Source organism: Rhinatrema bivittatum, unplaced genomic scaffold (genome assembly GCF_901001135.1).
Source record: "Rhinatrema bivittatum unplaced genomic scaffold, aRhiBiv1.1, whole genome shotgun sequence".
NCBI classification, from domain to species: domain Eukaryota; kingdom Metazoa; phylum Chordata; class Amphibia; order Gymnophiona; family Rhinatrematidae; genus Rhinatrema; species Rhinatrema bivittatum.
The window spans coordinates 1,351-73,439 of NW_021821272.1; the positions used below are offsets into that span (position 1 = coordinate 1,351).

The window sequence follows — 72,089 nt, forward strand, 5'->3', positions numbered from 1 at the left end:
ATCCTATGCATAACTGAAAACCTGGGCACACAAGGAGGGCACAACTCAACTTCATCAAATCTCTCCTCAAAGCTGTACTTTTGCCCACACCCTTTGCAGGAACAAGAGAGGTAGCCTCAGTCTTCAGGAGCTCATGGGGGCTGGCAAGCTCTCCCACTTAAGAATCTGAAGGAATTGAAATCCTCTTCTTTTGGCTGACATGCGGCGTGTGTGTGTGTGTGTGTGTGTGTGTGTGTATAGGTGTTTATACACACTGCCTGCCATCTAGCACTAACCAAGCCTTGCATGTACTCCTACTGCTAATATCAGAGATCCTTCTAGAATACCCAAGGATGAGGTGTAGATGAGCCACACCTGGACCTTCCTTCAACATATTTCTGATCTCACTTGAGACCCTGGGTCTAATCCAACTAGTAAATGAGGCAGTACTTGTTTACAGAACCTCAGTCCATGAACGATATAGCCCCAGCCTTGTACACTGTGGGGCAGATTTTAAAAGCCCTACGCGTACCGAGCCTATTTTGCATAGGACCGGCGACACGCGCAAGCCCCGGGACGCGCATATGTCCCGGGGCTTGAAAAAAGGGGCGGGGCGTGGCCAGAGGCCTTTGTAGGGCCGCTAGGCCGGGGGATCGCGCGCCAGCACTCGGCCGGCATGCGCAACTTACGCCTGCCCAGAGGCAGGCGCAACTTTTAAAATAAAGGTCGGGGGGGAGGCTTTAGGTAGGGCTTGGGGGTCAGGTTAGGTAGGGGAAGGTGGGGGGGGGGGCGGGAGGGAGGGAACAGGGAAAGCCATTGGGGCTCCCCTAGGGCTCAGCGCACGCAAGGTGCACAAGTGTGCACCCCTTTGCATGCGCCGACCCTGGATTTTATAATATGCGCTCGGCTGCGCACGCATGTTATAAAATCGGGTGTAGATTTGTGCGTGCCTGGTTGCATGCACAAATCTACGCCCGCGCGTAGGTATTAAAATCTGCCCCTATATGTTGGCGGGTTCAATATAAACTAATGACTCTAATACACAATCTACTCATGAATGTTAACTTTCCCTGGATTTCTTCAACGTTACGATTATATACACCAACACATGTCTTACAATCTCTTGGACATGCCCTCGCCATGATTAACTTGTCTTAATATTACCAGAGAACAGGCCTTTTCTATAATCTGCCCAATAACCTGGAATTCTCTTCCCCTTCCATTACATAGTATAAAGGATTCAAAAGAGTTCAGAAGGGCTTTAAAAATGACATTATTCAAAGCTGTTTTTCCTGAAGAATATTTAGGCCAATACAGTAAAGTGCAGCCGCGGTTACCCTGCTTCTAACCCGCTTTCTACTCACAATTTGGCCGCGTTAGTCCAACCCGCGATTCACTATCCCTTTTAACCCGTCCTTACCGCCTCTTTAAATCAACGGTAACCCTTTCCGTCCGCGGCATGCATATGAGATGTAAACGATCGGATTAGCTATTCCCTCCCATACAGTATCGTGCGCCCCGATTATCGCTTTTTTTAACCTGCAGTTTTGCCGCATGTTTAACCTGCTAATTTACTGCCTACCCCTACCCCTGCATTAGTGTGGAGCGTCAGGCAAGCCGAGATGAAATTTCACGGGCCACGGAGCAGCCCCAGCCAGCCCTGCTTCACTGCCTTGACCCCCTCACTCCCCGGGACAAGACCAAAGTGAATCGGGCAAACTTTCCGCCAGCCCCCGCTCACCTGGGGGTCAGTCAGCCCTTCTCCTGTATCCACTTCCTGGTACCTGTCATTTGAAATGACATTTGACATGACAGGTACCAGTGCACCCAGGATACTGTATAGGCACTGTATAGCGCTCTATACAGTAAAATGGATTGCGCTTCATGGAAGCTTCTTGGACGCGCTTTGGACGCGGCTGGCATTTGCATGCCATTTAAATACTGAATCGAGCAGTATGTCTTCCGAACTGTGCGTGCGGCAAGCGTGGGAGCGCCCGGCACTGCCGCACTCTTTCTACCGCGTCCGTACTGTATCGGCCTGATTGTAAAAGAGCGATTATGCTAGCCTTTGGTGAGGAAACTGCAGTATTTATTAGGTCAAAAGCATATGATTATTAGTGTTTGTTTAGCTGTCTCTCTTATTTTTAACTACGTATGTTTTTATGCTCCCCATACCTTGGAGGGATCCGCAAATAAGCGATTTTCAATAAATAAATAAATTAAGCTGAGCACATGCTTTACCTGATTATAGCCTTGACTGAACTGCTACAAGAATTTGCAGTTGAAAATATCTAAACTACCCAATTCTTCTGGACTATTGACTATTGTATTATGTTTCCTGAACTGATCACCACCTGGTCCTCTGATATGCACCCACTTATGCTGCAAAACACCAAACCAGAAAATTTGTCACTAGCTTGACTATAACATCATACCTAAACCTTCAACCCTTTCTACACATCCTCCAATGCACAATGGAACAGCGCCCACCACCACGACTACCAACACAGGTAGCCAGGTCTGCAGCTGGAACTCAAATCAGCAAAGGTAAGATCTCCCTAATGGAAAATTGCTCGCATTAGGAACTCCAAATCAATCCCCTAGTTCTCATCAGATTTAAAAGAAACCAGCAAGAAACTGGAATGAAAGTGGCAGAAAACAAAAGCCCATACAGACCTAACCAAATACAGATGATATCAAACAGCTTACTGCAAAGCCATTATAAAAGAAAAAGACTACTACCCGAAAACAATCAGCCAAGCAAAAACGCCACCCAGAAAATGATTCTAAACAATAAATAAATTCCTGAGAATTGTACCACTACTGCCTGCCTCCCTCACAACAGGGACCCAGTGCATCTAACAGCGTTCCTCTCGGAGAAGATCTTGTTAATCCAATCTGAATTAGATAAGACACTGACAAAAGGCTCATGTTACAAACACAGCAAACCACTTCACCTCGCACACTGACAAACTTTAGCACATTACTAGAAGTTGATATCAACTCCCTGCTCCCCACAGTCAGAGCAGCTAACTGCCTGGAAGAGCCATACACATCCTGGCTAGTCAAGCAAGCCAAATCCAGATTGCTACTGCACATCTAGAGCATCACCAATGCATCAATTACAGAAGCCCATGTACCAAACTTCCTAAAATAAGCAGTGGTATGGCCTACAATTAAAAAAAACAAAACAAAAAAAAAAACCAGCCTCGATGCAGATGACCCAGACTTTTTTTTTAAATAAATGACCTTCTCCTAGGATTCACAGTTCCATATAATTTTTTGTTGTTAGATTGATTACCTCTATTTTGTTGTATTAAGGTGGGGAGGGGGATGTTATATCTGGTGGGAGACCATGGCAGGCTGGTGGCCTTGCTGTTCTCTGTATGTATTAGTTCTGCATATTGTAATGTATCTGTATAATTCTTGGAGTTGTCTAGCTCAACCACTGTTGTCTGATGTTCTTTTGCTTGATGATGATAAAAAGATTGTTCATAAATGACCTTTACCACCATCCCCTTTTATAAGATCATCACCAGTGTCCTAGACCTCCAACACTTTGGCTTCCAGCCACACCACAGCACAGAAACAGAAACAACACTTATACCTGGTAGATGAACATGGACTCGTCCATGGATAGTCAGCTTTACTAATATTCCTAGATCTTTCGGCAGCTTTTGACACAGTAGACAAGTTTCCTCCTCACCTGACAAAGCAACCTAGGAGTAACTGGCCCTTCACTTGCCTAATCCACCTCCTTCCTCCCATAGTCTCGCTAGGCTGTAGCACTGGAAGTGGCTTTTTCAGAACCTCACCTGCTCTCCTGCAGCGTTCCAAAGGGTCCATCCGCTCATATAACCTATTCAACATTGATATAATCCCTCTAAGTAAACTTATCAGAGACTGTCACATCGCACACTGTTCCAGAACTTACCACACCTGTCCTGGGGACCTCACAGCCAGTCGGGTTTTCAGGAGAGCCACAATGAGAGAGATGCAGATTTATCTTATGCATATTCATTGTGGCTATCCTGAAAATCTGACTGGCTGTAGGGTCCCCAGAACAGATTTGGGAAGCCCAGCACTATTTGTATGCCAATGGCATCCAGCTTCTGATTCCACTCAACACTATCCAAGACGTTGCCTGAAAAAAAGTTTTGTTGTAGCGAGCTTGCAAACCGTTTAACCCAAAAAAGACAGATGCTATGGATCGGGAAACAGAAACCCAGCCACCCTCACCCAAACATGATCTTGATGGAACAGTGCTAAACTCAGCTGTCAAGCTTAGAGCATGGGCTTCATTCTGGACTTACCACCAAACCTCAGAGCCAAGCAGTGACCAATACAGCCTTCTTCGATCTCTAACTACTCTATCATTTACACCCCCTGCCTTTGTAATGCTGCCTGAGCTACTGTCATTTCCTATCTAGCTTATTGCAATGCACTCTCTGTACTGGAATCCCTAACACCCTAAACCATCGCCTATAATTCTTCAAAACTCATAAAACACTGCAGATTGCCTGATAATAAATGTAAACCAATTTGAACATGAATACCTGTCCTAAACACCCTACATTGACTCTCTGACTACAGCACCAAATTCAGAACTCCTAACCTGTACACGTAGACTCGCTATCTACGCTCATTGGCACAGGCTCACCTAGTAGTGCCACCTACAGAACAATGCTTCCCATCAACACAAGAAAGAGAACAATCAAAGGATCGATCTCAGTCCTGTGGAATTCTCCACCACCACACAGCAGACTTGCCCCGAATGTACCCTCCTTCAGAAACTAGCGAAAATTTGCTTCTCTAACATAAACTTTGCTAAATCTTTATACATAACCTAGTATATCTCATTGCACAACTTATACCCACTGAAATGTTCTACCTTCTCAGCCTAATTGGAACATTTTATATAACCATTGCACTCTAATAAATCAATCTATAACCAGTAACTTTATTGCACTGTAATGTATCAATCTATAACTAATATCTATATTCTCCTGATTATGATGTACAGCTGGAAATACTGTATAATGCATACAATGGTTCTGTCTGTAACACTTACCTATACAGTATGCTGTCTACACTGCACGCCTGCTGGCTAGCCAGCGTATTGCACCATACAAAATGATTCTATCTGTACCATTCTTTCAACGCCCATGATGATGATAATTATGGTGCTTTATTTATAAATCAGAGAAAAATGAATTTTTTTTCACATTTTTCTCTCTAAAAATTAAAAAATCAAAGATGAGACCAGCCCGCCTAAAGACAAGGGAACGTGGCGAAAGAATATTCCAAGCATCATGAGAAAGACCTTTGAAAAAAACAGACTACGGGAGGAACCTTTGGTGTCCGTCTCGATGACTGTCCTCCTGCTCATACAAACAGAGTACGGAAGCTGTAATTGTCTTTGTAGTAAGTGTTTATAATTATACCCGACAGTTCTTTGAAAATGTTTTCATAATGCCTCTTGCTGTTCTGCAGTATGTTCCCTTGATAGTTGATATATGCTGCAAGTTGGTTGAAGAGAGAGGCCTGGAGTATACAGGTATTTACAGAGTTCCTGGAAATAATGCAGCTATCTCAAGCATGCAAGAAGAACTCAACAAAGGAGTCACGGACATCGACATTCAAGATGATGTAAGCTAACTAAAAAAAAATAGGATCTGAATTTTAAATAACTTCTAGAATATTCTGGTTATTGAAATAATGCCTGCTTTCAACTCCTAGAAATGGCGAGATTTGAATGTAATAAGCAGCTTGCTGAAATCCTTCTTCAGGAAACTTCCAGAACCTCTTTTTACTAATGGTGAGTGGGCCTTAAATGCTGTGCAATGCTAGATGTTTGGTTTTTTTTTACAATCTTAGTTTACCTTGAATTTGCCTTTATGCTTTCTTATTTTTCAAATCTGATGTTTTTGTTTTCCAATTTGCATATACTATTTTTTTTTTAATTTTAAGAGTGTGCGTTTTAGAAAGTTAACTCTATTCCAGCTACCAAGAATACCATCAGCCAAAAAGGCCAAACGCTATCCCACTAGTATGATCTAAAGCACTAAAACTTTCAATCCTAAACCCCGCAGAGGCTTTTGGTTTGATCTGTATTTTTAATACTTTTTCCCTATTTGGTGTGTATTTGGTTGTGTTTTAATACTCCGGTTCTAATATATACATATCTGTCTTTTTGATGAATGTTATGGAAAGGTGGTTTTAATATTTCTTGTGTATGTGAATATATCCTTCATGGCTACCAATTCTAGTTTTTCTATGCTTGTATATTTTGTTTGGAACTTATTTTTTAATAACTTAATGAACTTTTTCTTTCTTGCCCGTTAGTGTTGATTTCACTTCTTTTCATGTCATGTATCACGTTCTGAGCCTGACTGATTTTTCTATCTTTAATAAAATTAAAGAAACCCAACAAAATAATTGGGTAGAGATGCTTTTATAAGGCTAACGTATGTTTGAAGGTAGGAGGCTTGAGGACTAATTAAGGTCCTTTTCTCAAGCATGTACTGTACTGTCTTGTTTTTTCAGTTTTGATTGTGGATGTTATGTAGTACATATTGAACTATATTTGGAATTAGCAGAAGATGAGAAATGCATGTATAAATATATAATGTCATGAAGCAACCTACAAGTCCTGAAAGCTGTTATCTCTACCTAGTTACACCATTCATTTTCTTTTGACTAATTCTTTGAAGAATTTGATGGTGCTCTTCTAGCTCTGCTTTTCTAATGAATCTTTGTTTGAATTAATTTAATGAGTTGTTACTTTAACCAAGATATGAGATCATTCTTTTGGGGCACGGTGTGCAATAATTTCCTGGTTGTGTCATCTACTGGATGCAGGTCTGTTGGGGAATCTCAAGCAGAAAGATATGACAACCACTTCCTTACAGCATGCATACCACCCTGCTTTACAGCAAGATATAAAACACTTGTAAGACAAGTTATCCTTTCTCGCCTTTGGCCATGTTCTCACCTGAGGGCAGTGATAAATTCCCCATTACTGGTTTAAAAAAATAAAAATCCTAAATGGGAGCAGATCTGGGTGGTAATGTGCATTGTTTCTGGTATATGTAAGTGCATTCAAACTTTTGTTGGTAGTTTCAAGTGTTCTCTACAATATTCTTGTTTCACTAAATCTCCAAATTTTGGTTAGTATCTCAGTTCTGAGTCCAGGTATTCTAGAGTGGGTGACACTATATTGTGAGCCATTGACTTGTACTATGTGTGCTAAACAGAGCCTACCTAACACATTATGCACCATAAAAGTGAAACAAGACTGCGGTATTTTTTTTCTTTTTTTTTCTGTCTTAGTTCCTTTGTGAATTGTACAAGAAGCAAAATGATTTATTTTTTTTGTCAAATAGATAGATATGCAGACTTTATAGAAGCCAACAGAAAAGAAGATCCTGTGGAACGACTCAAACGTTGAAAGATTAGTAAGTTTATTTAATAGTTTACATTTACTCCATTATATGTATAAAATAAATATTTAGGTTCCGTGTTCCATATTCTAGATATATATGTATATATATATATATACATATAAAATGTTGTAGCAAGACAATCTGTAGGCCTATGAGAAAATGTTTCAGCACTGCAGATTTTTGGGTTGATTATGTAAGCCACCTCATGAAAAATATATAGAGTACAGGATAGAAATATTTTATAATAAAATAAATAAATATGATTGTCTTGCTGCAGCATAAAGTTTTAATTACAGCTGTCTTCAGTAATTTTCCTGTCAGCTCATCGTATGTGGTCTCATACCTTCTGCGCCCTACAGAGAATTACTTAGGGTGCACAAGACCCCCGATAAGCTAAACCTTTTGTGTCCCATGCAAGCTACAAAAGGACACAACTGTTTAATTTTAATCAGCTCAGGTGTATAATGCTATACATGTACAACAGAGCATTTCATCATAACTGACTTTATTATATCAGCCTTATTTAATTGATGATAAACTTTTACATTAAACTGAATTCTTACTTTTATGATGACAAAGCCCTGTTGCACTGTACTTTTGCCACTTTTAGGTGTAGTACATAATCATAAAACTTTCCAGAATGTCGCAGGCCACCTGTGTTGCTATTTTTATTGTGAGCCCTGTGGTTGTTGCTCAGAACAGTGAGATGTAAATAATGGGCAGGGCAGCTAGATCCAGAAGCAGGAGAAAAGTGTTCATTCACATCAAAGGAAGAAGTAAATCCACCGTTAGGTACAAGAGGAGAGACAAAAGCCATAGGAGGTATTGGAAAGATAAGAGCAAAGCAGGATTGTGAAGAGAACTGGCAAAGGGCAGAAATCATAAATGAGTTTGTTTACATGGTATTTACAGAGGAAAGGGGAAGGTGATGACATAGATTGGGAAGCAGCATTTTTAAATGTTAATAACTTCAAACTAAATTACAGAGGAGGAGGTACTTGAAGTATTTTTAAAAACGAGAGTGGCTAAGGCCATGGGATCTGATGTGTACACCCCCTGGGTTACTAAAGGAGCTGAAGAATGTGCTGACTGCACTCCTCGCAGCTCTGTTCAACCCGTCCTCGAAGATGGGGGGGGAGGTTTGAAGGGGACAGAAGAGGAGCGGATGTGTAAGTCCGTTTCAGATGGGACAGGGAGGAGGCCAGCAGCTAGAGATTAGGTTTATGGTAGCTTCAGTAGTAGGCAAAAACTATGGGAAACATGACTAAAGACAAAGATGATGGTAAGATGTGACGGCCTCTTGAACATTTTCCAGACAGACAGACCAAGCCTGCAGCAAAAACAGTGTTAATTTCTGTCCGTCCTTTCTTGCTGTTTCCCTCTGCCAGCCTCAACCAATAGGCCTTTAGTTCCCGTGCCGAGGTATCCTCATCAGAAGGGTGGTAACTTTCTGCCTACAAAGTCCCCGCTCTGACCAGGCCTTATTTTCCCTGGCTGTGCTGGGCCCTCTCTGGCAGTCTCCTGCCTCTTTCGCACTCTTGTCTGCCTGGCAGTTTCGTCTCCCTTTGAGAGACTATTCTGTCTTAGTAAAAATTAGCCTCACCTGGCAGATGAATTGAATGCAGGCAAGTGCAAATTGATCCACATAGGGAAAAAAATCCTGACTATAGGTACCCCAATGCTGGGCTCCGTATTAGGAGTCACCACCCAGGAAAAGAATCTTGGTGTCATCGTGGACAATAAGCTGAAGTCTTCAATTCAATGTGCAACAGTGGTTTAAAAAAAAAAAAAAGCGCGGGGGGGGGGGTGGGGGCGCTGTTCGCAGCGAATGTGTGTGGACGCGTGACGGCTCAGCTCCGCGAACACCTCCAGCCAAAAGACCTATTTACTCGCTACCATAAGCTTTAAACACTCGGCGTTTTACACAGCACACGTGAGTAAGATCACGTGCAGCACGACGTGATGGCTACAAAGCGCAAAACAATGGATTTGAGGCAATTTTCCTTATGAAAAACTGCCGGGTGATGTAGGGCAAGATGGCGCCGAGGCCGCGAGCCGCGCGACCAGGGAGAGGAGACAGAGCAGCCTGCGGACTCAAGCCTGCCGTCTAAACAAACTGACCCTACTGAAATACTTACACGTTCAGAGGCCAGGACCTGGTTTTTAGAAATACGGGCCGATTTAAAACAGCACAGGGACGCTAAAATGGCGTCCATGGCAGATCTGAAGGAAGATTTGGCTGCCCTGGGGAATAGAGTGGACGAGGCAGAAAATAGACTTGATGGACATGGGGAGTCTATTAATTCCCTTATCTCACAGCACACAACATTCATCGGATTTACTAACCCTGCAAAACAAGGTGGAGGACCTTGAAAACAGAAGCCAGCGCAATAATTTGCAAATCAGAGGGGTACCAGAGTCTCCAGAATACGCCGGGGCGGCGGAGATAGCAGCACAAATCTGCACCTTTATCCTGCAGCAAGCACCGGAGGGGGAGGGGCAGGAATCTGCCAGTGGAGTTGATATTAAAAAAAAAAAAAAAAAAAGCAAATAGAGTGTTAGCAATGACTCAAAAAGGAACGGAAAATGTCCTAATACCTCTATATCAATCTATGGTGTGACCACTCCTTGAGTACTTTGTACAGTTCTAGTTGCCCCATCTCAAGAAAGATAAAGCAGAGATAGAAAAGGAACAGAGAAGAGCAACAAAAATGATGAAGGGGATGGAATGGCTCCCTTATGAAGAAAGGCTAAACAGATTTTACTAGTGTGTAGCAGATGGACTCAGGACCAATGGGTATAGTGTACTCCTGAAAGCAGTTGGAGACGGATCAGATTTCAATCTGACGTCAGCCCTAGTACATATACCCCTGCAGGAAGTGCAGCTCTTCAGTATTTTCTGTCTCCATAGCAGTTCGGGATTCTATGCACGCTTGCACAGCGTTAGAGTATTCTAACCAAAGAAATCCAAAACAAAGAAGAAAACTTACCTCTACAGATAAGCCTCGCTCTCCTGTGGTGATATCTACGGGTCCCTCCCCCAGTCGAGATTCCTGAGGTGATTTCCGTGATCCCTCGGAGGTAAGCCTCGGTCTGGCAGTTGGTTCCCGGCGTGAATTTAGCCCCCGGCAATGGGTGTGGCTGAGAAGGCAGCAGGTGCAAATTCGAGCGAGGCAGTGAAGGTATTTTCCCTCTCCCCCCGCAGCTGGAGACCGCCCGGAATGAGACCGGGAAACGCTGAGACAAGGTAAGGTAGAAAACTTCTTCAGCTTGGAGAAGAGACAACTGAGAGGAGATATGGTAGAGGTTGATAAAATCATGAGTAGGGTGGAACAGGTAAATAGAGGTCGGTTACTTACCCTTTCAAATAATACTGAGACTAGGGTGCACTTCATAAAATTATAACAGGTAATCGGAGAAAGTATTTTGCACTCAATGCACAAACTCTGGAATTTGTTGCCAGACGACATGGTCAAAGCATCTAGAAAAGCTGGGTTTTAAAAGCAATTTGGACAAATTACTGGAGGAAAAGTCCATAAATAATTATTAGCTAGGTAGATTTGGGAAAGCCACTGCTTATCTCTGAGGGTGAGCCACAAGAAATCTGGGATCTGCCAGGTAATTTGTGACCTGGATTGGCCACTGTTGGAGACAGTATGCTGAGCTTAATGGACCTTTGCTCTGATTCACTATGGCATACTTTTGGTTTTTATGGTTCGTCCACAGTTACTGCCCTGTTCCTCTGCCTTGAATTCCTTCTTCCTGATGAGCTTTAGACTAAGACTTCCTGAGGCTACAGCTGCCACCACCTGTTTTCAGTTTCTCCCTTCCTAAAGAGGTACTACCTCGGGAGTCATATTTGCAGCCCCTCTTGTCTCTAGCTGGCTACTTTCACCCCTCTCTGGGCTCTTTGTGACTCTGACTCTGGCATCACAAACAGGACACCAGTCCTGTCAGACGAACTAGATATTTAATGAGGTAGGAATAGTGGTAGATCAGGGAGGTGGTATTAGATGGTCATCTGGACTTCAGTAAGGCTTGATTTGATTTATTCCCTTATATGTCTGCACATCCAAAACATCATCCATTCAATGTGTATTGCAATAAATAATATGAAGACTTTTACAATAATAACTGGAGACACAACCATATTTTTATAAACCAAATCTAAAGTCATGCACTGTTCAGCACGGGAGACTGGTACTCAAGCTGGGGCAGAAATGGGAACTAGGCCTCCAAATTGTAGATTTGGGGAAAGAACGGTAGAGTAGCAGGGCATATAGTGGGGTGAAGGCAAAGTTGGGGGTAACCCAGGCTTAGTAATGGGAATGGTTCTTTTCAGTATCTTTAGTTGTGACATTGCTGTAGAACTTGAGGGCCAGATGCTTCTTTGCACAGACTACAAAATTTCTTAACAGAAGGTGTAGAAAAATGAGAGGGAGTTTGAAAAAAAACAAAAAACAACTGGAAGAAGTGGGAAGGGTTTTGAGAGTGAGCTTCGGTGCTAAAAAAATAAAAAAAAATAAATACAATAAAATATTGCATTCGGGATTGTAAAATCCATTAGCCACATCTCGGACAGAAAAACTGGGAAATTGCTATTAAAAAATAAATAAATAATAAATCTAGGGAACCATCTTGGATGACCTCAAGGTCAGGACTGGGTTTAGTGACGTGCGACGTGCGGTTGCAGCTGTGATGGCTTCAGAGGGGACCCTCCCAGCCTTGGAGATCATGGTGCTGCTGCTTTAGGGGGACCCATGCGCAGTGGTGGCTTTCAAAGGACCCCACTCTCTCCCAGCTGCACAGGGTGTCACTATCAGCCCTATTCGAGTTGGCTGATCAATGTAATAAAGCAACAGAATATGCTAAGAATTAGGCTGATGCAATAAGGTGCGTTCAGCCATGCTCAGTTTTACCCGCACTTAAATGCACATTTCGTGCACGCAAGCCTTGCTGCGAATGCAAAAATGAGTTTTACGTGCACAAAATATGCGTTTAAAACTGCAAGTCCTGCTTAGCATGCCTTCAGCATGGAAATCCCATACAAAAGAGGGCATTAAGCAGCACTGACTGATGCAGAGAGGTGCGCTGTCTCTAACCCAGTTTTTCCTTGCGTTAGAAGTTTTACTCCTGATCAGAGGTGGAGTAAAGTTTCCAGCACTGATTCTGTTAACCCACCTCATCATACACCATCTGATTCTGCAGGAGGTAAAACCTATGTCAGAGCAGCTTTGGAGGTGGAGAGAGTGACTAATCAGATGAGATTCAAGCGGTCAGACTTCTGTTTTTCTTTTTTTTTCCACAATTGGTTGACTATCGCATCTGTTATTAAAAGGACTGGAGCTGGCCTGGAGGAGTAGAGGAATTTGGCTCCGGAGAAGTGGAATTCCATGAGTTAAGAGGCTCACAGATACTGGGTTGGCCTGATCTCAGCATCCAAACACCTTAAGGACTCCACAGGAAATATTTATGTCCTTCATAATGGATTTTCAAGGCCAGCAAAAAAAAATGTTTGTTGCAAGAAGTTTAAATCCTCTGGCTTTTGGCAATGACCCCCATGCTCTGCCACAGCCACCTCACACTCCATCCCTCCCCATGAGTTAAAATGTGCTGATGAACATTTTCCTGGCGACACGCTCTTGTTTTTACTTTGCGATTGATTAGCAAGAATTAGCTTGCTTGCTGCATTGGGAGTTAAAAAAAAAACCAAAAAACTTTTAATCTGTGCATTAAGAAACTAAATTGGCCTGAAAAGTAGAGATTTCATCAGCAGGAGAAAGGAGGTGTATACCTGTGTATAGGTCACTTATAAGACTCCACCTTGAGCACTCTTGATTATGGAGGCCATGCCTTCATTAGGACATTAAGAGACTGGAAAAGAATTATTAAAATGATCCAAGGGGTGCAACACAAATCCTATAAAGGTGGGCTTAAAACACTCAGCATACTCACCAGAGGGAAGGAGGTGGTGGGGTATGGTAGAAACATAGAAACATTTGTCAGGCTTCAGTAAAATTCGGGACGTGGAAATTTTCCATGGAAAAGGGAATTCAAGGGCAAGGGAGTCTTGATCTGAAGGGAGGAAGGTTCAGAAGAGACAAGAAAATATATCGTTGCTGAGATCCTTGGAATAGCCTATCAGCAGAGGCGGTGGAAACAGGCACTATGCCAGAAGTCAAGCATGCGGGAGACATAATATAGAGGACAGTGATGAGAACATGGTTAGGAATTTTGCAAGATTGCAAACAGTTCATCCTTCACTTTCTCAAGAGCCAGAGACAAGGGGAAAAGTAATAAGATAAAATAGGAGCTAGTGACATTGCAGGCCAGAAGGGGTAGCCAGGTGGAAAACAGCAGGCTACAACTCCTTAGAAAACAAACCGGTCAATGCCGGCGGGTTAGTGGTAGCCAGCTACTGTCCAGTAAGACTACAGGATATAAATGGCTGGATGTTCAGGCAAAAACCTCTCTAGTTTCCGAGAAAAGCTTCATTAGTTTTGGTAGCTATTTAGAATAGGGATGGGCAACTCTGGTCCTTGAGAACCACCAACCAGGTTTACTGGATATCCCTAATCAATATGCATGAGAGAGGTGTGCAGGCAAACAGGGCCATAGGGTGATTACTTAAGGTGATGGTGCAACAGAAAATGTGCTCCTGCTATGTGACTCAAGAACAAATTAAGCACATAATAATTGTTTAAATAAGTAACTAAGAGAGATAATGAGCTTCTAAGCTCATATCCCCCTAATGTGCACTAATGTGTATTTACTTTTTCACAGCCATATCATTGTGAGAATATCGACAATGGGAGAGGGTAGTGGTGGGGAAGAGGCTAGCATGCCAGCCTTGCATCACAGGATCACATTGTTAATCTCTTTGGCAATCCCTCTGATGTGAAAAGGCCATGTAAGATGCTGATTGCTGTCCTGCCCGCACACACCCCAACAGCCCTGCTGCTCCCCCCAACAACCACGGCTATCCAAGGATGGGCAACTCCTGGACGTTTACTCAAACCCCCCCCCCCCCCCCCTGTAGTTCTGTCCTCAGGCAGGAGGGATGCTTACCTCCTGTTGTCTTGCCCAATACTTTCAAAATATTTCCGGCTTCCCACCACCTCGCACTTTGTCCACATGCAAATCAAAGTGTGAAGCAGGCATGAGCCGGCACCATTTTGACAGTAATGTAGCAGAAGGTACCTCCTTCTCCCTGGCAGGGAAAGTGGTTCAGAGAGGCCTGGGCCCTCGAGAGGTTTGAGTGGTGGAAGGCACAACCCAAATTTGGATTATGAATTTGAGGGAGATTGGCAGTGCAGATATGGGAAGAGAAGCAAAGGTCTGTGTGTGTGTGTGTGTGTCCCCTCCAGGCCAAAATATCAAAAGCAATTATAAAAATGCATTTGCTAAATACTGAAGGACATAGAGTTAACATAAAGCAAGCACTGCCACCTATCTGATATGAATTTTTAAACCTAGAATCAGGCCTTGGCTTGCTAAGTGGTACCACAGGCAGTCAGTCATCTTGATCGCCCCTTCTAATGACATTATTTAGAATGTTAAAATTAATTTAAAAAAAAAATACATATAAAATAATGTAAACATCCTCAAAGTGACATAAATATTTTTTTTTAGGGTTGCCGCCTTTCCCCAGGGCAAGTAAACAGACTTATTCAGTCGACATTTTGTACTCCCTTCTGCCGTGCATGGAAGTGTAGTTTTGATTTTCTTAAAAAAAAAATCAATGGGAAAATCAGAGCTGCAGCTGCTGCTTGAAGTATGTATGTGTATAGATGGGAGGGGGACAGGGGGGATGAGAGGAAGCCAGGATTGGATCAGTCTGTTTGATTGACCTGGAGGTGGTAATCTTATCTCTCATCTGCCTCTCTCTCATTTCCTCCCTGCTTGGACAGCCCTAGTCTGTAGCTGGTGCATCTTTTCCTGGCCTAGTTTTTAGTTGTCTGTCTCCCTCTCTCTCCCTCCCCTCATATTCTGCTCTGCTTCTTACGGGCCGATACAGTAAGGACGCGTAAGAAAGAGTGCAGCAGTGCCGGGCGCACCCTCGTTTGCCGCGTGCACAATTTGGTTCACATACTGCTCGATTCAGTATTCAAATGAGACGCAAATGCAAGCCGCGTCCAAAGTATGCCCATGAAGCAGTAGGCGTGCGCAATCCATTTTACTGTATAGAGCGGTATACAGCGCGCCTATACATTATCCCGGGTGCGCCAGTACCTGTCATTTCAAATGTCATTCCACCAGGTAAGTGGATGGTTCTTTTCTCGCGGCTTGGACGCAGTTCGTGGACCTTCCCGCTGCCTTGAGCGCCCGGCTGGACATCCATTCATGGACCTTGAACGCCCAGCCGGACGTCCAAAGTCGCCAGCTTGGACGTCCAGCCGGGCGCTCAAGGCAGTGGGAAGATCCACGAACGGACGCCGCGACCTCGGACGTCCGAGCCTGACCTCTGCTGTAACAGTCCCTGTTCCATACACAGGTGTACCTGACCTGTCCAGTACGAAGATGACCGAACACCACACTGACATCAGGGTAGGCGGTAAATTTGCAAGGTAAAGACGCGGCAAAATAGCTGGTTAAAAAGGTGATAATCTGGGCGCACGTTACTGTATCGGAGGGAATAGCTAAATCGATCATTAACATATCATATATATAAATGCGGCGGGCGGAGACAGATACGCGTCCATTTCAGTAAACGGTAAGGACGCGTAAAACCGGATACTGAATCGCGGGTTAGCCATACGCGTCCAAAATGTGCATCCAAAGTGGGTTAAAAACAGGGTAACCGCGGCCGCGCTTTACTGTATCGGTCCGTTAGATTGTAAGTTCTTTGGGGCAGGGACTTAACATATCTGAATACTTATCACCAGTGTAAAATGCTATTTCCCTGTATGTACCAGGGTCAGTCCAGACCGCTGGGTTGTGTCTCCCTTCCAGCAGATGGAGTCGGAGAAGAAACTGAAAAGGCACCCCCTCTTACCCTGGTGTGCCATCTGCGATCCCTCAGTATTTCTCTGACTCCAGCCGATGAAGGATGACAGAACCTGCGGTCCTGATCCAATTAAAAAAAACAGCAGCTTTTAAAATAAATGTATTTTCAGTTTCGGACTGAGATTTCTTTGTGACCTTGGCTAGATCAACAAAAAAAAAAGAAAAAGTATAAATTAAATAAGAATAAAATTCTTCAGGAGTGCAAGTCCTCCCAAGGTTGGTAGAGGCACGGCTGGGGTTTCTTGCCCCAATAGCCCAGTTTCCCGGAGTGTTTTCCTGTCAACCCGGTGAGTAGGGGGATTAACCGGTGGGCCTGTCCCTCTCCCTAATAGCCCAGAGACGTTCACATTCCTTTGGTGGGAGCCCCTGTCAAATTGCTCAGACCCAGGGACGTTTTTACTCCTTCCCCTGATTGATTAAGAGCTTTAAAAAAAAAAAAAAAAAAAAAGAGTCGGCAGGCATCCTGGGTCTCCGGAGGAGAGATTTTACAAATCTAAATTTAGTTTCTTTACCGAGCGAATGCTGCATGGTTCGCGGTGCTCTGCCTGCGGGGAGCTGGCAGCGCAGCTCTCCCGTGATGGCCTCTGCTCCCGATCTATTCCCGGGGGAGAGGGACTGTTAGAAATGCCTGTGGAGGAGAGAACAGCACTTACCATGCAGTCGTGAAGTGCAGGCAGGGCTCATCAGATTTGCAGTCGTCTGCCTGCCCTGTTCCAGATCAGCGTGGGAACGGTGGTCATTTTGGCTCCTCCTGTCTCTCAGGCTGTGCACAGCTCGGGGGGGAGGAGATTTGCCTCTGTAGCTTTCTCCTCCCTCTCTGAGCCCTGTAAGACCTTCGGATTTGATTGCTGATTCTCCTCCCCTCCTGAGTCGTCGTCCCCCCCCCCCCCCCCCCCCAGGGGTGGCCTTAAAGCAACAGCAACCTTTTTCCTCACAGTTTGTGCTTTTGTTGCACAAAGCCTATATGGAAACGGAGGCTGATTTGGATTTGCCCAAGGTGCCTAAAGCCTGCTGAGGGTCCCGACACTCCTAGGGTGCAGGCGGTTCGGACGGTCCCAGACCTGACAATGCCGCCGCTCGCTGACCCTCCAGATGTCACGTCACAGGATCCTCCCGCAGCGGATTCCTCTGATGTCGATAAATCCGCTCTGCTGGAAGGAGATGATCCGCAGGTGCTCCACTTGTTTCACAGGAAGGAGCTGGACCCTTTGATCCTGCATGTGCTCTCTGTACTGGATATTCCGGCTCCGCAGCCGGTAGCTGATTCTTCCTCTGGGGATCCAGTGCTGTCGGGTCTTAGGGCTCCTCCTAGCACCTTTCCTTTTCATCCGAGGCTTTTTCAAGTTATGACCCGAGAATGGGACATCCCGGATGGCAACCTGCAGGTCAGTAGGGCGATGGAAAAGCTGTATCCGCTTCCAGGCGAGTCGTTGGATCTTCTTAGGATCCCTAAAGTGGATGCAGCCATTTCGGCGATCACTAAACGCACGACGATCCCGGGCACAGGGGCAGCGACGCTTAAGGATCTTCAAGATAGAATGGTTGGAAATCCTGCTTAAGCGGATTTTTGAGGTGTCAGGGCTAGGTGTTCGAGCGGCTGTCTGCAGTAGCCTCATGCAGAGCGCGACCCTTCGATGGGTGCAGCAATTGCTCACGGCTCAGGACCTTCCGCCGGCTGAGACAGAACAGGCGGAACGTATGGAGGCGGCGGTGGCTTACACCGCGGACGCCTTATATGATCTCCTCCGCACCTCATCGCATATGATGTCCACGGCAGTGTCGGACAGGAGGCTTCTCTGGCTACGAAATTGGTCCGCTGACGTCTCTTCTAAGTCTCAGTTGGGTTCTTTTCCATTTAAAGGCAAGCTTCTGTTTGGCGATGATCTCGAGCAGCGCATCCCTAGCACCTCCTTATTAGTGTAGAGGTGGCTGTCAGCAGGTTCCAACAACCGACGCTCAATTTTACCAGCGTCAGTTTCCGAACCCGCTGGCAGCCACGGGTTAGGAAAATGGACACCAGTAAAGCTGAGCGTCCGTTTTTCTAATCTACTGACCGGCGGGTGGATTTTTTAAATTTTTTTTTTTTTTTAAATTTTTGTTTCTTCTGACTTAATATTGCTAGGATATTAAGTGGGGGAGTGTACAGAAAAGCAGTATTTTCTGCTTTTCTGTACACTTTATTCGTGTTGCTCAGAATTTAATTTCTGAGAGTAAAATGAGCGGCTTGGCCGCACATTTTCCTTTCTGTATCCTGGGCGACTGACTAATAGTGCTCATCACATGCATTTGCATGTGATGAGCACTATTAGTTTTCGGGAGGGGGGGGGGGGGGACTTGGCCATGCGTGTTCGATATGCTAAACCCCTTACAGGTTCTTGTGGCCTGGTTTGGTCTCTGTTGGAAACAGGATGCTGGGCTTGATGGACCCTTGGTCTGACCCAGCATGGCAATTTCTTATGTTCTTAGTATAAGGGGTAATAGACGCGTGTGGAAAACGTGTGGCCAATCTCGTGCTAAACAATGTGCTCGGCCGAGCGCACTGTACTGTATCGGCCTTAAGTGGTGATTTACTCAGGGGGACATAAGTGTGGCTCTTCCTCTATTTGTGTGAATGCTTACCAAAGTAAAGAATTCAGTGATCCAGCAGATGGTCGGAAATATGAGCTAAAGCAATTACACATGTTCTTCAGACTATGTCATATATGTGGTTTTCTGGCAGTGTGATTTATTTTATGTTGGTCAGACAATTGAAGAATAGGGATGTGCAATCGTTTTTTTTTCCGGATTGGGCAATGTCAACTTGTGGAGAAGTGCGGTTTTGTCAGTCCATCCATCGGGCACTGAAACGTCAAGAAGTTGGAAAGAGATTTACGGATTGAGTAGAAGTTCTGCTTGGGATATGCTATTGCAGGATGCACATGTGAAACAAGGCTTAGAGAAAGCTAAGTACTCTTTGAGATGCTGCCCATGCCATTTGGAAGTATATATATAACGTTGGAAAAGAAGATTAGAGATTGATTAACCTTTGGGACAATGCGGAGGGTCCGTTTTAAAGCAATTTATTTGAATATAGGTTTGATGGTAAATATCCCCCTGATGAAGCTGGTAACAGAGAAACAAGGGCCTCTTGTAGGGGTTATACCGTGGTGAAAGGTGAAGCACTATCTCTAGTTTCTGTGAAGGAAGAGGCACGCAGTGAAGAAGATCAAATGAAAACAATATAAATCTTAATGAGCTTCAAACAACAGATGCACACACATACTGATGATATAAGATTAACACAAAAGGATTGGAGTTATGGTTAAAGAGTAGAGTGCAGTGAAATAATAGTGCTATTGTTCTGAAACATTTATAGAGTTGTAAGTGGTGCTATAAGCCACAGGATGTATACACACGTGCTCTGTTGTATTTTGAAAAATCTGTTTGAGATTGTAACTTCACTGTTGTGTTCAATTTTAATAGTGTGAGTGAGTTTTATGAGACACTTTTTATGTGATTTGGTGAAAAGTTTTGATAATAAATATTTGTAACCTCTCATATGGTCTATGTAATGTTTTGTCGAAACATCATTCAGTCTGAGCATAGCCTTTGAGTGGTCGTCTTTTTTTCTTTTGGATCATAAAAGAAAATCTGGCTATAAAAGGATCATTGATTTCCATTAACTCAATGTGTCTATTATATGGTTTTTGAGATTCCCATGTACTTGGGATGCACTGATTTTAATTGAGAGTAATTGAGTTCAGTCATTCAGGTGAACATCAAAAGTGTTCATAAACTGCGCATGTGTTGGTGTTCTTTATGAAGCTGCACCGAGAAGAGGCTCCATGTTTTGAACTGCTGACTAAGTTAGAATCCTGGGACTATGCGTTTAACATCTATTTTTTAAATAAGCTTTCAATATTTCTCTAAATAATGATCTTCCATTTTCAGTTCTAGCCCTGAGGCAGCTTGCATGCAGAACGCTAGCTAACGTCAGCTAGTGGCAAAACTTTTAACAGCTCGAGGTTTACCTCAGGAAGTCCCTTTGATGCTTTTTTTTTTAAGAATTGTTCATCTTTGTACTTAGCCATCAATTTATTGGAATATGAGGAATCATTTTGGTTAATGGCCAGCTTTACCCGTTTGAGATTCATTTCATGTGGCTTATTTCACTCTGGGAAATCTTGATAATTCATACTCTCCGAAGAATCCTTGCTCATAATTGACAAGTGGAATTTTGTACATTTATTGAAATATAAGAAATATTTCCAGTATGGACAATTCCACAGTTCAGGTATAAAGAAATAAGATACAAATACAAAGGAAAAAAAAATTATTTAAAATTTTTATGAAAATAGGTTAAAGAAATATAATTTCTAAATTTTGATCGAAGGAAGAGGTTTTCTTGACCAGTGATTGCACTAAATAATATGCTCAGTTGTACACACTAATACACATACCACAGATCTGAGGTCTTTGCCTCCTTGTTATGTCAACCTCAATAGGAGTTTAAAACCTTTATTTTTTACACTTGGTGTGACTAGTTTTGACATGACATTATCTGTTACAATGGCACATTGATGGAAAGCCTTTCTCACAGTGCACTTCAATGTTTAAATCATTTTCTTTCAGATTTATGATTTACCAGAACATCATTATGAAACTCTTAAGTTTCTCTCGACACATCTGAAGACTGTGGCAGAAAACTCTGAAAAAAATAAGGTATCTCAGTTTGATACGATGGATGCATTTGTACTTTAGATAGGGAGGCATTTCATAATGATGCAGAATTCAAAATTACTTTAATAATAATCCACACTGGCACACTTATATTTGTCAGGGTATAGTAGGAAGATTCACAGTTTTTATAGTAATTTATTATTTGTTTTACGTTTTTCCAGCACGTGTTTAAACCGTGTTATGGTAGACTAATGTTGCTGTACAGATTGTATAGTAAATGGGTGATGGTAACTGTTTTCAGCAACCAGAGAAAATATGAGAAAGTTGAAGGTATAAAGCCCAGACAGTGTTTCTTTTCCAACATATTTGTTACCCTTCCAGTTGTTTTGATACAGCAAAATTAAAATTGGAATTATTTGATTTACCTTTTGATCACTGTAGTTGTAACAGTTGGTTTTTAAGTTATCTCTGTAACCAAGCACTTGGCGTGATCCTCAGTTAATTCAAGAAAGCATGGGATAAACACAGGGGGTTCTCTGAGGAAGGGAGGTGAATTGTAAAGGTGAATTAGTTGAGTGGATTGGCAGACTAGATAGGCCATTGGTCTTTTTCTGCCGTCATGTTTTCCGTGTTAAACAGCAATAAGAGAACACAAACCCATTTAAACGTTGTAGTATTTGTAATAATAATTTGCTTGTTATGACAACTTTACTCAGTGAGCCCAGTTATGCATTTATAATAATCCAAACTATGTGCAGGAACCTTTGCAGTGGAATTTCTTGCTGCTAATTTCAAAGCCAAATTTATTTAAGAGCTTCCATAGGAAAGGAGGAGGAAGAAATGATATTACTTTATTGTGTATTTATTTCATTCCTTTTCGTTAGTAGCTCAAGACCAATTACATTCAGATACAGTAAATATATTCCCTGTCCCCAGAGGGCTTGCAGTCTAAATTTGTAGCTGAGGCAATAGAGTGTGAAGTGAATTGCCCAGGATCCAATGAGGGTTGCAGGATTTGAATCCTGGCTTCCCTGGTTCTCCGCCCACTGCTCTAACCACTCCTTAAGTACAATTGGAGGCCTCATCCAGAGTGGTGTTCATTTCTGGAGACCACCTCCAAAGAAATGTAGACAGTAGAAATGGGCCAGAGAGAAGCTGCTCAAATGCTGTGGACCCTGCATCAAAAGCCATATGAGGTGAAACTTAAGGCTGCAAATGTGTATACTGCAGGCTGACTTGATGAAGGGAGCATCGCTTTCAAAGAGGTAGAGATAAGTGTGTTGAATTAGCCATGTATAATGTATCACCTACAATTTGTGTGACCCTTATTTCTACATATTCAAGTGGCCTAACACAGCAGTCATAATTCTATACCTTAAAGGAGAGGTGAGTATGAGGGGATATAATAGAGACCTACAAATATCTGAGATAATAAGTAATGCATAAGAAAAATATATATTTCAGAAGAAAGGAAAGTTTAGATGAGAGGCCGTGATAAAGGATCAGGGACTGTACTCAACATTATAAAATATTTCTTCACAGAAATGATGGTAGATGCATGGAACAACTTCCTAGTAGAGGCACAAACAGGAGCAGATGAGTTGGACAGACTAGATGGGCCTCCTGGACTTGGCTGCAGTCAGTAACTGATTTAGCTAACAGTCGCAGCCTAGGCACTGTTGGTGCCTTACCACATTGAGCTAGTGACTGTGAATGGCCACACCGAAAACTGACAGGAGGCGTTGAACTTGTAGGATTACCTGAATCATAGTTCATTGCTGACCACTTGCCCATGCTTGAATGGTGAAGGGTCTGTTTTCTCAGTGGAAAGCTCAAATGTTGTGTAGCATTTGAAATCATTTGCCTGTTATGCTGGGATTATTCTGCTTTACAGGAATTACTTATGATAGTGATTGAAGAAAAGACGTTTAACATTCAGATGTTGAGTCGAGAATAACAGCAAATAACTAATGGTAATGCAATTTGATTTCCGTAGATGGAGCCGAGAAACCTGGCAATAGTGTTTGGCCCAACCCTTGTGAGAACATCGGAAGATAACATGACCCACATGGTTACTCACATGCCAGACCAGTATAAAATAGTTGAGACCCTTATCCAACATGTAAGTCCATTGCTTGTGTGAAGTGAGTATTACCAAAATGTGATGCTTTTCTGGGCTTCCTGTTGTCCAACTGTCGATCCCAGTCACTTCTGCACCGGATAATTTTACCACGTTAGCGCTTTTTCACTTTTTGTGCTCTCTTTTATTTTAGCACGACTGGTTTTTCGCAGATGAAGGAGCTGAAGAACCAATTGTAAGTATTGTGTCCAGTTTTTAAACTAATTGAAGAGGTGTTTTCATTCTAAACCACATTTATATTTTTGGAGGACATAATGCAAACTACCGATTTATAGTTCTTTTGACAATCTCTCTATAACCAGTTACATATTTTGACACATTAGGGATAAGGTTCATTATAATTGTGCTGTGCTGAAAATATTCTGGTTTGTTTTAACTGTAAAGCCCTGTGGGGAAATTAAGACTTCAAGAGAAAATGTCATTGGGTGCTTAATTAGCAGCTAGTAGATGTTTATGAATCATAGCCAACTATTTGTGAAAAGATGATGAAGAGATCTTTATTTATTAACTGTAGACAGCAGTTCAGGAGGAAAACACGGTAGAATCTCAGCCAGTGCCAAACATAGATCACTTACTCACCAACATTGGAAGAACTGGAGTGTCCCCCGGAGACGTATCAGGTAACTCTTGTCTGGACAGTGTTAATCTGAAGGCCCGATTAACCTGTCCAGTATCCTTCTTAAACCACACTGTGTACTTATGGATATCAATTCCATGAACAAATTTCCTATCCTTTATTAATAAACTAGTTTTCTCTCTCTCTCTCTCTCTCTCTTTCATTGATCCGAATGTACTGTCAAATTTTGGCTCTTAAATTTCTTGGGTACACGAGCATGCACACCGCCATTTTCTTCATTCATGGTTCCTCATACAGTAGTCCTCATGAGGTAAAACAGATTTGTTCCACTGTTCTATATGGTTGCTGTGATGGCAGGTATTGTTATATGTACAGAAAAAGTGGTCAAACACAAAGTGGAAACTACGAAACATATATTTGAGCTCCATATCTGTGGTGGTAAGCTGAATGCAAATTATACATACACTTTTAATAAAATATTATATGAGTGCATTCAAGTTGATCTTCCCTCTTTTTTTTTTTTCACACTAGCCACCCAGTTTGATCATGTGATAGGTTTGTAGGCATTAACTTCCAGTGAAATTTCCCTGTTTACCTGTTGCTGCCCTAACCCAGCATGTGTACCCCACAATTGTAATCCTTGTCTCTAGTTCTTGTTTTTAGCTTCAAAGGGTTTTTTCAAGCACTTATTGAAACAAGCGCTCTTTACTGATGTTGAAACAGGAGAAGTGGGAGGAGTCTATCACACGGTGATGTCACTAATGGATTCTATGATGTCACTGATGGACAGCTGGAACTGTAGGAAGAAGGAGGATTGTTGTCCACATTGTAGCTGCCTTGTCTGCAGAAACCCCCGTTTCTTGTAAATGCAAAAAAAAAAAAAAAATAGATGATCTGTGCTGTAAATTTTCTGTTAAGAGTATTTTAAACAGATCAATGCTACTTTCTTAAAGTCTTTCTGCTGTTTCTTGTTATTTCTGAAGCAGACCCTGAGGAGAAATAGCATGGTATGGTCTACCAGTTTTTCTAGTCATAAAACATTAGCCATGTGTCAAAGGGGTGTGGCATGGGGCTGAGCTTTATAGATTCCGAAAAGAAAATGCCAAAGTGAGCCTTCTTTAGGTGTTTTGCTAGCCCCTTTCTGCCCTCTTTATACTTGTACAGTCTCCGTTTTTTTTACCTACAGTAAAGCTCTGGTGTCCATTTTCATTTCATAACGCTTGCTTTAGGGAAGAGCAAAGCAAATCAATTAAAAGTAATGCTGATCTCATAAAGATACATAGGTTAAAGAAGCTGTTGAGGTCATTTTTAATGTTTAAAAAACAAAAGTGCGCAGTATGTACTGCAGGTGTACTTAACCTATTGAGTAAGTGCCCATTTGAATGGAACACTGGCAGCCCCTGTTGAGCCCAGAAATCGCCCCTTCCATCTTTATTGTGAGATCATTGGCAGGGAATTATTTTCCGTGGCAATGGGCAGCCAGTGCTGGCACGAAACATTGAATTATGTCATGTTTCTACCATGGCATGTGCACGTAATGACGCCACACAGCATAAAAAAACTGGGAGTTCCTTTGGGATCTGCTAAGTGAGGGTTAGGGTCTGATTTACTAAAGTTTTTCTCACATTTTATGTCGGGGGGGGGGGGGGGGGGAGAGAGAAAGCTTGGTAAACGGAGGCCTTAGTCTGACCAGAAATAGACATTATGGCTGTGTTCAAATTTTCAGCCAGGTCAGCTAAATACAATTCTTAGCTGTCTTTTAAACCAGTTCCAGTACAGGGTGATGTACTATGCAAGACTGAAACACCTCTAAACTATTTTGCGAGCAATATATTTAAAAAGAATAATAAACCTCGGTATTTCTGTTTTTATTTAGAAGAACAGGGTTCCTTTGCCATTCCTCTCATTGAGCTGGTTCTGCCTACAATTCACAGCATCCTTTCATGGCGGTGGCTTTCTGTGGTGCAGCTTGCATCTTTGTGAGCTCTTGACTCTCCACTCTGTTTTGCTCTTTTGCTTTCACATTTTCCTGTGCCTGTCTTTTCCACAAGTGTAGCGTTATCTGTCTTACAATGACTGCCACTTACCTAAAGCTAACCACATTACCCTTCTTCGATTCCCCACAGATTCAGCTACTAGTGATTCAGCAAAATCTAAGGTAAATATATACCCCAAGTGGAACTCGGACTGTTTATTTGTGATTGCTGCAAAAGAGCTTTATGTTGTCACTTGATATTGATTTCACCTCCCACTTTCTAACAAGTCGAATGTTTCTGTGGAAACCAGCACTAGGGTTTGAAAATGGTGGGCAAGCAGCCAGACGCCATGTGAGACCTGGTGTTAGGTAGTGGGGTTATGTGAAACACTGCAGAAGTAATGAATAAATCAAAAGACCCACTCCTCAAACATAGGGAAACATTTACTGCATAGCCAAAAAGGAGAATGATAAGCAGTCACTAATATGCATGTGCAGCTCTCCAGCAATTTACAGTTATCAAGGATTAATTTGCTTTATCACTGGGCCGCTCATTCTAGCTAACTTTGCAGAAGTTCCGAGGCGCACGCATATCTCAGAGGGGCAGGGGCCTAGCTTGGAACGTTACGCGTATCGCTCTGTGGTTACGCATGCACGTTCCTCAGCTGCTGGCAGGATCTGCATGCACGCCCCGCTTGCTGTGGATAGACAGTGAGCACTGGGCTCAGGCTGGGGAAAGAGGGAAGATACTGGTCAGGCAGAGGGGTCGGGGAACAGAGATACTGGGTCAGGCTGGGGTGGGGGCTGCACAGGGGGGTTAGCATGTGCCTGAGGGTTGGGGAGATAGGGAGAGACAGAAGAGGATACTGGGATGGGACTTGGAGAGAGTTTGGTGTATATTAGGATGGGAGTGGGTGGGGGAAGGGAGTGCTGGGGTCAGGTTGCATAGGGAGTTGGACTTTGGTGATGTTAGACTGGGGGACAAGTGTTGGGGTTCAGATGGGAAAGGGGGTTGAAGTGTGCTGGGGTCCAGATGGAGGGGGTGGGAAGCGAGTGCTGGGGTCGGCCTGCAGAAACACAGTGCTGAGCACTCCCAGTATGAGAGATTGTCTGTGAATATTCAGTGGGGATCAGCTAATCCACATTAATAAAACTCTTACCACAGTTGGTACTTTTTGGAGCTCTATTTGTAAGTCTCAGCAGAGAGAACAGTGAGGGGGGAGGGGGTATTTTTCTCATCCCTAGATGTGATTCCTCCAAGAGAAGATACTAGCAGGCCGATGCAGTAAAGTGCGCTTAGCTGATCGCACTGTTTAACCCGGGTTGGACATGCGTTTTGGACACTCGTCCACAATCCCTTATACAATAAGGAGTTTAGCTCGTCCGTAACGCGCGTCCAAACCCTCCCGAAACTAATAGCGCTTATCACATGAAAATACGTGGGCAGACGTTAATTTCCCGAGCAGCCCAAAAAAGTGTATAGAAAAGCAGAAAATACTGCTTTTCTGTACATCCTCTGCCTTTATATCGTGCAGATATTAAGTTGGAGGAACCAAAGGTTTAAAAAAAAAAAAAAAAAAAAATGTGCCGGCGGGTCAGGTTAGGAAAACGGACGATCGTCAAATTGAGTGTCTGTTTTCCTGTCCCGCTGACAGCCACCTCTCCTGGGCCACGGAGGTGCTAAAGGTGTGCAGTTTCCCTCCATTTAGCGTGACCCCTCATTTGAATGCTGCATCATTCACCCAGGAGAGGGAGCCGAGCAGGTGCCGAAAACGCTTTTCTAGCGCGTCCGTACTGTATCGGCCTGAATGTCATTTCTGGAGCAGGGTGTAAGAGGGTTAGTGCTGCTTCTGTCCATGCAGTACTTGTTTAATGAATCAGTAGAGGGCCTGGATTTTTACAGTACGATCAGTGTAATGCATTTAACAATATGAAGCTTTACTGCTGAAATCTGAGTTGCTCTATTTCCAAAGAGACTGTGAGAATGTATTCCTACTTTCCTGTGGTCGGTACCGCACGTGGGTTTGTGGAAATGCTTTCTCTCCAGACCCAAGCAGTAATTTTTAGCTGGTTTCTTTGGATGTGCTCTGCCGTGATTTTCCTACCCTGAGATGAAATCATCCCAGGGCACCTTTTTAAAATTTGGTTTGCTGAGGAGGGGAGAGTAAACGGCGGAAGAGCTTCTGTAACTGTTGCTTCTCTGATCCTTTTTATTTCCTTCCAGGGTTCTTGGGGATCTGGAAAGGATCAATATAGCAGAGACCTGCTGGTGTCCTCCATCTTTGCAGCAGCCAGTCGCAAACGGAAAAAGAAAGAGAAGCCCCAGCCGAGCAGCTCGGAGGATGAGCTAGATAATGTCTTTTACAAGAAAGAAGCCACAGAGGAGTCTCTCGGTGACAGCACAAAACCAAGCACCGGTAAAGAGGACTCTGAAAAAGAGAGCGAGCTGTCAAGTAGAAAACAGAGGAGCTTTCTTTTAAAGGAGAAAGAGAGCAGTAAGGACACCGACGTTGCAAAAGAAGAGAGGTCGTCATTGCGGAAGGAGAGCACACCCTCAGCAGAGCCCTCACCATCTTTTCACCACAAACACACTAAATCCCCTAATCTCAGCTGTAGAGTGAACGCAGGTCCGGATGGAAACAAAGCACCCACTTCACAAACGGCTTTCCTGCTCGAGGAAGCCGTATCTGATTCAGGCACAGTGCTAAGCACCTCTTCCCAGGCATCTTTGCACAGGCTTAAATCTAAAAAGCTAACTAATCCCGAACTAAAAGGCAGTGAGCTTTTAGCAGCTGATGTAAGTTCTATCACATCAGACTACTCTACTACGTCCTCTACTACGTATCTGACGGGTTTGGATTCCAATCTGCTTAGCCCGGAGGTGCAGTCTGTGACTGAAAGCAAAGGAGATGAGGCTGATGATGAGAGAAGTGAATTGATCAGCGAAGGGCGTCCCATGGAAACAGACAGTGAAAGCGATTTCCCTATTTTTGCTTCAAGTTCTGCTTCTGAAAGGCTCTATCGAGGCAAAAATCAAGAGCTGACCAGGACGGGCCGGAGAAACTCGGAAGGAAGCGCTAGCTGCACTGAAGGAAGTTTAACACCCAAACTCGATAGCCGCAGACTGTTCAGTTCACACAAACTAATTGAATGCGACACGCTGTCCAGGAGGAAGTCTGCCCGGCACAAGACGGATAGTGAGTGTTCTGCCGATAGCAAGAACGAGAAGGAGTTGCCAACCGTGTCTAAAGTGTTTGAGGTGGTAAAGAAAGGAAAGTCGTCAAGCAGCGTAGGCCAGCTGCCCAAGAGTGAGCCTGAAAAGCAGGAACTTGCTTGGAAACTTAAAATAACTGAAAGGTTAAAACTGCGCCTGAAAGCATCTGCAGATGATATGTTCGGGGTAGGAAGTCAAAAAGCTAGTTCTCCAGAGACCCGTAAGAAAAAAAATATTCGCCGAAGGCACACACTGGGAGGGCAGAGAGATTTTGCTGAAATAAACGTGTTGCATGCTTGGAAGGTTCAAGCACAGGAGACCCCTGTCAAGGGCAGGGATCTGGACCCGGAACTGTCTGCTGTGGACCGGTTAAAACCCAAATGCCCGTCACATGGTCTCTCCATTTCTGATTGGCTTGCTCGAGAACGTTTGCGCACTAGCACATCTGACCTTCACGTGGGGGAATCTGGAGAGCCCGTGATGGAGAACACTAGTGCGGGGGAAGTACTGAAGACGGATCCACCCTTTTTGCCAGCAGCTCAGGTGAACGAAGGCAGTTCTAGCAGTTTGATTTTGTCCGAGAAGCTGCCTTTTGCTTCGGCACTGCAGTCAGGTGACCAATTAAATGGCGAGGGCTATCAGAGCAAGAACAAAAGCAGTTTTAGTCCTGCAGTTGACGCCCACCCGCATAAGCTGTCTGGCACCCAAGTGGTTAGGTCTCGCTTCTACCAGTATCTTTAAAAATGTTCAAAATTCAGTCTCATACTGTTACAGTTCCCAGTTGCCCTGTGTATATTCTGTCTGTGAGCTGTTTTTATCATGCAGCCTTTACCTGGGTTGTTTCATTTTATGCACCGTGGAAAGTTTTCACTGCACATTATTTCAGCCAGAGGAGCATAAAGATAAGACGATGAGTGCATTTGTTGGCAGTACATGCAAATATTGAACAAAGCATCTGATGCAATATGCTATGTAATGTATACAGGTTTTTTGACTGGAATTTGCTGCATACCTTTCAATGGCTGGCATTAGTACATTTTAAACGTATTTTTGGTTTTGCCACTAACAGAAGTGCCTCATCATTAAATCATTTGATTTGGTAGGGTGCCATATTGTTAGATGTTAAATTAGAGACAATGTAATGTGATCAAATAAAATGCATTTTTTCGTCAGAAACTTTCCTTACATTTTTGTGGATTTTAACACCAGTGGATACAGAGCTTCCATTCTTTAGGCATTCCAGTTGGATCTCCAAGTTTTATATTTGAACTTTTAATACAGTTTTTGAGTTTTATGTGACTTGAATTTTTAATCTTTCTGTAAAAAAAAAAAAAATTAAAAAAAAGTAACTTAAATGTACATATTTCATGTGTATCTTTTCTTCAGATACCAGATTTGATATAAATGTTGTAACATAGGCATGTAGATAGTGGATCCTGGAGGAACTGGTTTCTTTTATTGAAAAGAGTATAATTCTGCATGAAGACCTAATAAATTCAACCTTGTATCATGCCTGTGTGCATACCCACTTAAACACTGGAAATAAAATTGTTTTGGTGACGTCTGGTGCCTGAATTTTCTTGTGCAATTGAGAATGAAGGGAAACGCTGTATCTAATGTTTACTCGCAACCTCAGTCAGCAACTGTGCCCAATAAATTAATAACTGAATGAATAAAGTAGTATTGGTCATTATGTCCTGCCTTTCTTTGGAATAAGTGACTGAATAACTTTAAATGCAACTATCTGGATTATACTGGACCACTGTTGATGGGGGGGGTCCCTGGTTGTAGTTTCCGCTTCTGCCGCCTTATAAGGGATAAGCAGTCAGTATAAAAGCAAAACAAGGACTGCACCAGCCTCATTCTTTCTCCCAAGATCAAATTGAAAAGTTTCCACTAGATGGCAGCATTGTATAACAAGTCATCTTTGGCTTTCATATTGCTGTCGAGTGTCTACTGCTGGGAACACATTCACAGAAGACTATTTAGGGATGTGTAAGGGTGGATATTTATGTATTTAGCTGTTCCTTGCTATGCCCCAGAATAATGGTTTTGACCTTCAGATCTTGGTGAAAGAGGACATAATTCAACTGTAAAAATCTAATAAAGCTTGTTTCTCATCAGAGACAGTTTCCACATTTAAAACCTCTCTGGAATTTTAATTGTAATGTAGTCTTGCATTGTGAAATCTAATAATTTGCTGACTCTGAATCGGTGTCAAGTATCGAAGGTATTTGCACATATGATTAATCAAAGCCTTTCATTTTGCACTGAAGGTCGGATAAAAAAAGTTGGGGGTTTGCATTACATATAAGGAGTTTAGCTTTATATTAGTTATATCTGTGTCAAAAGTAAAACCAATTTCTTTTTGTTTTGAGAGAGTATTTTCAATCCAGTCAGCACCTCAAAAAGGCCTGGTCCAGTGATTCAGTAGCAGCGCTGTACATGGCCTGCCTGCTGGGCGAGGGATGTTGCAGAGTCTGTGTTTACATCCTCTGGGGGAGAGGAAATCCCAGTGTTGGCGCATTGGGGGGACACTTAGGGGCTGGATTTAGGGCCCGTGGTTGCAGGGTTCCAGAGGATTCTTGGTGTACGGCTCCCAGCTGAGGATTGTCATTGCATCGACTGGACTAAAGTAAGTGGGAGGAGATTCCAGGGTAATTACATTATATCTTTCTATTCCCAGTCCACAAATGTGAACCCAAACGGAGTATATTACAGGTTAACGCAATAAAAGTACAACAGTCCCTAATGCACAGTATAGCGCCATCTCCCGCTCTCACTGAAGGGTAGGCCAGCCTTGCAGTACAAAATTAAAATAGAAACAGCCAATCCAAATAAACCCATGATACCCCACTCACATCTGCCCATCTAAATACTGAAGTACACTAGAGTAAACCACCAAAACCCCAGCAAATCTAATCCCCTCACTTCAAAACCAGAGAATGCCTACCTGATCGCATGCAGAGCAACAATGCTTGCTCCCCTGCATCACATGGGAAGGGATGACCTGCCCCAGTGCCGGAGCTCTATTTAAAGTCTGCAGCACCAGTGAGGCCAGTCTCTGGGAAGGCATCAACCAGGGCGGGTGTGCAGGGTAATAGCTGCATGCCCGTCCTGGCTGATGCGTAGCCGGACTGCAGGGACACACACACTCACACACACACACACACACTCTCACACTCTCTCTCTCACACACACACACACTCTTACTTACTTTTAGGTTGCTGTGTCTCTCCTCTGTGTTCAGTCATCGTGTGTCCTGTGTGTGTAAAGCTATAGTTTTACATTAAAAATTAAGCAGAAATAATTACAGTAGTGGCATCCCTAATGTTTTTTTCATGTTATAGTTTATTCTTGGAAATTAGATTTTTACCTGTCTGACAAAGTGCCATATTCAATGAACTATTTCCAGAGAGCCTAATATTCAAAACGGCACTTAGCCAGCTAAGTGGCATCTCTGATTAGTAAGCGCCATTCAGCCGTCATGTCAGGGGTGGGGAATGGTGAATTGGGGAGGGGGTTGGGTTGAAAGAATAAATTAACCAGCTAACTCAGTATTCAGAGTTTTATTTACTTAGTGCATTTAGCTCATGCCTTTTCATTGTAGCTCAAGGCAAGTTGCATTTGGTTGCAGTAGGTATTTTCCCTATCCCTAGAGGGGACACAGTCTGTTTGTGAAGTGACTTGCCCAAGGTAACAAGGAGAGGCAGTGGGATTTGAACCCTGGCTTCCTGATTCTCAGCCCGCTGCTCTAACCACTAGGTTACTACTCCCCTCTGCTGGCTAACTTTAGGACAGCCCTTTGCCTTGATCAAAGTCACTGGCTGATTTATCCGGCCAACTCTGGTCAGACCAAAGAGCTGTATAGCTGGCTACCTGTAAGACAGCTGGTTATATTTAGTGGTGCAGCTGCGCTGCTGAGTGTGCAGCACTAGTTAGCTGGTTATGTATAACCAGCTAACTAGCAGAGCCGCGCGGTGGCTGAATATGTACCTCGGTAGGTATACAACGCCCCTCGCTTTACTTTCATACAGTTTGTGCCTTTCCTCATAACTTCAACAGAAAAGTGGATTAATTACATCATAGAAATATGAGCCAAGCAAAAAACGTATTAAATTGGACTACAGCGTGTGCAAACATTTCCCTTGGGTTAGGGATCATGACTTTCTATTAGCAAATCAGCACGAATAAGGAAATAGGTTTAGTTGTTCTGCTGGTGCACTGTCCAAAAATGGAGGAAGAAGCATGGCAGCCCCCAGAGCTAAGCAAGACTGACAAGCGGGGTGGTGATGGTGTGTAACAATGCTGCAGTATGTTGTGCTACTGCGCAGCTTGTTTTGTATAATTGATATAAACGCAGCAACTATTTGGTAGCTTTTCAAAGCACACAAAAGTTAGGTGGTTCTGTTGGCAGCTCAAACTCTAAATAGCCCAGGTGGCATGGTCTATTTTGGCATGGTCTAATTTTGCAAATCAATGCTAATTTTCAGCACTAACCTAAACTAAGCCTTTTCCCCAGTCTTTGCCTATGGGTTGCAAGCTTAATAAATCAGGCACTATAAGTTAGGTGGCTGTAAGCAGGGATTTCCTGCATTGGATCTATCAGAAGATGAATGTTTGGGGCTCCTTGGTTTTCCTAGTTTTATCAGGGTCAGTGTCCAAAAGAGTGTCCATGACTTTAAGCAATAGTGAGGAGCACTCTATAGTCCTGGGGGAATTCTGTGCTGCAGCAGAGCGCAGAATTGCCATTTTCTGCGCAGAAAATAGCAGAGGAGACCCCGGCTTGCCGCGAACGGAGTGCGTGAAGACTAAGTCCCGAGTGTGCCACAAGGTGCGCTCTGCTCACGGTGAAGATGAAGGCCCAGACACACTGTTCGCGGCGAAAAGGGAAGGCTCCCGTGTGCCATGAACGGAGTGCGCTCCGCTCGCGGCCTAAATGGAAGGCCCCCGTGTGCCAGAACAGAGTGTGCACTGCTCATGGCGAAGATAAAGGCCCCGGTGAGAGAGAATGTGTGTGTGCATGGGAGAGGGAAGGGTGAGAGCAGGAAGAGGGGTGTAAGGGGAGGGTGAGAGTATGGGAGATAAGAGGGGGGGATACTTGAGTGGGTTTCAGAGAGAAGGAGCCTATATGAGGAGATTGTGAAGGAGTGTGTATATATGTGAGAGATTGGGAGCTGGTGTGTATGAAAAAGAGATTGTGTGTATGTGAGGGTGCTAGCCTGTGTGAAGGGATTGTGTATGTGTGAGACAGAGCCTGTGTTGAAGGGGTGCGTGAGAGAGAGACATAGATAGTCTATGTGAGGATGTATGTGTGAGAAAGGGAGCTTGTGTGGGTGTGTATGCATGAGAGAGGGCCCTGTATGAGGGGATGTTACCATTGCTAATGGCAGTGGCTATTCTCTAAGTGAACTTAATAGCAGGTAATGGACTTCTCCTCCAAGAACTTATCCAATCCTTTTTTAAACACAGCTACACTAACTGCACTAACCACATCCTCTGGCAACAAATTCCAGAGTTTAATTGTGCGTTGAGTAAAAAAGAACTTTCTCCGATTAGTTTTAAATGTGCCCCATGCTAACTTCATGGAGTGTCCCCTAGTCCTTCTACTATCCGAAAGAGTAAATAACTGATTCACATCTACCCGTTCTAGACCTCTCATGATTTTAAACACCTCTATCATATCCCCCCTCAGCCATCTCTTCTCCAAGCTGAAAAGTCCTAACCTCTTTAGTCTTTCCTCATAGGGGAGCTGTTCCATTCCCCTTATCATTTTGGTAGCCCTTCTCTGATTAAGGAATGAGGCTGCTCTCTGGTGCATACCTGTGATTTAAAATTGAGGTGGGGAAATTTATTTATTTATTGGATTTTATATACTAACATTCATCAGTGATATCACATCGGTTTACAGTGCAACAAAAACATATGCTTGGAGAGCATTTGACATCGAACAGTAATGGGTAAATAGACATCGAAAATGGCAACTGAGGGAGGGGGAAAGCTATTTACAGGGATTATAAGAATAGAACTGTAAAATTATATACATTATAAAAATTATAAACAGCTGAATAGCACTGTAAAATGTATATGTTAGTGCAGCTAAAAAGGTTTCAGAAGGGGCACTGGGGAAAGGCAAATGATAAATATTGAGTACATTCCAGAGGGTTTGTCATAAAAGAAGAATAGAAGTAGTTAGCTGAGTAAGCTGTGGAGGAGGGATTTAGTCAGGAGGAGAGCTGGTAGGGGGAGGAGAAGTGGAAAGGGCTGGGGGGCTGGAGGGTGGGCTGAGTGGTACTAGGTGTATGCTTTTGTGAAAAGCCATGTCTTAAGTTTTTGTTTGAATGCTTTTTGGCAGTCCAAAAAAATGGGAGTTGGGGAAAGCTGCAGGCTACGTTCTCTCTCAGATCTGGCAGAGAACAAGGGACGAAGGGGAGTATCCCCAACAAGGCAAGATGGCAGCACCGCCCTGGAGCAGTCCAGCCACGGTAATGGATCCACCATCCAACAAGCTTTCAGCCTAAAGCCCACTCTGCAGTGAGAGGGGCCAGAGGGAGGGAAAAGGGCAGCACTGTTCTTATCACAGCTGTGGTGCCTCAGATGGAAAGCGGAACCCATCTTGAATACCGCTCTCGGATGCCGTTAGAGAGGGGGCCGGCTTAGGTGGAAGTAGCAGGCAGGGACCTGAGCAAAACTAAGAGTCCGCTTGGTGCTATCATTTTAAGGTAAGGGGAAAGTGGGCAGGAGTGGGTGAATGTGAGGAGGATTTACAAAGCAGGATGCCAGGGCACAGAATGCCCTTGCTAAGAGTTTATTGGATCAGATTTCAGGCATTCTGTCCCCAAAAGCGAAATAAAGCAATTGGAGAAATGTAGTTTGTCTGCTGGGAGTAGGTCGGGCTAAAATTTAAATAATAATAATAATACACACGCACAGGGAAAGCCTTCAGGCTTATTTTCAATTATGTATAAGGATTTCTTCACCCTTAAGAAATGTCTTAAAGCAGCATTTCAACACTTGTAACTCTGTCTTAGGGCATATAAAATAATGGGAGGGTTTTCCCCGTTAAAGAACTGTTTCCCAAATTTTTTTTAGTGGGTTCCAATTTATGGGTCATGCAGAGGGTGAAGTGGACCTGGATGGAGACATTAGGCGTAGCTTACAAAATGTCTGGACTTGTCAGGAAGAGTCCCCACCATGAATTCTGGCTCTTAATTATCCCATGGTGCTGGCAGCAGTAAAGCATTAAACAGACTCACACTGCTTATAGATAAACACAAACTCTTAACTTTATTTCTATTTTAATCCCGCCACAATACACAGGAATAGTTTTGGGTGCACCTATAAATACTGAATACTCAGAATCTATGGGATACAGTCAATTTTTCCATTGAATAAGTATACTAGTCACTCAGCCTGCACATGAACATCAGCCAGATCTTCCGACTCCATAGTCCAAGCATTATACAGGAATAGGAAAATTGGTTCTTACCTGCTAATTTTTGTTCCTGTAGCACTTCAGATCAGTCCAGACTCCTGCGTTTTGCCTCCCTTCCCTGCCACATAACTGCAGTCCCTCACTGTTGATAAGTATCAAAGCCAAGATAGCTAAAATACCAACACCAATGAAATAATTATCCCCTGAAGGAGCAGTGGGAAGAGGAAAGTGATAACAGGTAAGCTTGCCCACCCTAAAAACATACAGGACTAACAATAAATCAGTGTCTGTCTTTAAATTAATTACAATGACAGATCAAGCAAACTCTCCAAATCTTCCTTCCTCAACTGTGCGGGACTTTAGACTGATCTAAGGTACTACAGGAATGAAAATTAGCAGGTAAGACCCAATTTTCCTTTCCCTGTACGTGCCCAGATTAGTCCAGACTCCTGGGATGTACCAAAGCTTCTCTAACCAGGATGGGACTGAGAGAGTCCAGCTCGGAGTACACTCTCCCCAAAGCCTATAGCTTCTGGGGCCTGGACATCCAAACAATAATGCCTAGTGAAAGTGTGCAATGACTTCCAAGAAGCCGCCCTGCAAATCTCTTGTGGTGACACTTGTTGAAATTGGCCCAGGAGGCCGCCTGGGAACAGGTAGACTGAGCCCTTAAGCCCTCCGGGACCGGACGACCTTGACAGACATACACGAAGCCAATGGCTGCCTTCAACCACCGTGCAATCATGGCTTTTGACGCTTTATGATCCTTTTTCACATCACTCCACAGCACAAAAAGGTGCTCTAACAACGGAAGCTGTTAGTAACTTTAAGATGCTGCAACAATGGTCCACTGCAAGCCCAATTTGTAAGTCTTACTCTCTTATACCTATCCTCACACTTCTGACATATGCCGAATTGTTACTAGTTGTCTATACACGTTTCAATATGTTCGTTATGAATGCGTTTTATGTATGATGTTGGTTACAATGTAAACCGGAGTGAAGGCAGCCTGCTATACTTCGGTATATAAAAGAATCTAAATAAATAAGTAAATAAATAAATAAATGTGTGCTTGACATCCAAAAGCCGCAACTCTTTCACATGAAGCGCTGGGAGCTCCACAGACTGACTTAAGTGGAATGATGTTTCCACTTTTGGCAGAAAGGTCGGACCCATCCGCAAGGAGACCCTGAATCTGAAATTCTCAAGAAAGGATCTCTCCGTGACCAGGCTTGAAATTCCGAGATCCTTCCAGCGGAACAAATCACTACCAAGAAAGCCACCTTCGAAGCGAGATCTTTTATAGTAGTCCTTTGAAGAGGCTCAAAGAGCGCCGCACACATGCCTTTAAGGACTAAGTCAAGGCTCCAAGAGGCGCACAGCTTCTGAATGGAAGGGCATAAATGCTTCGCCCCCCCCTCAGAGAAAATGCACCACCTCCGGATGCGCCTCTGGAGCCACTCCCTGCACCTTGCCGGGAAGACAGCCCAAAGCTGCCACTTCAACTCTGAGAGAGTTAAACGACAAACCCTTCACCAACCCTCTTTGCAGAAAGGCCAGAATATGCACCACAGACGCTCGCATAAGATCTGACCCCTTGCTCCATGCACCAAACCTCAAAAACTCTCCAGACCGTCACATACGCCAAGGAGGTGGAAATGTGTCTAGCTTGCAGAACAGTAGAAATGACATCCTCCGAATATCCTTTCTCCCTTAAGTGCTGCCTCTCAAAAGCCAAGACAAGAGACAGTAGCGAGCTGTCTGCTCTGAAAATATGGAGCCTTGATGCAGAAGCTTTGGCAGATGAGCGAGCCTCACAAGACGTCCACCGCTAGATAAATCAGATCCGCAAACCAAGGCCACCTCGGCCACTCCGGTGCTACCAAAACCCCTTCACCCAGATGGATCTCTATCCATTGCAAGATTTTGCCCACCACTGGCCATGGTGGGAATACATACAGAAGAATGTCCCTCAGCCAAGGCAGAACTAAAGCATCGACCCCCCCTTCTGCTCCTCATTCCCTTCTTTGACTGAAGAACCACGGGGCCTTGGCATTTCAGTAAATTGCCATTAGATCCATGTGCGGCTGGAGGTGCACATTTTTTTATTTGCATGGAGGGAGAATCGATAATAGCCTCATCAACATCCATTTGCATGTGATGAGCACTATTAGCTACGTGCGTCATAGGACGTGAGTTTTGCTTGCACTAACCCCTGTTTTGCATGGGGGGGGGGGGGGATATGGATGCTTGTCCATTGGCGGGGGTAACCGTCTGCTGCAGCATGATATAGCATCGGCCCGCAAGAGTGGCTTGGCAGACGGAGGGGGAAGAGTGTGGCAACTAAGGGGGGAGGGAGGAAACAGTATGGCAACTCTTGGGGGAGGCAGGAGTTGCTGCGGATAGCAGCCAGAGTTAGAAGGCTGGTGATGGTAGTGGTAGGGCCCCTGCTTTCCAGCAATTTTGCAGCAAAAAGATTATGCAACACTATTAAAAAAAAAAAAAAAAAAGGAACCCAGCTAACAGTGTATCACAGGTGAAGGCAACTCTGGTCCTCAAGAGCTACAAGCCAGTCGGGGTTTTCACGCTAGCCACACTGAAATTCATTAGCATGCACTTCTTTCACCGCCTTCAAATGCATCTCATGCGTGTTCACTGTGGATACCCTGAGAACCCGACCGGCTGGCTGCACTTGAGGACCAGAATTACCTACTTCCAGTAAGTGATTTATGTGTTTGAACAATCAAAGTTACCACAATCAGCAAAGAACCTGGCTTCCTGCAGGGACCACTGTGCCTACTGCAGTATTCATGCATAATAATAATAATAATAATAAAAGCCAAACAGTGCCTTTCTTAGATAATATCCTCGGTAGGTTTCAAAGCTTGCATTTCAAAACATTTATTAGTCTGCTACAGCAGGGGTGGCCAACTCCTTCCTCATGTGCCACAAATAGGTCTCGTTTTCAGTATCTCCCCAAGAAATATGCATGAGAGAGATTTGCATGCACTTTTGAAGCCCTGTATTTAAGTTATCTCTACCCAGCTCAGTTCTTGGGTTTTCTTATAACACCAATTTTTATCCCCCGTCTTAACTTATTAAAAAAAAAAAACCCCAAAAAAACAGGAACTCGATGTGTAAGTTAAGCAGGATAAGGTATTAAGCCAGAGCTCTCTAGAGGGGATGGTGAACTCCGGGAGCAAGTCTCAGCTCAGAAGGGTAGAATTCCAGAATATATCATTGCCATGGAAGAGGGTCTGCAGTCCCAGCCTGACAAGTAGTTCATATTTATGAATCGCTGTTACAGGCATTTAGATATGAAACGGTTTCCATGTGTATAGAAGGTATTGACCAAAAAGAACCCACATGGTGCACCCAGTCTGCCATTTATTGGATTACAAGCCGTTAAGCCCGTTAAAACGGGCTACATTACATTTTTTTTTCAGTCCATTTTCTAACACAGCAACCTTCTACACTTTTTCTCCCTCTCTCCCCCTTCCCCTCGTTCACTCCTCCCCTTTTCTCCACTCAGTCTTACTCACCCTGTCTCTCACCTCCCTCCCCTTCCCTCAGTCACTCCCCACCCTCTCTCAATCCCATCCCCTCCCCCTCAGCCCTCCTCCACTCCCTTTTTCTCTGCTCCACAACGTCTTACCCTTCCACTTACTCACATCCCTGTCTCTCACCTCTCCCTCATTCTCCCTCTCCCCCTTCCACTTACTCACATCCGTCTCTCACCTCTCCCTCATTCTCCCTCCCCACTCTTCCCCACCCCCTACCTCCCTCCCACCCCCTCACCCACTCCTCCCTCCCTCCCTCTCACTCAGTCCCTCCCTCCCACTCAGTCCTCCCCCTCACTCAATCCCTCCCACTCCGTCCCTCCCTCCCTCGATACTGGCTGCCGCCGCTGCCACCCGCCGCTGCCGCCACTCGACGCCATGTTTTTTTTTCTGACGCTGGCTGAGACCGACGTGCTCGCCCGCACATGCGCGGTAGAGCTGGTCTCTACTGCGCATTTGCGGCACGTCGGTCAACCTTCAATTATTAGGATGATTACCAGGATTTATTGCTTGCTATGCTGCTGGAGTATTCAGAGCCAGATACCGAATTATCCAGAAGATAAAATATGAAAAACTTTAATAAATAATTAGGGACCTTGACTGGTTTTTATTTTTCCCAGAATGTATCAAATTTTATTATAACAAGAACAAAAACAGAAGAAAATGTAGCTGACATGACATTTTTCTGGGTAAATATATTTTTAAAAAAATTTGGTCTTTTTCTCTTTTTTTTTTTTGTTTCCAGGGTTTACTTTTGGCTCCTTTTCCTTTATTTTTCTCTCCTCTCTCCTTCCAAGCACTATCCCCACCTTTCCCTGCTTCCTGCATTCCCTCTAGGGTCAGTCACTTTCTGCTCCTTCCCTATCCCTCCCTCTGGGCACCACTTCTTTCTCTCAGCAATGCTCTCCCTCTTTCCGAGTCCCTCCTGCCGCACGTAGCAACCTGCACGCCCACGTTTTTCTACTTGTTCCCCCCGTAGCACCATCAGCCTCTTGTCTCGCCTCCCCTGGCGCAATAATCATCTCTCCCCCACATCACTCCCAGCCATTCCGGCACAAAAAAAAACCTTTCTCCTACCCCCCCCCCTTCACGGAATAATCATCTTTCCCCCCCCCCCACCCAAATGTGACCCTCCTCCCCCATAATTCCCATGTGATCTTCCATCTCCACACAACAGCTGCCTCCTTGTGCGATTTTCTTCAGCAGGCAGGGGCTGGGCGAGCAGCGTTTCTTACAGGTGGCGGCTGGTTTTCTTCTCTTTCGCCTTCCCTCTCTGCTCTTATAACGGAGGGGGGGGGGGGGGGGGGGCTGGGCTGGGCTGGTGGCGGGTCTCGCGAGACCCTAAAGCCTCCATGGTTCCAGCTGCACAGGGAAGCGCGAAATGGAGGATTCAGCCGCAGCAAGTAAGAAGCACCGTTTGCTGATGCCGCCTGCTGGCTGGAGGAGGTAAAGCAGGGGATGGGAAAAAAAGCTCCTTTCTCTCTGACAGCTGCATCGCTGGCCAAGCTCTTCTTCTCGCTGTCAGCAGGAATGAAGGAAAAGATAACTTTTCTGTAGGTGGCGGTAACACAATGGCCCACTGCTGCTTTTCTCTGTGGAACTCCTTTGGGAACTGCTATCTTAGATCCACCTTTGCAAAAATCTGGGAATTCAGGGGTAACAATCAGTTTAAATTGAAAATGAAGGCTCATGTCAATAATAAGAGAGAGAAAAAGTCATGAAAGATTACAGAAACTGTACATGATGTAATGACATCTAATATCCAGGGCCAAAAGCATCCATCCAAACATGCCAGGAAACCAGTGCTGATGATGGAAGAGACTGGAGGAAGAATGATGGGGTGGGGGTGTCAGAGGTGGGTTATGGTTTTTAGTTTCCTGAAAGTGGAGCTCTGGGGATGTCAGCAGCTAAGAATAGGCTTGGCATAAGAACCAGGTTTTTACCATAACAGCAGAATGCTAATCTATGGGTGGCCAATCTGGCTCTGTTGGGAGAGGGCCAGAGCCTGGGGCTGGCCAGGGAGAGGGCGCACTCATGTGTTCGGCTAACCTACAGGCCGATACAGTAAAGTGCGGCTGTGGTTACCCTGCTTCTAACCCGCTCTCTACTCACAATTTGGCCGCGTTAGTCCAACCCGCAATCCACTATCCCCTTTAACCCATCCTTACCGCTTCTTTAAATCAACGGGAAACCCTTTCCACCCGCAGCATGTATATGATATGTAAACGATCGGATTAGCTAGTCCCTCCCATACAGTAACGTGCGCCCCGATTATCGCTTTTTTAACCTACAGTTTTGCAGCATGTTTGACCTGCTATTTTACCGCCTACCCTTACCCCTGCGTTAGTGTGGAGCGTCAGGTCAGAGAGACGAAATTTCACGGGCAAACGACCCCCTCACCCCCAGGACAAGAACCAGGATCAGGCAAACTTTCCCCCAGCCCCCGCTCACCTGCCCTGGTCGCGTCCATGGTGCCTGTCTCCCGTGCGGGTGCGCTGACAGCTCCGGAGCAGGAAGGAAGGACCTGTTGTTTCCAAGCATAACCTAAACTCTTGCCTGCCCAACCTAAAATCCAACGCGCCAGGAAAGCCACTCTTCAGATCGCGACTAATCCCAGCCCCCGCTCACCTGCCCTGGCTGCGTCCATGGGTGCTGATCTCCGGGGCAGCCCCAGTTCTCTCTCCCATCCTCCCGGGGGCAGCCGGCGGCGAGAGCGAGAGCAGCCCCCGCCGAGGGTGCATGAACGCACGCCGTGACCTGAGCGCCCGGCTGGACGTCAGAGGTCACGGCGTGCGCCCATGGGTCTAGGTCTGATGTCAGGGCCCAGGCCAGAGGTAGGATCCCATTGCCAGGGCCTCGACCTAGACCCTGGGCAGATGCTGGGGTCTGTTCCAGAGGCCGACTCCTAATGCCTTGGCCTCAGCGCAAGCTTGACACCTCGGCCTTGGCCCAAACCTAGACCCAGCTCCATAGGCTATGGCCCAGGCCTCCAGAATGAACAATGAAGTAATACATTATCTAAAGATATGAAAAATACCCCACACAATTTTCTCATAAGCTGACTGGATACCAAAAGAATGATACTGGAAAAACGTGGCACTATCAAATACTTATTATAGCAAGAGGAGACACAGTCTGATATAAAACATCAATAAAATCTTTCAAAAAAGTTCAATGGCTGCGTACTTTTATAATAATTATGAAAACACTGAATATGATAACCTAGGATCCTTTAGACGATCTCTCTTAATATACTGTTTCCACAAACAAATTCCATAATCTACATGTTTCGCTTATCTGCTTCAGGATAATTCACGTGTACCTAGCCATTGATATGACTTTCACATTATACATTTAAAATGCTGCTAAATAAACCTAATGGGTACCTGGACGTATTTTTCATAAATAATTTTTACAACATCCTCTGGCATTATAAACAAATTTTCACCGAAGCTTCTGCAATGTCCTCCACGTAACCACTGTATAAGCGGAAGAAATCAACGATATCTTCCAAGGGAGAATTGAATGGCAATGTCCTTCACAATCAAAACGTCACTCACTCTGTTGTATGGGGTACATGTTCCCCCCCCCCAGTGGAATGCGGCAGATGCCATTTCCAGCTCACAAGAGTCAATGCTTCACACAAGTGCGAGTGCAATACTTCTCATTACCAACTTCTCCCCGATTGTAGATCGAACTTCTTGAAGATGTAAACATAATATAAATCACCACCAAACATTTCCCAGAACACCGTTCTGTAGCAGCAAAATCCGGCGTCTTCAGCCAGGCTTCTTATAAATCCAGCATCAGTTTAATCTTGCACAAAGCTGCTTTCGCTGTTGGTAAATATTTTCTCACCGCACAAGCAGCAAACGTCCGACCTCTTTAAACATGCGCCGTGATGCATTGCAATTTTATTCTATTCTTATACAAAAAAGCCTCCGTGTAACATGATGACGTCCGTGTATCGTAAACACGTTATGCAATAGGCAACCAGTCAGTTGTAGCTTTTTTTTTTTTTAAAGGCTCATATTTATTACTCAAACATGTTAATACTATGACTACTAAAGTAACAAAAATGACAGATTATAACAATATTTTAAACACATTTCTTATTATTTCATCTCATATACCTCTATTCAGAGTGTTCCTTTTTTTTTTCTTCCCCCAAACTGTTTTTATTAGGATTTTCAAAAACAGTAACACAATCAGACCAGGCAACTGTAACAACATACAGACATGTGTTTTGGTGAATCCCGCCCCAACCAACAATCCCTCCCCTATCCCTCCTTTCCCCCCTTAAGAACATAAGAAGTTGCCATACTAGGACAGACCAAGGGTCCATCAAGCCCAGCATCCTGGTTCCAAGAGTGGCCAATCCAGGCCATAAGAACCTGGCAATTACCCAAAAACTAAGTCTATCGCATGCTACTGATGCTAGTAATAGCAGTGGCTATTTTCTAAGTCAACTTAATTAATAGCAGGTAATGGACTTCTCCTCCAAGAACTTATCCAATCATTTTTTAAACACACACTGGATTTTCAGAAGGCGTTTGACAAAGTTCCTTATGAGAGGCTTCTAGGAAAAGTAAAAAGTCATGGGATAAGTGTCGATGTCCTTTCGTGGATTACAAACTGACTAAAAAACAGGAAACAGAGGGTAGGATTAAATGGACAATTTTCTCAGTGGAAGGGAGTGGGCAGTGGAGTGCCTCAGGGATCTGTATTGGGACTCTTACTTTTCAATATATTTATAAATGATCTGGAAAGAAATACGACGAGTGAGATAATCAAATTTGTAGATGATACAAAATTGTTCAGAGTAGTTAAATCACAATCAGATTGTGATAAATTGCAGGAAGACCTTGTGAGACTAGAAAATTGGGCATCAAAATGGCAGATGAAATTTAATGTGGATAAGTGCAAGGTGATGCATATAGGGAAAAATAACCCATGCTATAATTACACAATGTTAGGTTCCATATTTTTATTTATTTATTTATTTAACAGTTTTTATATACCGATGAACATTGGGAACATCTCATCGGTTAACAAGAAACAAAAATTAGCAACTGGCTTTACATTAAACATCAAACTGAGGGTGAAGGGCGGAGGAAGGGTAGAGAACAGGGGTGGGGCGGGAAGGGAACAAGGGTGGGGCACCATATTAGGTGTTGTAGCACCATATTAGGTACTACAACCCAAGAAAGAGATCTAAGCGTCATAGTGGATAACACATTGAAATCATCAGTTCAGTATGCTGCGGCAGTCAAAAAAGCAAACAGAATGTTGGGAATTATTAGAAAGGGAATGGTGAATAAAACAGAAAAAGTCATAATGCCTCTGTATTGCTCCATGGTGAGACCGCACCTTTAATACTGTGTACAATTCTAGTCGCCAAATCTCAAAAAAGATATAATGGCGATGGAGAAGGTACAGAGAAGGGCTACCAAAATGATAAGGGGAATGGAACAGCTCCCCTATGAGGAAAGACTAACGAGGTTAGGACTTTTCAGCTTGGAGAAGAGATGGCTGAGGGGGGATGTGATAGAGGTGTTTAAAATCATGAGAGGTCTAGAACGGGTAGATGTGAATTGGTTATTTACTCTTTCGGATAATAGAAAGACTAGGGGGCACTCCATAAAGTTAGCATAAAGTTAACTAATCAGAGGGAGGCAAGATGGCCGCCTAGATGTAGCCCCATGTAAGACACTGGAGGAAGAAAGCTGTCCTTTTCTTCTGTTACTACGGAGCAAAAAATGCCTCACACTAAATGAAAGGGGTGACTTAGAGGTGAGAATATTAACTCACCTTCTGTTGACCCCCGACAGCTTACAATCCCCGCCATATTGGCGGGTATTACTGCGTCTTCTGTTCTGGAGAGCCTGGTCGCTGGAGGAACGACTCAGGAGCAGGAGCCGCCCCCCTTGAGACAACGCTGAGCCCCAGATCGCTGTGTAAACTCGTCATCCCCAGTAACTTCGCGATACCTTGCCCGACTTCTGAGGAAGTTGGAGCGGCCATGGCTATGGCCAGGAATGGAGGCACCGGAGCATGGCGAGCTGAAGCCTTGGAAGGGGAAAGAGTGGAAATCAGACGGAAGAAGGAATTCCAGGTGGAATGGAAGGACCTCTGAGGGCTTCTACGCCGCTTGCACGGGAGGAAGCCAGACTACTTGCAGTTCAAGGTATCGGGGAAAGTGAAGGGACTGTTGAAGTTGGGGCATTAAAACAACTTAAAGAACTTTCAGTGTGTCCTCTTACAAAAAAGCCTGATGTAATGTCTCTGGAGGGAATATGGACTATGTTAAGTTATATTGACAGCTCCATTAAATCTTTGTCTAAAGTAACAGTGGAGATACAAAATCAGTCTGTAAAGAATAACAACCTGATTACAAGTTTTTCAAATAGAACAGAAGAATTGGAAAGAAGAATGGTTACAGCTGAAGTAAAACAAGAAAAACTAATGGATTCTGAACAAATAACCTCAAAAAGATTAGAGACAGTTGAAAATGCATTAAGAGCACATAATCTCTGTATAATAAGTTTTCCAGTAATAAATTCTCTCTCTCCACTTGAGTTATTTAAAGTCTATATGAAAAAGAACTTGAAAATTCCTGATCAAGCTTTGCCAGTGGTTACAAAAGCCTTTTATCTACATCAAAAATTTAATCAAGATCAAGAACAAATTCCTTCTTTAAATCTAACAGATATTTTGGAAATGTCTACTGATTATGAGGTTAATCAGAGGAGACCCCTACTGGTGTCGTTTGCATTCCTTACGGAGAGAAATCACGTAATTAATTAATTTATTTATTTATTTATTTATTTATTTATTTAAGGTTTTTCTATACCGGCATTCATGAAACGATCACATCATGCTGGTTTACATATAAACAGGGGTGCAATAAATACATCAAAACAGAAATAACGTGTCGAAGAAAAGCAGTTACAATTAATAAGGACTATTGAACTGGGATCAGAGGAAATAAAGATAGTTTAGCAGAGACTAAATTATATACAAGGAGATGAGGTACAGCTGCTGTGTTGGATATGTTGATGGCAAGGTGCATTAATTTTAAGTCCGGGAAAGCTTGCATAAACAGCCAAGTCTTGAGTCATTTTCTAAAGGTTAGGAGGCAAGGCTCCTGTCTGAGAATGCGCCTATTCTTCAGAAATCATCAAATTCCTTTTTATGGCAGTCCTATTTGGATCTATCCCGACGTGATTAAAACTACTCAGACCCATAGGAAGGAATTCATCTCTATGAAGCGGATTTTAAAAGGCCCGCGTGTGCCGGCGCGCGTAAAGCCCCAGGACGCGCGTAAGTCCCGGGGCTTTCGAAAAGGGGCGGGAGGGGGCATGTCTGGGGCGTTCCCGAAACGACACGGCGTTTCGGGGGTGTGCCGTGGCGTTTCGGGGGCAGGCCCGGGGGCGTGGTGCCAGCCCGGGGGCGTGGTCGAGGCCTCCGGACCAGCCCCCGGGACCAGAGGACAGAGTGGGGCTGCCGGCCGGCGCGCGCAAAGTTAGGGGGGGGGGTTTAGGTAGGGGAAGGGAGGGCGAAGGAAAGTTCCCGCCAAGGCCTCTCCGAAATCGGAGCGGCCTCGGAGGGAACAGGCAGCGCGCGCTGGGCTCGGCGCGCGCAGGTTGCACAAATGTGCACCCCCTTGCGCGCGCCGACCCTGGATTTTATAACGCGTGTCTTATAAAATTCAGCGTACTTTTGTTCGCGCCTGGTGCGCGAACAAAAGTACGAGATCGCGTATTTTTTAAAGATCTACCCCTATGCGATCAGATGTCTTGAAACTAGGAGCGAAGTTTACATTAAAATATCCCTGCAAAGCATGCATCAGATATCTAAATGTGAATTATATATTCCTAGAACCAGATCAACTGAAGTTGTTCTTGGCTGGAAGATCCCCCATGGTTACTCCAACAGATCCGGTTTAAAGTAAAATGAAGCAGTACTCTAGGCGTGTCTATTTTTAGTGACATTATGTTAAAGTTTTTCTGATGAGATTGCTCCTTCTGCCTCTTAATTACATTTTTTTTCTTATAATTTAAATGTCCGAAATATATATATGATGTTAAATATGTATATTTGAGAATATTATACTTTGTTAGGACATTGAATTTTCTGTAAGGAGTTTTCCTGGAATAAATGTTAAAAAATGTTTTGAAAATAAAGAATTAAATAAAAAACCAACTAATCGGAGAAAGTTCTTTTTCACTCAACGCACAATTAAACTCTGGAATTTGTTGCCAGAGGATGTGGTTAGTGCAGTTAGTATAGCTGTGTTTAAAAAAGGATTGGATAAGTTCTTGGAGGAGAAGTCCATTACCTTCTATTAATTGAGTTGACTTAGAAAATAGCCACTGCTATTACTAGCAATGGTAACATGGAATAGACTTAGTTTTTGGGTACTTGCCAGGTTCTTATGACCTGGATTGGCCACTGTTGGAAACAGAATGCTGGGCTTGATGGACCCTTGATCTAACCCAGTATGGCGTGTTCTTAACTGCACTAACCACATCCTCTGGCAACAAATTCCAGAGTTTAATTGTGCATTGAGTGAAAAAGAACTTTCTCCGATTAGTTATAAATGTGCCACATGCTAACTTCATGGAGTGCCCCCTAGTCTTTCTATTATCTGAAAGAGTAAATAACCGATTCACATTTACTTGTTCTAGACCTCTCATGATTTTAAACACCTCTAACATATCCCCCCTCAGCCGTCTCTTCTCCAAGCTGAAAAGTCCTAATCTCTTCAGTCTTTCCTCATAGGGGAACTGTTCCATTCCCTTTATCATTTTGGTAGCCCTTCTCTGTACCTTCTCCATCGCAACTATATCTTTTTTGAGATGCGGCGACCAGAATTGCACACAGTATTCAAGGTGTGGTCTCACCATGGAGTGATACAGAGGCATTATGATATTTTCCATTTTATTCACCATTCCTTTTCTAATAATTCCCAACATTCTGTTTGCTTTTTTGACTGCTGCAGCACACTGACCCGACGATTTCAATGTGTTATCCACTATGACGCCTAGATCTCTTTCTTGGGTGCTAGCTCCTAATATGGAACCTAACATTGTGTAACTATAGCATGGGTTATTTTTCCCTATATGCATCACCTTGCACTTATCCATATTAAATTTCATCTGCCATTTGGATGCACAATTTTCCAGTCTCACAAGGTCTTCCTGCAATTTATCACAATCTGCTTGTGATTTAACTACTCTGAATAATTTTGTATCATCTGCAAATTTGATTACCTCACTCATTGTATTTCTTTCCAGATCATTTATAAATATATTGAAAAGTACGAGTCCCAATACAGATCCCTGAGGTACTCCAATGAACAAACCCAATGTACATGTACATGGCAAATAAGAGGCGATTACTTCAGATGTAGAGCCCTGAAGTGAGACAAATTTGAGGTTACAGAGTACCAATAACATTCCTCATTGTTGAAGAGATATAATCTAAAAAAACCAGACCAAATTCTTAGCATGTTGGCTCTTCTCTTAGAACTGACACAGGGAGACACATATTCATGCATACAAAGATTTATCATTTTTTTAAACCAATGCCTTGTGTTAGGCCCTTGTTGCCCCATCCAACCTGCGAGGATCAATTTCTTGTCCCCTAACCTGGCTTCTGTAATGAATGCAAGAGTCTCATCTTCTAAACCAGTTTTTAACAAAATCAGAGACCCAAATAGCCAAAGATTCGGGTCGTATGGCATCTTTCTCTTTAAAAAAATTGTGCACTTTCGCCTGACGCTCCCCCAAAATGCTGAGATTACCGGGCATTCCCAAAAACAATGATAGTAGGTACCGACACCTCCTTGGGATTTTGAACATAACATGGAAATACTCAGCCTAGTCTGAAATGCTATCAAGGGGGTTAGATAAATCTGCCACAAACATTTATATTGGGTTTCCTGCAAGAATACTTTATCCGTAATGTAATTTATTCTGGGCAAGCTATTCTTAAAATCAGAAAAAGAAAGATGGAATGCAGACCAGGCCATCCACTTCCTATATAAGCTCTGAAGAGAATCCATCCCATCCATAGAAACCAGCATCCTAGAAAAGAGGGACACTGAGGGACGTTGTTTTTTCCCCAGTTGTATTGTCTGTTGTATCTTTTTAGAAGAAGTGGTCTCTTGAAAGAAAGGTAGCCTACTATGAGCAAAATGACGTAGATGCAGAAAGGCAAAAACGTCATGTTGGGGAAGACAAAATTGTTGTTCTAGTTCCTGAAAACTAAAAAAAAGTCTTGACAATGCATCAAAAAGTTGATAAATGTAAGTGAGACCCTGCCTGTGCCACCTCTTTTAAAGACAGATTCCCCCATTCTCAGCTGAAATATTCCATTGTCAACTATGCTTAATAGGGATGTCAGTCTGCTCGGCTGCCGAGTTACCCTACACATCTGTAGCCAAGTTTTCCAGCAAGTACAAAAAAGCATATGACAGCGTAAGTGGGGAGGAACAAATTTGGGTTCCAGTTGGAGAAGAAAGTTTAAGGAAGGGACTGATACCAATCTAGAAGATACTCATAAGGCGTGAAATAGGATGTAGCAAGCACCCAATTTCCCAGATATCGCAAGTTACATGCTAGATTGTATAACAATAAATTCAGGCAACCCAAACCACCCCCATCCAGAGGCTTCATCAGCACTGTCATGGGTATCCTGGCCTTTTCACTGCGCCAAAGAAAAAGTCTAAGAGCGCGACTGAACACCTTATGATCCTGTTTAGTTATCCAAAGGGTTACCATCTGGAGAATGTAAAGCCACTTAGGGAGAATAACCATTTTGAAAAGATGTATTCTGCCCATCAAAGATAAGGGCAAGGTTTTCCACCGTTCAAGAGAGTCAATCGTACTGGTAGGGGTTATATATTTGCCTTATAGATGGAATCTATATCAACCGGTATTTTTATGCCAAGATACTTAATTTCTTTGGTCACCCACTTCAGAGGGGAGGTTCCCGGCCATGGGACCTAACATTATTGCTGCCGTGGCTTCTGATTTATCTTGGTTAATCTTTAGCCCTGCAAGCTGCCCAAACCGCAACTGAAGATTTAGCAGCATCTGTAAAGATTGAATAGGCTGAGTGAGAAAGATGAGTACATCGTCTGCAAACACGGCTACTTTAACCCGCTGGTGGAGCCTTCAAAACCCTTAATAGTCGGGTCCAGCTGAATTTTTCATACAAGAGGATCAATAGATAAAATATATGGTTTACATTATTTACTTCCACTGTTTAAATTGTTCTCTGTAAAGCCTGTTGCAGTTTTAGTTATTTGTGAACCGAGATGATGTTCCCAACGTATCCCGGTATATAAAAACACCTAAATAAATAAATAAATAAATAAATAAATAAAAGAGGTGAGAGAGGATGGCTCTATCGTACACCATGCTGTAGCATATCTCCCGACAGACACCCATTGACGATGATGTGAGAGACTGAGTCTGCATAGAACAGTGAAATAAACCGAAGAAAATCACCCCAAAAACCATATCTGTGGAGGACCAAAAAAAGATAAGGCTAAGACACCTGGTCAAATGTCTTCTCTGAATCAAATAAAAAAAACTAAAGCAGGGGTTTCCTGAGATTGACAAAGTTTCATGGCTATAAGGAATTTAATAATATGATAAATGGATTTCCATCCTTTGACAAAACCTACTTGGTTATATTAGCGTTGGTAATAAAAATTTAAGCCTATCTGCAAAGACTTTTGCTAGAATTGTCAAATCGCAGTTCAATAGAGAAATTGGGTGGTAAGAAGAGGGAAAGAGTAAATCTTTGCCCAGTTTCGGCAAAACGATGATATGAGCTTTATTAAAATCCGCCGGAAAAGAATCTTTATGCAAAGCATCTAAATAAAAATTGGTTAGTGGAACAGCAGGTGTTATTGTAAAATCTTATAGAAATCGTATGAAAAACCATCCAGTCCTGGAGATTTACCTGATTTAACAGATTTAATAGCTTGTAAAACCACAGAAGTTTGGACTAACCGATTAAGAAATTCCAGCTGGGTTTCCGAAAGTTTTAGGAGTGAAAGTTTATCAAAAAAAACCTCTTCCTTTTCAGTCTCTGTCATAAGATCTGCCTTATACAGTGACTCGTAAAATAGCCTAAAAACCACAGTTGGGAAACCAACTCTCTGTGATGGTTTTTCATATGGTTAACAAAGGTCTTCCTTTTAGCAGAACAGACTAACCCCCTCATTTATCCAAATGCGCTAAGGCGTTTTTGCATGCGTTAAGGGCTCTCTCTCTCTCTCGTCCCCCAGTGGTTGTATGTAGGAAATACCACATTCTGGCACTTATCTGAAAGTGCGAAAAAGTTATCGCAATTTGCAGGTAACTTAGCTCTTTGCATAGGTATTAGTGCAAATTGCGATAAAGTGCCTATTACCATAAAACACGTCCCTTTTTCTATCGCAGGCGATATTTAGTGCATTTTGATAAATCCAGGCCTAAATTAGCTATAAGTTTCAGACATTGGTTTCTAGAAATTAAATGAGCAATTGCCTCCCTAAGTACCCCCATGCCAGTTTCCCAAAATAATTGGGGAGTGTCAGCATGTTGTTGATTATGAGTTGTAAAAGCCAGTCACTTTTCCCTGAGAAATTTTTGAAAATCTGAATCGTCTTTTAAGTAATTGGGGAAACACCAAATCCTCTCTCCCAGGCTACCATTAACAAAGGTAACCGTGATTGAGATTGGCGAGTGATCTGAAATTGCCCGAGATTCTATGTGTGCCCTAGAAACTGAGTGAAAATGGGATTGAGAAATTAGTATGTAATCAATACGGGAGAGGGACATATGGGATCTGGAAATGTGCATGTAATCCCTCTCCTCTGGATGTAGAGTTCTCCAAACATCCAATAAATCTAAATGATGACATAGAAAAGCCACTCCTCTCTCTTTGAAACCTCCCCTTTTTACATTTGGAGGGCACTTATCAATAAAAGGGTCATGAGGACAGTTAAAATCCCCCACGAGGAACACAGTACCTTGCATATAAGTCAACAGTATGTTCAAGATGTTAACAAAGCATGTGGGTATTCATTCGGGGCATAAATATTGCAGATCATAATCTCCATTCCATTCCAATCTCCTAGGAGAACAACAAATCTATCTTCTGGGTCTGAGATGGTCTTAAAGACCCAGAGATTAGTTGTTTTACTATTCAAAATAGCGACTCCTGCTTTTTCACACTGTGCTGCCGAAAAAACACGAGCTCTCCCAATTGCTCAGATAAATACATTTCTTGTAAGCAAGCAATGATGCATAGGATCTCTTCAAATGTTGTAAAACCTTTTTCCTCTTAATGGGTAAGCCTAAATCATTAACATTCCATGAAATTAATTTGTCTCCCCACAGCTATGGATTACCCAGAATCGATTTTGCATCTCATGGGTACAATAGGAGGCCCCCAGCCCAGCCTCTCACTGCCTAGAAAAAAATCTCAAATATATAAATCGGACATATGGGCCGCTATAGAAAAAAGCATTGCACCATACAGCCTCCCATATTTTGTCCCTCCCACAACCCTCCCACAACCCTCTCAATCCCCTTCTTCAAGAATAGGACACTGGATGAACAAACACATTAATCCCCATAACCCTTCCCAACCTCCCTCCCAGCCCTCTACCCCCCTATCCCCCACACTCCTAGTCCAAATCTCTCCCCTCATAAAATGAGGAAAGGAGTCATGCTTAAATGTGGATGGGTGCCACTCTCTCAAATATGCCTTTCGGGACAGGTAACTCTTTGTGTAAACAAAAAGGGAAGAAAACTTTTCTCTTCACAAATACCACTGAATTTAGTGAAAGCAAAGAGGAAAAGAAAGAAAAATCCCCAGTCCATGGTTATCTTCAAAGAAACTAAAACCCACTCAGGTTGGATCAATGCAGATCCAGAATTCACAAAAATGTAACATAGTGTAAGAATCCAGTGCAGTTTGAACGAGCAATGAGATTTCCCATGACTCACAGGGAAAAAAAATTAGGGAGAGAGAGAAAAAAAAGAAGTCCAGGGCGAACTGCTCCATGTCTTACCAATAACAAAGTCCATCGCTGTGTCGGAGAAACTTACAAAATGTAGGTCACAGACTTGAGCAGCGTGCTTTGCCTCACTTAGGGCTTTCACAAATTTTTGTGCTGACGCTGGCGAATCAAAAAATGTTATATGACTCTCATGCCAGACTTTAAGACTGGCCGGGTACTGCAGTGAGAATTTGATCTGTTTGTTGAATAGAGAGGAGCAAATCAGCGAAAAACTTCATCGGAGTGCCGAAACGCAGGTTGAATAATCTTGAAAAATGCAGATATGTTGGGAGTTGTAAAGAACCTCTGCTCTTTTCCAATATGCTTGCCAAATCGCCTATTTGTGAGCAAAATTTAGAATCTTTGCAGTGTCAACGTGTGGCCTTGTATCCAATTCTTTCCTGGCCCCGATGCAATGGGCCCATTCTATGCATAGCTTTGCTGTTAAATCCAGCAGATCGAGCGCCGTTGGGAGCCAAGACACTAGAAAACCTCCCAACTTTCTGTCCTCTATGGACTCCAGAAGCCCTAGAAAGCTCAAATTAGACCTGCGGGCCCGATTCTCCAGGTCATCAAGTTTGGCGATGCACTCAGTTAGGGTTTTCTCCTGTGCTGCCATTTTTGCTATGATTGCCAACGAGTCATCCTCCAGGACAGAGATATGGCCTTCTGCGTGGTTAAGCTGTGGGCCTAGCTTGGTAAACCCAGCTGTTACCTCCAATAACTGAGAAGAGATCCCAACTAACTTCTCATCACTGCTGCTTTGATTTTGACGACTGTGATAGCCGGTTGCACTGTCACTTTGCATCTCACTCCCTGCTGCTATTTTAGCCTCTGGGATTTTTCTTTCTCCTTTTTTCTGCCCTTAGTGGCCATCATTTGCGGGCATATAATTCACAATTGACATATGCACCAAAACAATCGGGTAGATGATTGGTGGAGAGCTGATTATAAATAGCTTTTGGTGGATGGTGAGAGTGTGGCTGTTGCGCTGGAGGTGGATCCTTGGCCTGGTGCAGGATTGGTATGGCCCTTTGGTCGGACCCAGAGAGCACCTGCCACCAGGAGGCGGAGCACACGAGGAGACAGAGGCTAACTGGAGTTTCACCAATAACAGTCCGGGGTTTCCGCAGGTTGAGCCCTTGGGTACCCGGACCATCTGGACTTAGGTGAGCCTCAGAGGGTCTCCCAGAGAGGTAGCGGAGAGGTGTGCTCACCACGAGTAAGGGTGCACGGCTGATGCAGAGAGGATGGACCAGACCTGAACTGGAGACTCCGGAGACCTCAGGGAGGTAACAGTTCAGGAAGACTCTCTGGGCGGAACAGGCAGCGCCTGTGGGTCTGGTCAGATGGAGGCCGCGGTCAGAGTCCAAGTAGGTCAGTCTGGAGTCACAGGAGGCAAGAAGAGAGTATCCGAGTGAAGCGCAAGGGTCAAAGCCAGGGTATCCGTTCAGAAGTGGTCAGCCAAAGCAGGTGTCAAATCCAAGGTCAGTCTGAGTGTAGTCAAGGCAAGCGAGGGACAGTTCCAGGCGGAGGTCAACGTGGTCAGGCAGGCATAGGTCAGTTCCAGGCAGCAGTCAACATGGTCAGAAGGCAGGCAAAGATTAGGTCCAGGCAGCGGTCAGTCGTAGTCAGGCAAGCAGAGGCCAGTGCCAAGAGTCAATCCGAAGGGTACTACCTGGGAACGTGGAGCAGGAACAAGACAGATGCTGGAAGACACAGAGAGGCTGGAAGAAGGAGACACTGAAACAGAGGATCAGGCACAGGAGCAAGGAACAGGCAAACTAGAAACACCAAGGTGTTGACCCGATTGCCAAGGCGAGGCTCTGGGGACAGAGCCTCGCCTTATATACTGTAGTCGTGTGATGTCATCGAGGTGTGTCCGAGCTGGGTTTCCCACGCTTGGCCCTTTAAAAGTAGACGTCGGCTGCTCGCGCACCTAGGGGCGGGGCTGAGGAGATGGAAGACGCGGAGTCCCTATGGGAGCTCCGCTGAGAGGCCTGTGGCATGGAAGAGGCCGAGGATGCCTGAAGAGAGCATCAGGGACGTCGGGAGCTGGTGGCTGCGGCAAGGCTGGAACTGGTGGAGGGCAGTGCAAGGTGAGCAGGCCCGATCGTGGCACCAATGCGGCCGGGACGTGCAATAGTGGCATCCGGAACCTCAAGGAAAGCATCCACTCTGGCTCACCACATCACGTGACTCCTCCAGAGTGTTCTGTAAAATTTGTCATTCACAAAAACAGGTTTCATGTGCTGTTACTGTTCAAACCATTTGGTTCAGTACTATTCAATTTATAAATCCATCTCTGTTCCAAATGACATAATTCCAAATTGCGATTACCTACTCTAAGATGAGGAGCTACTCCATCTAAAACAATGCAATTCAATTCTTCAAATTTATGATTGTATTGCAAACAATGGGAAACCATTAGTGCTGTTGTCTTATTAAGCATAAGGCAACTACGATGTTCAGATATTCTAATTTTAACAGATTTTATAGTTTTCCCTATATAAACGTTTGGACACGGACATGTAATGGAATATATAAAAAAATTGGTATTACAATTAAAAAACTTTTTAATGTAATATTTCTTGTTGTCAAAAAGGGTTAATAAAAAAAATGTTTTTTGCATGATCGTACAGCAGAGACAATGTCCACACTTGAAATTGCCCTCTACTTTATTCAGATGCTTATCTAACCGATCTGTTAAGATTATTGGTAACATGGCAGGGCAAATTTTCTCTCTCAAATTAGAATCCCTAGTATAGGCAAACCTAATCCTTTGATTTTCCATACAGGGAACTCCAGACACATTTGTTCTTTTTTAATATTTTGGATAATTTTTTAGAAACAGTAGAATGGCGCAATACACAAGTAATCCCATCACACTCTGTTTCTTTCTTAGACTTGATGTTCAAGAAAAGGTCTCGGTTACTGAATAATCCTCTTTTATAAGCTTGCCTAATACATTTATAGGGATATTCCCTTTCACTGAGTTTTGCACTCAAAATCCTGGATTCCCTCTTATAATCACGGATGTCACTACAGTTGTTGCGCTGGAGGTGGACCCTTGGCCTGGTGCAGGATTGATATGGCCCTCCGGTCGGACCCGGAGAGCACCTACCACCAGGAGGCGGAGCACAGGAGGAGACAGAGGCTAGGCTAGAGCTTCACCAATAGCAACCCGGGGTTCCCTCAGGTTGGGCCCTTGGTTACCCGGGCCGCCTGGTCTTAGGTGGGCCTCGCAGGGTCTCCTAGAGAGGAAGCGCAGGGGAGTGCCCACCACAAACAAGGATGTGCGATCAATGTTCAGGCAAGAATGTCCAGAGGTCGCAGGAGGCCAGAAGAGTGTCCAAATGGATAGCGAGGATCAAGGCCAGAGTATCAGTCCAGAATGGTCAGCTGAAGCAGGGGTCAGTATCTGTATTTATTTATTTATTTATTTAGCATTTTTAGATACCGATTTTCCAGTAACAGAATTACTAATCAAGTCGGTTTACATTCAAAACAATAACCATGACAAGGAGTTGTCTTACAAGAAACAGGATGATTCGAACTTGGATACAAATAACTGGGAATAACAACATAGAATAAAATAATTAAGGAGCATAATGTAGGCTGTAGTTAAGACATGTTAAGAGTAGGACAAGGTTTATAAGATTTGACTGCATAGATATAAATAGATAGCACAAATAGATATCTGTAGTCAGTCCGGGAGTAGTCAGGCCAGGCAGAGGTCAAATTCCAGGTAGTGATCAGGAGAAGCCAGTGGTCAGGCAGAGGTCAGTACCAGGCAGCGAGCAGGAGTAGTCAGAGAACAGGCAGAGGTCAGATCCAAGCAGCAGGCAGACGAGGTCAGGAGCAAGCAAAGGTCAGTACCGTGAGATTAGTCCAAAGGGTACTACCAGGGATGGAGAGACGAAGGAACAAAAGACGCTGGAACAGGCAAACTAGAGAACACCGGAGTTTACAACCCGAACGAGTTGCTTGTTGGACCTGGGCCCCGGCCACTGTGGAAACGGATGCCGGATGGAACAGTGGTCCCAGGATGCGGTTAACCGGGAGAGGGTCTCGACGAGCCACTGGACAGGCAGGTATGGAACGACCCGATTCCAAGGCAAGGAAGTGGTGTCTGACCACTTCCTTTTATCCAGCTGTCAATCAGGGTGTGCCGCGGAGCTGGGAGCTGCCCTTGGCCCTTTAAGAGGCCAGGCGGTCCGCGCGCACACCTAGGGGCGGGGCCAATGCTATGGAGGATGCCGAGCCCTGCTGTGAGGCCTGGTGAGCGGTGGAAGGCCCAGCGGACTCCACCGTGGGATGCCGAGGACGAGCAGAGCTGGCAGCAGCAGCGGGTGAGGATGACCTGGGACCCGCCGGCGCAGGGACGAGGTGAGCAGGCCTGGGTGCAGGCCGAGCGAGGACAGGACACGCAACAACAGTTACTTCTAATCCTAAGAAATTGTGATACAGGTAAATTGTCCTTCATATTTTTATGGTAAGCACTATCATATTTCAACAAACTACTGCGATCATACATCTTTCTATACAATCTAGTGCTCAAACCCCCTTCACTGATTTTATATATGACCACGTCCAAAATATTGATACTTAACAAATCAAACTGTAGGATAAACTGAATGTGATCATTACAACTGTTTATCCACTTCAATGGTACCTTTCTATAACATGAATATGTCATCTGTATACCTTGTCCAAACCTTGAAATTGGTCAAGAATGGAGAATAATAAATCCATGATTTCTCAAAATCTGTCTTGTAGAGGTTCGCGAGGGAAGGGGACATAGTGGCACCCATTGTAGTTCCAAATATCTGTTGGTAAAATTTGTTATAAAAAATAAAATAATTTCTTTTTAAAACAATGGATGCCAAACGAAGAACAAAAGTGGTGGGTACCTTATGTGGTCTAGGTCTAAATTCAAGTATTTGTTCAATTATGGTGAGTGCTTCCACTTGAGGAATACTTTGTATAGTGAATTTATATCCATTGTTGCTAACAAATATTCCTCCAGATCATCACTCAAACATTTCATTTCATTGATTAAATAGAGAGTGTCTTTTATATATGATGGAATCCACTCCACATAAAGTTTCAGAAATGTGCCTACATAAATAGAAAGCAGTTCCAATATTGAATCATTGCCTGACACTATAGATCTCCCGGATAGATTACATAATGGTTTATGAATCTTGGGGAGCATCTAAATAGTAGGTATTCTGGGATAATCTTTGTTTAGAAACCTAAACTAATTCCATTTGAGAAACCCACTTTGTAATCCCTCCATAGTAATGCCCCTGATCTGATTTTTAAGTGTCTTGGTAGGATCAGATGTCAGATGTTTGTAGGTGTTAACATCATTCAAGTGTCTCGTAACTTCACTTATATAGTCACTATGATTTAAAATTACAATGGTCCCTCCCTTGTCCGCTTGTTTGATGAATAATTTTTTATCTTTAATTAAATTTAGAAGGGTAGATCTCTCTCCTTTACTCAAATTGTCATAGAAAAAATGATCTTCTCCATTTACTCAACCTCTTTTAATACCATGGATTGGAACGTAACTAAGGCAGGATTTAAAGGTCCGGGTGGTATCCATGTGGAATGTGGTCTCACCAATCTCAGCAGGATTCTCAGCAAAAAAGATTTCAAGGTGATTGTCCTAATAAATATATTTCTAAATTGAAAAGATTCATAGTGATTTTGAGGACAAAATATTTATTTATTTATTTATAAGTATTTTCTATACCACCTATACAAACTGTAGCAGATCTAACCGGTTTACAAATAAAAACATCCACAACCAGTATAAAACATATAACAATACAGTAAAACATAAGAGGTTAGATAGAATTAAGCAAGGAAAGATTGTTACATTGCTTTGTAAAAATGGAGGGAAAGGGATTCATGTTTGGGAATCAGGAAATGCTAGTGAGTATAGATAAGTTTTGACAGTTTTTTTGAAGTCGTTTTTTGTCGTAAGTTGTTGGATGAAATTGGGTAGTGAATTCTAGAGTGTGGGTCCTGCTACAGAGAAGGCACGTTTCCGAGTTAAGTCTAATCTAGCAGATTTGATGTTTGGCACTTGTAAGTCATTTTATCATTTGAACGTAAATGGCGTGGGGGTTGGTAGAGACATAAGGATGAACACAGCTATGTAGATGATGCACTATGTATTAAGCTGTGAATAATGGTTAAGGTTTTGTACTGAATGCGTTGACGAATTGGTAGCCAGTACAATTGTTTCAAAACTGGAGTGATATGTTCTTTGGATTAGTTGAAGAGGTTGTAGGATATAGTCAGGAAGACCTAAATAAAGTGTGTTACAGTAATCTAAACTAGCTAGAATTAAAGCTTGAAGCACAGAATGAAAGTCATTTGGAAAAAGGAGTTTTAGTTTTTTTAATAAGCACATTTTATAAAAAGCAGCTTTTATATCAGATGAAATATTGATTGATAAACCTCTTGAAAGCAATCTATTTTCATCTATTGTAAGTATACATTTGGAAAGATTAATTATAACTGATTCTTTCTCATTAAACTTGTGTTCAACCTCATCCACCCTGGTGGTTGTTCTTGATTCCTCCAATCATGCCATTTCTTTTGCTTTGAATTTTTCTTTTCCTGGCTCCGAAAAATGTGTATTGACCATTGTATCATTCTCATCACTACTGGAGCCAGATTCAGAAGAAGAACCAAACGTAAAATTTTTAGCAACTTTTTTTATACATCCATGGATAAATCGAACCCTTGCTGTAATCATTTTCATCTCGCTGGATCTTATTATATTTAAACTTTTAAAATAACTACAAAATTGATCGATCATTTTTGTAAATCTTGATATTGATGATCAAACAAATCCACTGCAGTAGTGGCTTTTAAAGTTACCAATTCTTGATCTAATTTTTTAAAGAAATGGTTAAATTCTTTGTGGTCTCAATAATTAATATCATCAGATCCAGTGAGCATTTGTTCAATATAGAGTTCCATTTCTCTAAGGAACTCTTATCTTCCAAAAAAAGGTTGGGCTCTTTAAAGATTCTTAATCCACAGGAATTTTCTCATGTTTGCAATATTCAATCAATGTGCTACCATGTAGATCTGTACAAATGAGTCTCCTATATAAACTGGAGATGTAATTCCATTTAGTAGGAATATCCACATTAGAGCTTTCACACAAAAGGAGAAAGGTTCTTGCAACAAAGATGAAACCTGTTCTTGAGTATAACTAAAGGCACTTTTCCATTTACTCTGTGACATGGTCAAACAAAATCTGGACCACCCAAACAAAAACTGGAGACCAATGGAGTAATAAATTATCTAAAGATATGAAAAATACCCCACACAATTTTCTCAAAAGGTGACTGGATACCTAAAGAATGATACTGAAAAAATGTGGCACTATCAAATATTTATTATAGCAAGATGAGACACACTCTGATATAAAACATCAATAATCTTTCAAAAAAGTTCAATAGCTGGGCACTTTTATAACAATTAAGAAAACACTGAATATGATAACCTAGAATCCTTTAGATGATCTCTCTTAATATACTGTTTCCACAAACGAATTCAATAAGTCGACATGTTTCACATAGCTGCATCAGGATAATTCACATGTACCTAGCCATGATATAACTTTCACATATACATTTAAAATGCTGCTAAATAAACCTAATGGGTATCTGGAAATATTTTTCCTAAATAATTTAACATGCTCCGTGTGTCTCATCTTGCTATAATAAATATTTAATAGTGCCACATTTTTTCAGTATCATTCTTTTGGTATCCAGTCATCTTATGAGAAAATTGTGTGGGGTATTTTTCATATCTCCAGAATGAACGTCCATACATCATAATGGTGCTCAGGAGGAAGGTGCTAGAAGGATATCACTCCAGCACGTTCTCCAAATGGAGAGCATAATTTTGGAGAGGACGTTGATGGAAGATTATGTCTGGAGGGCTGGTCCTGGCCTTCAGGCCTGGGCCTAGGTCTCAGCCTCAGGACCCAGCTTCGGGTTTCAGGCTGGCTGTGTTGACATGACTCTTGATGGATAGGGAAAGTGGGGGCTGGGGAGGTTCCTTTCCCTGGCAATTTTTTGGGGGTGAGAGACCTGGAGAGCAGGATTGCCTGCGGGGGGCCCTGTTTCATTTTGTTTTTGGGTTTTTAAAAAATGTTTATTTTTGCAAACTACAGAAATTAAATAAACATTAAACAAAATGATACTGGGGGGGGGGGGGGGGAGGAGTCCTCTACAACAAAAAAACAAAACATTTTTTCCCCTGCATATCCCTACCAGAGGTGCACCAGCAGAGTTTGGGGCTCTTCTGTCTCCTTAAGTGCACTCAATGTCACATGCAACTGCAGCCTGGAGTGTCTCAGGTGATGATAGTTGTAGGAGGGGTTAGGTCCCTTGTCAACAGCTCTAATTCTTCTCCTTACACTTTTTTTCAAATATCTTCTCCTATGTCCCTTATTTCTTCTCCCTTTCTCTATTAAGTGTCATATAGTAATTAGCTTCCTAAATTAATACCCTTGACTCTGTTTTATACTGGAGCCATCTTTATTAGTTCGACATTTTCATGTGAAGTCAATAGATGACAACAAACATAAAACATTGGGTGTGCAGCAATATTCTGCCTGTATAGGCACCTGTTTGTGTAGTGTTGTTTTGTGTTCACAGCATACTGGGGATATCTCTGGTCTTCCTTGAGGCACATGTGCAATTTGTTTTAGGATCTGTAGCCAACATATGAAATGAATTTGGAGAACGGTACATTAAAGAGTAACCATGTTTGGACTTCATATGAATAAGAATGCTATTATTTTGTAGGGTTGTGCTTTCATCTGAAACAACATAGACAATGGAAATGATATTATCTATATTGCTTCATGCCATTTTGTAAATGAACTTACAGTAAATAAAATTGCACATCAAAAACAAAACATCACAAAATAACAAAACTGAAAAAACAAATACAAATGAACTAAAAATGAAACAAAATAAAAATGACCATGCACATCTCTATGATCCTAAGAGATGCAAGTGATATGGTCTAGTAAGAGCTAGAATTGTACAGGAGACGTACCTAAAGTGGACATTTCATTTTTGCTTGGGGGTGGGAAGAGCAGAAGTTTCCTCTTACTCCTTTTGCCATCAAGTTCAACTGCAACAGGTGCTGGGATCTGTCACTAGAATATTTCAGTCTCCACTACCTTTTTTACCCCTTCCAACTCCCTAGCCCAGTTGTCACAATGATAATCCTTAGCTGGATGCTGTGCACCAAGTTTTCCTGGAATTCTGCAATCATGGACCCTAAATTCAGCCACTAGGTGTTGCCAATGCACAATAACTGGCCAGCCCACAGAGAGAAAGACGTGCCCTGGGAATCGAAATCAGGACTTCTGCACAGTAGTGCACAGGACTGCCACTGGGCTGGCCCTAAATCCATAGGTATGAAAAATCTAGAACAAGTTTCTTGTATACTGTGGACTATAGAAATCTTAAGATCAATAATTAGATGTAAATTGAGAGCAATTGATAATGATGGACAAAAGAAATCTTCAGGGAGAAAACTTGGACCTACTCTCACTGACATGAGAGAAACTGCCTTGGAGACAGCACCCATCTCAGCCAATGATCTGCAGTTATTTCTAGTGCTGGGGCAGGATGTGGATCAGAGTATAAAGAGAATGAATGATTTTCTATAAATGGTTAAGGCGATGGATACTTGAGAACAAAGTTTTATTGAACACATAAAATATAGAGGTGTTGTGCTAAGGAATCTTCCATCCTCTCTACAGAGTTTGTTTCTGGTGTTGGATGGTGTTTCTTTAGATATAAAAAAATCTGAAGAAAATACAGGGGTTCATTTAGATTTTCATCTCACTATGAACTACTAGATTTTAGCCATGGCTAGAACAGTATTTTTTCATCTTTGGTTGATTGCCAACTCGGCGCTTTTTTTGATGAACATCATTTGGCGACTTTAATCTGGGCATTCATCATGTTTAGAGTAGACTATTGTAAAAACTTGTATTTGGGCCTTCTAAAAAAGAAAACCTATCGGAAAACTTCAGCTTATTCAGAACATTGCAGCTGCAGACATCATGACCACATCCGCCCAGTACTGAAACAGCTGCACTGGCTACCTGTTGAGTTTAGGATTATCTTTAAAGCTGTTTGGATAACATAAAATGCTCTGTAAAATCGAGTCCCAAGTATTTGCAAAAGCTGCTGGTTAGACACTCCTGTTTGAACTTTGGGCTTGGTCTGTGAAAGCTATCCCCCTGGTTGCAGCCAGGAAAGGAAGGTTTTTCCCTGCATAAGACCTTTTAGATGGAACTTGCTGCCCAGAACTGTTTGACTGCAGGTTGACCCTTGGGTTTTCCGTTGGGACCTAAAGACTTGATTATTCACACAGGCATTTAGTAGACTGTAATTGTTGGGATTGAGATTTGGGCAGTTCACGTTATCTCTGCTGTTATTGGGATGGGATTCTCATGTACAGAGAATTTGAAGACGTTTTACCCATTTAGAGGATTTTTAAGGGGGGAAGTGTCTGAGTTACTCTTGATCTACTGTTTGGGGAGGGGGGTAGAGTGTTTGAGATACTGTTTTGTTTTATTGTTTTGGTGATTTCATTTATGTGGTTATTATATTATTGATCATAGTGTTTCAGTATTTGTACTGTAATGCAATTTGAGCATCAGTGGTGGTGAGGCATGATATAAAAATAAAATACAATAATTGTTGTCTGGAAGAGGAGTAAAAATATTCATGTGTAATGGTTCTCAGAAGCCTAAAAAAGCCCAACACAGACAAGTGACAATGTAGTTTTTATAACTCCCTCCCCTCCAAAAAAAACTAAAGAAAATGGAACTAAAACACACAACTGTAAGCATGCAGCCCTTTATTTTTTGAAAAGTTCTCTGCTTATCATAGTTCTGTATATTACATTAGGATGTTATACAAATACACTATTTACAAAGAAACTATAGCTGTGCAAACATATTTTCTTTGTATTTCAATTCACTTGTTTCTATTGTTTTTTTCCCCCACACTGACTTTATTTTTAAAGCATTTGTAAGAATTCATGTTGGCATGGCAGAGGTATCATTTTGCCCATTTGCACACATCCTTGTGTGTACCTAGCCACATACACAAACACAAAGTTTGCCAATATAAGGAACAGCACAGAGGAGTACATTTTACAATTCATAATGTAGCACAGTAAAACTAAGTAGGGAGGAGGCAGTTGGATGTATCTCAGTAAAATGAAACACCTTTATAATTAAGAAATGTCAGTGTTAAGAACAAATAGTTTATTTTCTTTGATTGACGACATGCCCATGATTATATATATATATATATATATATATATATATATATATATATATATATATATATATATATATAACCTGAATGGCAGTGTAGTATGTTAAGTTGACTTTTATACATATTTAGACCAGTTCTACTCTGTTTATGATGTGGAGGTCATTGTCTAGCATCCACTTTTGAAATGAACATATCAGTATCAAAATATTTTGGCAAAAGATCTTGAAAGGAACAATGAAGTATTGTTGACAAAAATAGAAATCTGTAACAAAGCTAAACACAAAAATAAAAGAAAAAATATTTTAGCTATCAGTTTTACAAGTTTGTATAATCATATTTTAGTATATCTCTGTTCAGTTCCAGACTCCTTACGGAAAAATACTTTTATACAAAAGAACTTATTAAAATTGTGGCATTTTAAGAGGTTTTTTTTTTTTTTTCCAAATCATGTTTGCTATATTTCCGGACACACTCACTAGCTGTTCACGTATACACTGCAATTTTAGTTACTAGATACTAAATACAGGGGGAAAACAGGCTATGTAATTACAACAGAAACTATTTCACAATCCAGATTTACTGAACTCTATTAATTCAGTATGTAGCATGTATTTATGAAGCTTCAAACAATACAGCAAAATGTTATTTTCCCCTGTAGCAGATTGATAACTACTATAAGCCTGGCTGACCGCACAGATTAGTGTTTAGCCTTCAAGATGTTTCTTTTGCTGTGGCTGTGGTGGATTTGCTTGCGTTTCCATTCTGTGCTTTGTAGCTGGTGAAGCTAGGTGTGTGGATGGTCCGGATGCTCTTCATACCTTGATTCAGTGAGGTGGGGGAGGTAGGGGAAGGAGAGGAAGGGGAGGAAGAAGAAGAGGAGGATGATCGGCCATTTGAAGTCTGCAGTGAGAATGAAAGATGGTGACCTTTACCTGTGTGAGTGGGGTTTTGAAGCTTCAAAGAGCCATTAGGAACAGAAGGAATGAGGGATGAAGAGTTAATAGAGCGACCTGTTTGAGGACTGAGCAAGTTAGAAGAAACGGGTGATTTAGGAGGTGGACTATGGGGGTTAGAGCTGTCACCACTATAGGCAGGCAAAGAGCTGCTTTTCCCAGAGGTGGGAGAAAAGGCTGGAATCTTAGAAGTAGGTAAGTTAGGGGAAGTAACCTTACAGTCCCCACCAGGTTTCTTAGTCCCTCCATTAGCCTGCAAATAAAGATGTCAGGAGACATTCTGTCAGATTGCTAACAACATGGTAAACCAACAGGGCCTGGGAGTAGCCCAAAAAGGATTAGAAATGTAACACTTCAAGACTTTAACCATGTCTTGCAGATGTACACTGGACCTGGCAGAATCTGCAAGACGCACAACACAGAAGAGAGAAAAAACGAAAAAAAAATATACAAAGATTGCGAAAGTCACATCAACCCATCTGTTTAGTATGTTAGCCATGCTCTTCAATTATTACAAGAAGAGAGAGGAAACATTTTGATGAACAGTTAATAAGCTTCTAATGCACTGCAACAAACACACACATCAGTTAGTATTGTGATTTTGTATTTTGTTAATTAACAGTGTATTTTCAAGGTCCTCCTGCACCACTATTTGCCAAAGAAACAGTAGTGTGATATTTACATTACAGTTGACTGTTGGCTTCAACAGAACCAAAGGTGTTTATTGCTGGCATGCACAAGCGCTGTGAAGGGTAAGAAAAGTCATTAAAAGTTTCATGCCACCAGATCCAGAATGTTTTGTTAGGCAACATTTTAGAGACTGACTCAAGTATTTGGTATAAACTATTTCAGTTCCTGGCTTGCTTTATTTTTTTTTTCACAGCTTTAATGTCCATCCAAAGATTTGGTTTATGGTAAAACTACCTGTCGATATTGGCGTTGTGAATCCTGCAGCTTTGCCTGCTTGCCTGGCTTATCCATGCTTCCTTGTTGTCTACTTTTGAAGCTACAGGGATTGGCATTCTGCTGGTTTGTGAAGATCCACTGGAGCCCTGCAGTTATCAGGGGAAGGGAAGAGACAAGAGTAAAAGAAAGCTTTAAGTAGTGAACATAAGGGCATTCTACACACCATGCTCCACCATCCTTTGGTCAAGAAGCTGTGGGCCTACATGCAAAAGAAGGACGACGTTTACCAGGCACACCAACCGTGTTAATTTCAAGAAGCAAAAAGTGGAAACTACTCAGCAGCTAATCAAACTGAATTTAATGAAAATGCCAGAAGCAATCATTTCACACAGCAGATTATTGACCCAGATTTTCCCACCACCAATCCATAGTAAAAATAACACCAAATGAAACCATCTGCAATCAGTTGTTAGACATTGGGATAAAAAAAAACAAAACAAGCCACCTGACAGTAAGCATATAAATTGTAAGAAACACCTGTGATTCCAGAGTAATTGAGGATTTAGAATATTGATTTTTGATATTGAGGTACCTTACGTGGAATAGAAGGTATTGATGAAGAGGTATCTAGAAAAGCTTTAGTTTCATCTACTGTGGTAAGTTCCTTGGCTGAAGGCTGAGTTACAAAAGAAGAGTATGATACATTATCTACTTCAGTGGTAGCCACTGTTTCAGGTGTAGCTTTTGGACTCATTTCACTTATAGTATTTTCCAGTTGTTTAATAGTTTGCTCAAGACTGTCCAGTGTTCTGTATGTGTTTTTCCTGATCTCATCCGTTCTGGAGACCTGGGTGACATTCTCAGAACTGTGTTGCTCCTGCTGTTTTTCTGAGGTAATTTTGGTGAGATCCTCTTGTGGTTTGGACTTGCAATTTCAAATCTCTTTGCTTCCTTGTGTTGTTTTACAGTTCCATCTGATTCTTCCTCCTCTTCATAGACCACCACTTGTAAAGTCTTCTTTCCAGTTTTGGTCCCTGTACGAATTGCTTGAGTTAAGGCTGCTAGCTGTTTTTTGGGGAACTTAAATTTGAATTTTTTCTTAGTATCTTGCCGACTTCCAAAGTGGTAATCTGTAGAATCAGACTTGACTTCCGAATTGATCTTTTCTTCAAATGTGAAATTCGTCTTGCTGGTTTCCTCATCAGGAATTTTGATTTCCATAGGATTGGAGAAAGACTGACATTTAAAACTGTGTTGCTTATCTGATCGAAGATCAGAGGAATAGTTTGAAATGTCATCTTCATTATGCATTTCAGAAGTATGGGTAGTAGATCCTTGTGCTTCTTCTTCTTCCTCTTCCTCCTCCACTATTTTACTTTCTGTCATCATTCTCTCTAACTCCTCTTCACATTCCTCAAATATTGTTGAAAGTCTCTTGTATGCTGATCGAATATCCATTGGTTCGTCAAATATAATGATGACTGGTTTTTTGTCCATGCAGACTACTGGGTCTTCAGTTCCTGCACTTTCCAATGCATCTTGCTGCGCCACCACATCACTTCTACCATCAATGTTAACTGTCTGTACATCGTCTCCCTTTCTTTTCACTATATCATGCACTTCTCCGCTAGACAAGACCTGCACCTTTGTTTTGTAATCATAAAAGCAATGTTGTCTGTTGGTGAATTTTCTTCACTTGGAGATGAACATGCTGAATCTGTAAGCTCCATATAATTAACATTCACATTTCTAGATGCTTTAGGCCTTAGAACAACCTGTTGATCAATGTCTAGAAAGGGCAATTCTCGTTCCCGTAGTAATTTGGAAGCTAACAAGAGATCACAAATTTTGGAATCTTCAGACTCTTTATCATCAGATGCAACACTGCTAGCTGGAATCAATTTTTCCTGATTTTCCAGTTCATTATGAGGTATTCTTTGTTCTCCTCCTTCTGACATCACAAAACTGATGTTCTGTGTCTCTGTTTCACCAACTGGATAATGAACTCTGAAGCCAACATGTGAATCTTTACTTTTCATACATTCTTCTGATGAACTTGTGAAACTTTCCTTGTTTTCAGCCATGTTCTTGGGATATTCTTCATTCTCCAGGCGCATACTAAATGCAGAATTTCCATTCTCTGAACAGTGATCTTCCCTTGCTGAAATTGTAGAAGCATCTGAAACATCAGATTTTTCTTTCCCATCATCTTGTGGACTTTCTATGGGCTTTGTACGCTGTTCACGTGATGACCCCATTGTGACACAGTAAACAACCTAGGGGGAAGAAAAAATCTGGTGAATTATAAACTGAGTACTGATTTTTAAAAAGAAGGGTAGTTTTTGTTTTTTAATTGTCACAATATCATACAGACAGGTAAACTTACCTCTTATGCTCTGCTGTGACATTATTTCTGTAGCCATCATCTGATTTCTCTGTATCTTCATAGAAAAATTCCAATTTCTAGTAGGACAGTGCATGATACATTACTGCACAAAACTATATGCAGGCTAATAATGGATTGCTATTGATACAAAATGATCAGTCAATTCATAATGTTTTCATAGCAGGCTGTGCAAAAGCATCTTTACAACATGAGTAACTTTATTGTACTTAGGACAGAGGCATGCAATATGCTGTCTATGCAGTATGCCATATATTATCAGATAACACTGATATCAGATTAGATACATTTGTCTCCACTAGATGGGTTATTTTTTTCTAGTTAAAGCAGCAGCCCCATCAACTCACTGAAGAATATATAAAAGTGTAGAGAGCTTATTAGTGTGTATATTACTGAATCGCTTATCTTGCTGTTGATTTTGTAATGACAGTTTCCATCATAAATATGTTCCTACTGATCTGCAGGATGTGTGGCAGCTGGTGGCAGGCTCCTGTTCCTGTCCCAGCGATTTCATCATGCCCTCTCAGTCACCCATTTAGCCCTCTCTAAAGTGAATCTCAGTGGTGCAACTGATTGATGCCCAGGGAATGGCAACCTCATCCCAAGTGGTGGCATCTCATTTGCCCAGATTGAAACAAGAATCATTTACAAAAGAAATTTAGTTATCAGTACATCAGAGTTTCATTGATTTTTTTTTTGGTTCAGCAGAACACATCCATTCTGAATGCTCTGTGTAACCCATACGCCTAATAAGAAAGACTCTAGCTGAACAGGAATTCCTGCCAGTGTTGTTTCAGCTCTACTCAGCCTCAATCCTCAGTATTCAGCTACTGCTGACAATAAAACAAAGCTAATCGGAACAAAAGAAAGGCATAATTCTTTACCAATTTGCAAAAAATATATTTATCAAATACATTTCATTTTCATAAAATCAGAAATCAGTATGTTATAATTTCCCATGATGGTGATGCAATTAAAATACATGCATGACATCATCTTGTTTAAGTGATTCCTTGGACATATCCATGCAGTTAGAGCTTGCTGCCATAGCACCAATGCTAGACATGTTAAAGCAGTAATTCACACCAGCAGGACATCTCTCTGAACTAGCTGAAATGGTTACTGTGAGCATGTAATAAGTACTAAGTAGCACTATAATCACCTATTGGAAAGCGAAGTTTCTTACCTGTAACAGGTGTTCTCCTAGCACAGCAGGATGTTAGTCCTCACATGTGGGTGACATCATCAGATGGAGCCCGGCACAGAAAACATATGTCAACGTTTCTAGAAACCAAGGAGGACGTCAAGACGGTCCAACAACAGTTCCAACCCCAGTACCTTATGCGGCATCGGCGCAGGCGCCAGCATCGGTGCAGGCACTGGCATCTGTGCAGGCACTGGACACGAGGGTGTTGGTGACAGCACTGGTGTTGGGGAAGGCACCAGCCCAAGTGGCAGGAGCACCGGCTCCCTGTCGCACAAAGCACGTTCCACCGCCAGGCACACCCAACATTCCAACTCTGCCGCAAAAGCCTCCGATGAAAGGGAAGGGACGAGGCTAACTCCTCCTTGGAGCCCAGAGGAGGATAGACTTACAGCACCGGGACTGGTGTGGACTGCCTCAGGCCAATGGCATCGAGGGAGGATGGTGCTTCCTCTTGCCATGGCTGCTTTGGGGGCAAGGCGATAAGCGCTATAGCCAGCCCGAGCTCTGTACCGTGTGTAGACGGGGACCGGTGACAGTGCTTCCGAGACCTCCCACGGTGTTCAGCCCGGTCCTTCCCTGGTGCCAAGGATGAAGAAGATGATCCTGAAGTTTGCGACTTGGAGGAGACAGAGATTGGGCGATCCCCAGAGCCTTTTTCCCCCACAAGCCTCGGGGGGGAGTATCATCGAGGGATCGAGGACGAACGGTTCCCTCGGTCTTTAGGCATCGATGACATCAATGCCAAAGTGGAAGGTTCGGATTTCCCTGAACCAAAAACCTTCTCCATCTTGTCCAACCTAGCCCAACGGCCCTTTGGGGTCATTTGAGCACACAATTCGCAACCCCGAACACCCCCAGGCACAGTATGCACACTTCATGTGACTCTGTCAGGGACATAATCCGAGGGCACGGGGGCACCGCCGGAAGCCCAAGGCCGCCATGAGGCTCACCAGGGACCGCAAAAGGCATGAAGACCAGTGGGTACGGGAGAAGTGTGAAAAAATACTCACCAATCAAGAAAGAAGTGGGAACCGGAGAGAGACCCAGCGCAGGAAGAAGAAACGAAAAAAAAACTCACTTTTAGGAAGTTTCCCGAGAAAAAAAACCGAGCACGAGCTCCACCTCCACGAGACGACAGCTCCGCAGAAAAGAAAGGACTAAAGAGAGACCCCATGTGGATGCATGGATAGGTTGCTGGGCATGCTCA

The 72,089-nt window shown here is 42.9% G+C and overlaps 2 protein-coding genes across 2 annotated transcripts in view; one reads left to right on the forward strand and one right to left on the reverse strand.

Annotated features, from left to right (window-relative positions):
* Positions 1-2,453: 2,453 nt before the first annotated feature.
* Positions 2,454-30,555, forward strand: LOC115082566 (rho GTPase-activating protein 21-like). The gene is given in 13 exon segments (XM_029586781.1): positions 2,454-2,526; positions 5,236-5,313; positions 5,316-5,377; positions 5,473-5,628; positions 5,719-5,797; positions 7,365-7,424; positions 16,637-16,650; positions 21,042-21,131; positions 23,086-23,211; positions 23,363-23,404; positions 23,744-23,849; positions 25,933-25,964; positions 28,006-30,555. Coding segments are annotated over 13 exon segments (2,649 nt in total). The 3' UTR covers positions 29,737-30,555.
* Positions 30,556-65,786: 35,231 nt separating this feature from the next.
* Positions 65,787-72,089, reverse strand: part of LOC115082567 (sickle tail protein homolog) — a 14,426-nt gene continuing 8,123 nt past the window's right edge. The window contains 6 exon segments of the mRNA XM_029586782.1: positions 65,787-66,618; positions 67,290-67,361; positions 67,364-67,417; positions 67,864-68,198; positions 68,201-68,923; positions 68,926-69,547. Coding sequence (XP_029442642.1) covers positions 66,124-66,618; positions 67,290-67,361; positions 67,364-67,417; positions 67,864-68,198; positions 68,201-68,923; positions 68,926-69,529 — 2,283 coding nt within the window. The 5' untranslated portion in view covers positions 69,530-69,547 and the 3' untranslated portion in view covers positions 65,787-66,123.